General features: G+C 41.5%; 5 protein-coding genes across 10 annotated transcripts in view; 1 reads left to right on the forward strand and 4 right to left on the reverse strand.

Annotated features, from left to right (window-relative positions):
* LOC106589924 (CB1 cannabinoid receptor-interacting protein 1) overlaps positions 1–355 on the reverse strand; it is a 5,712-nt gene extending 5,357 nt beyond the window's left edge. The window contains exon 1 of the mRNA XM_014180371.3: positions 1–355. This exon is cut by the window's left edge and continues 80 nt beyond it. Coding sequence (XP_014035846.1) covers positions 1–93 — 93 coding nt within the window. The 5' untranslated portion in view covers positions 94–355.
* Positions 356–3,597: 3,242 nt separating this feature from the next.
* On the reverse strand, positions 3,598–7,962 carry cisd1 (CDGSH iron sulfur domain 1). Of its 2 annotated transcripts, none has more exons than XM_014180387.3 (3): positions 7,760–7,962; positions 5,662–5,864; positions 3,598–5,442 (listed from the first exon to the last, which is right to left on the reverse strand). In XM_014180387.3, the coding sequence occupies exons 1-3, from the start codon at positions 7,785–7,787 to the stop codon at positions 5,353–5,355; spliced, it is 321 nt and encodes a 106-aa protein (XP_014035862.1). In that variant the 5' UTR covers positions 7,788–7,962; the 3' UTR covers positions 3,598–5,352. The 2 variants fall into 2 exon arrangements, with proteins under 2 accessions (XP_014035862.1, XP_014035861.1); XM_014180386.3 differs by having other exon boundaries at positions 4,919–5,442; positions 5,662–5,882; positions 7,760–7,931.
* A 2,981-nt stretch (positions 7,963–10,943) lies between these two features.
* lnc.lemp (lncRNA encoded micropeptide) lies at positions 10,944–11,960 on the reverse strand. 4 transcript variants are annotated; one of them, XR_006762540.2, is made up of 3 exons: positions 11,627–11,960; positions 11,272–11,321; positions 10,944–11,169 (listed from the first exon to the last, which is right to left on the reverse strand). XR_006762540.2 is itself a non-coding variant. In XM_045710082.2 (2 exons), the coding sequence occupies exon 1, from the start codon at positions 11,802–11,804 to the stop codon at positions 11,634–11,636; it is 171 nt and encodes a 56-aa protein (XP_045566038.1). In that variant the 5' UTR covers positions 11,805–11,959; the 3' UTR covers positions 10,944–11,169; positions 11,616–11,633. The 4 variants fall into 4 exon arrangements, 1 of the variants encoding a protein (XP_045566038.1); XR_006762539.2 differs by having other exon boundaries at positions 11,616–11,959; XM_045710082.2 differs by lacking the exon at positions 11,272–11,321 and having other exon boundaries at positions 11,616–11,959.
* A 2,101-nt stretch (positions 11,961–14,061) lies between these two features.
* Positions 14,062–41,116, reverse strand: LOC106589938 (pantothenate kinase 1). Of its 2 annotated transcripts, none has more exons than XM_014180388.3 (7): positions 40,525–41,116; positions 29,580–29,932; positions 27,364–27,617; positions 22,006–22,182; positions 19,534–19,657; positions 17,924–18,049; positions 14,062–17,775 (listed from the first exon to the last, which is right to left on the reverse strand). In XM_014180388.3, the coding sequence occupies exons 1-7, from the start codon at positions 40,781–40,783 to the stop codon at positions 17,716–17,718; spliced, it is 1,353 nt and encodes a 450-aa protein (XP_014035863.1). In that variant the 5' UTR covers positions 40,784–41,116; the 3' UTR covers positions 14,062–17,715. The 2 variants fall into 2 exon arrangements, with proteins under 2 accessions (XP_014035863.1, XP_014035864.1); XM_014180389.3 differs by lacking the exon at positions 40,525–41,116 and adding an exon at positions 38,140–38,350.
* A 9,497-nt stretch (positions 41,117–50,613) lies between these two features.
* Positions 50,614–52,900, forward strand: LOC106589923 (5-hydroxytryptamine receptor 7). The gene is made up of 2 exons (XM_082970385.1): positions 50,614–51,146; positions 51,790–52,900. The coding sequence occupies exons 1-2, from the start codon at positions 50,614–50,616 to the stop codon at positions 52,595–52,597; spliced, it is 1,341 nt and encodes a 446-aa protein (XP_082826511.1). The 3' UTR covers positions 52,598–52,900.
* Positions 52,901–72,089: the final 19,189 nt, after the last annotated feature.

A 72,089-nucleotide genomic window follows, 5' to 3' on the forward strand; every position in this document is an offset into this window, starting at 1 on the left:
ACCAAATCTCGCTCCGTCCGATTTGAAGTACACAGCACTGTTATTTGGTAGCATTTTCAATGAAATTCCTATTTTGACGAGTTCGACGGCCATTCTTGTTGAGGTTGAAGGATGAGGTTGTTCTCAAATCCAATCCTACCTGAGTGGACAAGAGATGGGCGCAAGTATGAACCGGTTGTCCACTCTGGTTTCCAACAGAACTATCGATGTAGAATATTGTTGTAACGTGAAAGCACAGGTTTAAAATGTAAAAACTCATCGTTGGAGGCAGAGCCTAAAGTCATTTCCACCCTCCTCGTGAATAATCCCACACAAACATAATCCTCCTATACACGTAATCTAAAGAGATCATGACTAAACAATAAGACCCGGTAAACAACTTGGCCCAGTAGAGAAATAATAAACCTGCATTTTGTTATTTGATTAATAAATGGTTAAAATAGGACTATTGATTTTAAAAAACAGTTGAAATTTGCACGCCATGTACATAGAGAGTGGGAGATTATAGAGGGAAACAAAGTAGTCAATCTCAAATCATAGGTGGGTTACCTGACAACATCACGAAAACGATGCGGACGCTTCAGTGGGGCAGAAATCCTGAGTTGTGATTGTGGATGGCCAGATAGATAGTAATAATGACAATAAACTGTCATGTGGGAAAAACATGACTCCTTTCAGTTAGTTTCATCTTGTTCTTGATACCATGTGTTGTTTTCAGTCGTTTTGACTGATTTCATATCAATGCTAATATGACAACAACCAATATATTCGCTAGCTAGCTACCCAACAATTGTAATGATGTATTAGAGACAACAAGTGCAAATGTATATGTTTTCAATAAACATTGGAAATGAGATACATGTTGTCAACAATCTAAACCAGCCCCGTCGGTTTTGTCCCATAGTTGCACACACATTTACATTTTAGTCATTTAGCAGACGCTCTTTTCCAGAGCGACTTACAGTAGTGAAAGCATACATTTTTTTTCTCCGTACTGGTCCCCCGTGGGAATCGAACCCACAACCCTGGCGTTGCAAACACAATGCTCTACCAACTGAGACACAGGGGACCAACGTCGGTTTTGTTGTTAAACCACCAACCCATCTAGTCCCTGTCAATATTCACTTATATAGACAGGTGTGTACCTTTCCAAATCATGTCCAATCAATTGAATTTACCACAGTTGTAGAAGTCAAGTTGTAGAAACATCTCAAGGATGATCAATGGAAACAGGATGCACCTGAGATCAATTTAGAGTCTCATAGTAAAGCGTCTGAATACTTATGTAAATAAGGTATTTCTGTTTTTGGTGTTTAATACATTTGCTAAAATTTCTAAAAACCTGTTTTCGCTTTGTCATTATGTGGTATTGTGTGTAGATTGCTGAGGAAAATTGTTTTATTTAATTAATTTTAGAATAAGGCTGTAACATAACAAAATGTGGAAAAAGTCAAAGGGTCTGAATACTTTCCGAAGGACCTGTATCCTCCAAACACCGCTTCTCGGGCATTATCACATAAATAATAAGGAATTCTCTTCGATCACGCTCACAAATTGGGGAAAAACAACGGTCTTTCCTATTGAACCCCATTGTAAAAGAGGCAACTTCGTTGTCGATTTTTAGTTTTTGTTATACAGAGATATCAAAACATGCTGTGTTATTTAATGTACATGTAGCCAGGTTTAAAAAAAAAAAATACCCACCTACACTTCGCAATACTCCCACATAGGGAAATAGAGCCTACGAGAAGAGCCCTGTGGCTTCATGGGTATTTCAAGGGTACTCTGGGCAGAGTAAAATGAAATCGGTGGTACAGTAAAGAGAGTGGTTTCATCATGGTAGCGTAGCACATTCCAGAGATCTATTTATAGCCATTAATCTAAAATAATTCATAGATTTTAAACAAGATCACTTTGTTTGTCATAGACATGACAAGATGCTTAATATGAGATGAAAGACGAGTTCCTAAAGTGTTTGGGAAGCCAAGCTAGAGCTCTGGGATACCTTCACAGCAATGGGGTCAGACGTTTTGATCAAGAGGCCTTTATAAAATATGCACATTTTCTAACACTAAACATACAAATATGTATTTTAGTTAAGGATAAATCGTAGTTATTATTTGATTATGCTATATTTAAAAAAGGCATACAAGTAATTTCAAGCCTTATTCATACAGTTTTGTGTAATAGGAAGTACATCAAATATTTCAAATGTTCATATTTTTATATTTGTACCTTGTACTTGAGCTTGTGTCCTCAAAAGTGACACCTCAGCAATTTAACTATTTTTTTACCAGAATGGGGAGATTTGAACCTTTTGTTTGAGTATGCAGCATTACTAGTTATTGTTTATTGCCCTCTCATGATAAATAATTGAATAATAAAAATAATCTTTTTCCTGAAATGTAGTTTTGTAATTTACTAAAACAAGCAGACAAGAAAACTGTGTTTGAAAAAGGTAACGTTTTTTTCTGAGCCAAATGGGGGTAACCTAGGTAACCACCGGTTGGTTTCCCCGCAGGGTCGCGACATTCTTTTGTCGGAGCCCAGGAAGACTAGCTGTCGCCGTCCAAGATAGGCCCCAGGAAGACTAGCCGTCGCCGTCCAAGATAGGCCCCAGGAAGACTAGCTGTCGCCGTCCAAGATAGGCCCCAGGAAGACTAGCTGTCGCCGTCCAAGATAGGCCCCAGGAAGACTAGCCGTCGCCGTCCAAGATAGGCCCCAGGAAGACTAGCCGTCGCCGTCCAAGATAGGCCCCAGGAAGACTAGCCGTCGCCGTCCAAGATAGGCCCCAGGAAGACTAGCCGTCGCCGTCCAAGATAGGCCCCAGGAAGACTAGCCGTCGCCGTCCAAGATAGGCCCCAGGAAGACTAGCTGTCGCCATCGGCAAATGAGGATCCTAATTGTAGTAACTTGACAAGGAATGCCCACACGCATTTCAATATTACTTTCCTTTACTTTCAACCCAATAACTAAAAGGTGAACAGCCAGGTACAAACGGTACAAAAATAGCAGAACTATATAGCCCACTCAACCAGTGGTAGAATCACATTGCACAGATCTGACTCTTAGTGATGACATCATCAAAGGGGAAAGGTCACGGTCAATGCCAATAATAACCATGTCATTATTTATATAGTGTCCACACTATAACACTAATAAATCAAAGCAAATCTAACACAGACTGGGTCTCTAGGTCAAAAGCAATTGTTACCGTCTATGGTGCAGAAACTGGTCATCAAGGCAAGGTTCCACTATCACGTCTATTTCCATTTGTTCCATTGTAGGCTACCAGGCATACCAAATCAAGAGCAGCACCTATGAAAGAATTTGACCCAGGTCAGCATCACTCTAGGCCTACACTTTAGTCAAGAGACGCAGTTCTGAATGAGCACATCTGGGAGAGAAGAATATGCTTCCTGTCCACACTTCATATTCATTCCCTTCAGTCCCTTTGATTGGTTTAATTGTTCATTATAAGTAAATCTAATACATTATTTTGGTTTGAAGATGGCTGAATTTATTTGTAAATAAGTGTCTAGCAATAGAGGGCGCTATATGATATCTACTTGTCAAACTGGATTAGAAAAGACTTGGTTCCCACAAACACGTATTATTTAATAGGCAGAAAGAAGAACAACGATATTGTTTTTATTGACGATTTAAAGTGATGGATTCAAATGAAGTCACATATTGTGGAAATCAAAAAGGTCACACAGACTGTAGACATGAACATTCTCACACTAGTGGTGTCAGCGTCCTCCCCCCCCCCCAACTCATTCCTGGGGGAATCCAGCACTACACAGCTGATTCAAATGGTCCAAGCTTGTTGATAAGTTGATTTAGCACTGTAGTGCTAGGGGCAAAAACCCAAAATGTGCACCCATTTGGGTTCCCCAGGACTGAGTTTGGGGGGGGGGGCGGGATGCTGAACTACATAGAACTGTGAATTATTAAAGCTGGTTACCAGAAATGCTGCGTGACAAGTTCAGATTCAGCCACTAAACATTCAGTCGGGCAAAACGTAACAAAACATTATTTTTTTAAACTAAAAACTAAACTGAGTATTTCTCTAGTAAGCTACCTACCTAGTTTTACAACATTACATGTTTTCTTTTGCCCACTGAACACAACCCAGGAATGCAATTGGTATGTAGTATGGATGGAACAAGTTTAACTTGTTTAGACTTGTTGATTCACCATTAACACAGACGTAAAAATCAACAAGGTAATCATTAGGACTGCTTCATTCGCAGATAAGAATGCTGTAGAACCTTTATCTGAAATCCATTGAAAAGTGACACCATTTTACAATTGATTTCACAAGTGGAATCAAAATAAGTCACACCTCATCCGTTTCCTTGATGCTTTCAGTAGGACCAGGTGTTTTTCCTGACCATGGAAAAACTCTGGGCCCCTAGTTACAGCTACAATAAAAAGGGTACAGAGATATATCCCTGATCAAGTCCCGTGGTCAGGAAAAACTCCTGAGTATCAACCATAGAGAATGATAGAGGACTCTACTGCCGAAAAGCCCGTTTTAGCATGGACAGCGCCATTGAAGACTTTCACCATTTTTAAGTAGTCAACTGGGTGGGACAACCTATGGGTTAAGGAAGTCTCACATAATTCCATCCAGGTCATGAGGATGGATCAGCCAATGAACTATACTCATGAGCAAATATTCCATAATTGCAGGTGGCAGTAAATCACCAACCTTGTCTTTATACCTGTTCAGACAACACCCTCCAGGTGGCAGTATGCACCCTTTCAGTTTGTTTACCAACTCAGCAGAAGAAGAAAATGGACTACTTCAAATGGACTACTTCAAAATGGAGATTGCCTCAATGGCGCTGCCCGTACACTCACAGGTGCCATAATGGACAGATATGTTGCGATCTCTATGATTATCATAACGGGACAGATAAGTTACGATGTCTACAGTATAAAAGAAAGGCAAACATTGATCAAAACAAACATTCTGATAATAACAACACAGATACCACAGCTCAATTAAATATATACAACCAGCGTGGCACTTTGCTTTACAGTACTTCCACACCCCTGTTTCCTTGGTAATCCCAGCGAAATATCTACCATTATTCTAGGTATGATTACAAAGTCATTTGCCACCAAAAATTGATAACTGCTTGGTCCTGTGATTAAGGGCGGCTTCAATCAATCAATAAATAAATATAGCCAAAAAAGTGATTTGGTCATCATATTTCAGAGAAACTACCAAGTGTACTGTCAACCACTGTCATCCTTTCTGTTAGTGAAGAGCACTTGTGTGCATCAGTATGTTTAGCAGCAGTCATGGAATAACATGGATGGATGATTGATTGATTGGATTCAGGCCTCCTTTCTTTTCATGATGAGAGGACCGACGTTATCCCCCGTCTCCTGGTTATGTTTAGCGTGAGCGCCATCACAGTAGGGAAACTAAGGGTGAGAAACATTGTTAGAAGACACCAAACAAAATCATTAAATTCCTTGACTTGTTCTGCTCAAAAACGCGAGTAATAACCAACCCCTTAATAGTCTACCGTTTGTTTGCACCTCTTTCCATGTCGCGTGTCTATGAATTTTCTTGTGGTCAAGACATATGCTCCAATGTATAGAAACTAAAACAAAGAGATTAAAAATCGACAGCTAGCCTACCTTCTTGGACCTCCAACACCTGCAGTACACCGCCTTGTCCCCGAGGTCCTCGATGTCGAAAGCGTGCACCACTTTGGGGTTGTCTTTCTGCAGGTCCAAGTTGACCTTGGGCTTAACCCCTGACCCCTTGGAGAAGTACTGGAGGAGGAGGATGCCCGCAGCTGTAGCTCCTGCAGTCACACCGATGGCTGCCGCCAACTCCGCTGTAAAACAGAAACAGACTGATCCCGTATCTAGTACAGGTATGCCTCCAACTGCAATACAACAAACACTACTAGTATATCTTACCATTCAGTGTTCAAGCAGTATGTTAAAACTCTACAAAACTTAAAGGTGAGGAAGTTTAGTTAAAACTACAGTTCAGGCAGAAATGTATTTTACTGTTCCCACACACACCACACACACACACACACCCACACACACACACACACACACACACACACACACACACACACACACACACACACACACACACACACACACACACACACTATTTAGAATGCATAAACCATTTGTTGCTTTATGGTAGGAGGAGCAGTACATGTTTAAGTTATGGTTTTTAGTTTACAGGTGCAGAGCCTAGCATTATCTAGGCTAAGGGTTAAGTTTGGGAATTAGGTTAGGGGAAGGGTTAGCTTAAAGGGTTATGGTTAGGGGAAGGGTTAGCTTAAAGGGTTATGTTTAGGGGAAGGGTTATGTTTAGGGGAAGGGTTAGCTTAAAGGGTTATGTTTAGGGGAAGGGTTAGCGTAAAGGGTTATGGGGAAGGGTTAGCTTAAAGGGTTATGGGGAAGGGTTAGCTTAAAGGGCTATGGGGAAGGGTTAGCTTAAAGGGTTATGGGGAAGGGTTAGCTTAAAGGGTTATGGGGAAGGGTTAGCTTAAAGGGTTATGGGGAAGGGTTAGCTTAAAGGGTTATGGGGAAGGGTTAGCTTAAAGGGCTATGGGGAAGGGTTAGCTTAAAGGGCTATGGGGAAGGGTTAGCTTAAAGGGCTATGGGGAAGGGTTAGCTTAAAGGGCTATGGGGAAGGGTTAGCTTAAAGGGTTATGGGGAAGGGTTAGCTTAAAGGGCTATGGGGAAGGGTTAGCTTAAAGGGTTATGGGGAAGGGTTAGCTTAAAGGGCTATGGGGAAGGGTTAGCTTAAAGGGCTATGGGGAAGGGTTAGCTTAAAGGGTTATGGGGAAGGGTTAGCTTAAAGGGTTATGGGGAAAGGTTAGCTAACATGCTAAGTAGTTTAAAAGTAGCAATTAGTTGAAAAGTTACTAATTAGCTCAAATGCTAAAGTTTGGCCATGTTGACATTTGAACTCAGAACCTTTGGGTTGCCAGATATTCGCGTTTTATGCCCACCCACCCTACTTTCGTTTTTGCCTTAAGTAATCATCTGTTATGCCGAGAAGAGTATTTTATGTAACCATACTAAACACAACATATCATATACTCATTTGAGTCTCCCGGATTTACGTTTAATATCTTACGTTTAGTCTATAAACCCAGGCTGAGTATCGGGGCTCTTAAAACAAAACTCCCGCATACAGAAGACGCCTTCATCCAAAGACTTGTGTAATATAATATAATATAATATAATATAATATAATAGTACTGAGGCTCTTGATCAAAGGCTACTAGTACTACTGCGATATACAGTGGGAGTGGAAGGACAGAATATGTTTTAATATAAAAGGTATTTCATTGCCTATATAAAGAATCCATCTCTTGCATTCGTCACATTTTGTTGCTTTAATGTTGACACAGGAATGGACTTGTATGAAATGTGGCCTGTAAGGCTACAGTTAAAACATACCAGTGTTATATGGTATATTATAACCCTTATACAAAAATACTCTTCTCGGCCTAACAAACTCTTATAGCCAGCTGACACGGCTAACCAACAGCAGGTAACAACCCAAGGTCGCAGTCTTACGAAATGACAGGCATGCAAACGTTATGGACATCGGCAAAAATCTTTACAGATTACATTAACCAATATCATAAAAAATTAGTTGACATTATTTGGAAATATTTAGCTAAATAACAACCGTTTTGGTAGCATAGTATGTATGTAATTAGCTAGCTAATAGAAGTTAGCGTGGCATATTTACCTTTTGACAAGGAAACGTTTGAACTCATGGCGTGTAACTTTGAACGGATGCAGTCCTGTTGAACAAGCGTCGCTAATTATCTGTATGTCTTATTAAACTTGAGTAGTAAATGGCACACTTTAATAAGATGTTTGAAAAGGGAAACGCACTTATTTTTCCCTTGTGTGTTCCGGTAGACTAGACACTGGTTTGCTGCCTTTCTCAGGTCGGAGTGTGAATTACACATTGAAATATCTAATAGCCTAAAAGGCAAGTACATGGTCAATCAGGTTCTGCATTGGCCTCTGTAGAGTTTAGGTGATTATGGCCTCTGTAGAGTTTAGGTGATTATGGCCTCTGTAGAGTTTAGGTGATTATGGCCTCTGTAGAGTTTAGGTGATGTGGCCTCTGTAGAGTTTAGGTGATGTGGCCTCTGTAGAGTTTAGGTGATGTGGCCTCTGCAGAGTTCAGGTGATTATGGCCTCTGTAGAGTTTAGGTGATGTGGCCTCTGTAGAGTTTAGGTGATGTGGCCTCTGTAGAGTTCAGGTGATTATGGCCTCTGTAGAGTTCAGGTGATTATGGCCTCTGCAGAGTTTAGGTGATTATGGCCTCTGTAGAGTTTAGGTGATGTGGCCTCTGTAGAGTTTAGGTGATTATGGCCTCTGTAGAGTTTAGGTGATGTGGCCTCTGCAGAGTTCAGGTGATTATGGCCTCTGTAGAGTTCAGGTGATTATGGCCTCTGTAGAGTTTAGGTGATGTGGCCTCTGTAGAGTTCAGGTGATTATGGCCTCTGTAGAGTTCAGGTGATTATGGCCTCTGCAGAGTTTAGGTGATTATGGCCTCTGTAGAGTTCAGGTGATGTGGCCTCTGTAGAGTTTAGGTGATGTGGCCTCTGCAGAGTTCAGGTGATTATGGCCTCTGTAGAGTTCAGGTGATTATGGCCTCTGTAGAGTTTAGGTGATGTGGCCTCTGTAGAGTTTAGGTGATTATGGCCTCTGTAGAGTTTAGGTGATGTGGCCTCTGTAGAGTTTAGGTGATTATGGCCTCTGTAGAGTTTAGGTGATGTGGCCTCTGTAGAGTTCAGGTGATTATGGCCTCTGTAGAGTTCAGGTGATTATGGCCTCTGTAGAGTTTAGGTGATGTGGCCTCTGTAGAGTTCAGGTGATTATGGCCTCTGTAGAGTTCAGGTGATTATGGCCTCTGCAGAGTTCAGGTGATTATGGCCTCTGTAGAAACCAGGCTATTCATACGTCTTGGGCATTGCTGAGCAGAGCTGTGGTGAACGACGTGGTCAAGGAAGTGAGTTTGTGTTTATGCAGGACCTCCCGCACCCCACCTGCCGTCAACCAATAATGTCAATGCGGAACTATACGGCGCCCTCCACATTATCACAACATCATTACAACATTACTACAACATTTGGGAGGCGCATGCCCCAAGAGGCTCCACAAATGGGTCACATGCTCCATACTGATCCTCTGATCACATATGCAGATCAAGCATAAATTGGCTTTGAATTGGCTTTTACACTTAAGTGCAGGAAGCGGGAGGTCATGTATGAACACAAACTCACTTCCTTGTGACAAATTCCTTCATAACAGCTCTGCGCTGCTCCGCGAAGTATCAAAATGCCCTGACTTCCGCAGACGCCTTATCACCGTAAATTCTGCACGGCCAATGTAGATGTCAGATTGACCATGTGGCGCCTTTTACACTAACCCACTTCCTAATTCACAATGACCCAACCTCAGCCTTGTCAACAGAACCCCACCCCCCTCCTTTCTCTCCCCAGAAACCTACTGACCTTCCTCACAAAATTCTGGATAGAGGGAAAAAAAATGCCTTCCCAGCTCCTCTCTCCCCCCCCGGCCACTCACGTTGCCACTCCTGGGTCAACACCTAGTTATTACGGGACTACCACATCTACTTCCTCAGAGATACCCCAAAATGAGCTGGGACCCACAGAATGTGAACACACAGCTAGCATCTAATTATACTGAACAAAAAAAAATATAAACGCAACATATAAAAAGTGTTGGTTTCATGAACTGAAATAAAATATCCTCAATTTTCCATATACACAAAAGCTTATCTCAAATGATGTGCATAAATTTGCTTACATCCCTGTTTGTGAGCATTTCTCCTTTGCCAAGATAATCCATCCACCTGACAGGTGTGGCATATCAAGAAGTTGATTAAACAGCATGATCATTACACAGGTGCACCTTGTCCTGGAGACAAAAGGCCACTCTAAAATGTACAGTTTTGTCACACAACACGTTTTTTGGGAGCGTGAAACTGGCATGCTGACTGCAGGAATGTCCACCAGAGCTGTTTGTTGCCAGAGAATTTAATGTTAATTTCTCAACCATAAGCCACCTCCAAAGTAGTTTGAGATTTTGACAGTACGTCCAACCGGCCTCATAACCGCAGACCATGTGTAACCACACCAGCCCAGGACCTCTGTAATCGGCTTCTTCAACTGCGGGATCGTCTGAAACCAGCCACGCGGACAAAAAATCCTTTTGTGGGGAAAAACTAATTCTGATTGGCTGGGCCTGGTTCATGTGAAATCCACAGATTAGGGCCTAATGAATTTATTTTAATTAACCGATTTCCTTATATGAACTGTAACTCAGTAAAATCGTTGCATTTATATTTTTGTTCAGTATACTTATGACACCACTGGGAATCACTTCCGGGTCAAATACTTCCTCCTTCAAAATAAAAGTCCTCTTGTTATATTGGAGACCATTGCTAACATAATCCATATTTCTACATGCATTCTTATATCTCAGCATAAATTGCTGATTGTAGCAGACTGAACTCCACTCCGTGATGTTCAACTCAGAAACCTCCGAACAATGGAGTGGAGTTTAGTCCGCTATGCTGATTTTTTTTGTACAATAAAATCTCTCTTCTGTATAGATATCTTTTTTTTAAATTCACAAAGGTGCTCATAAGAGTGATGAGTGATACTGCCCCATCCCAAACTGAGCCCTATCACACACCCAATGCACTTGTGGATATTTAAAAAGGTATGACATAGGAGTATCAAATCCTCTCATATCTCCACCTGTGTATAAGGTCGATTTGGGATTGGGAAAATTCTGTGCAATGGATTTGGTTACACTAATATATGTAAGACAGATAGATAGATAAATACAGTAAAACTACCATAGGCATCTTCAAAAACACAGGATGTAAGAAAACACATACTTTTATTAAAACGTAAAAACAGCAGTAGTCTGGAAGATGACTGGAGCACATTTGAGAAGAAGGACCCAGCGAAACACTGTCACCAAATCACAAAACATGTTCAGAAACTTGTCTTTGTATCTTGCTTCAGTTCTGCTGGTTGTGACAACGATCCCAATCACTTTATTGCAAGTCCATGATCTGACAACTGAACATTTATTTTGGTGACGACCTGAAAACAGAAGAACAAATCATTATTATATACACCATGCTGTAATTATGCCTAACTGTAGACTAAGACTAGGCTACCAAAGACATCAACTGAACCAGTTACCTATGTTAAGTCAGACCACAAGCAGTCCTACATCTCCTGCTGTCATTATCCTGAGGTAAAAAAATAAACATGAGGAGAATGCTTCACTTATTATAGGATTATTTTGTATTTCCCCTTGTGAAAAATAATAAAAAGTTAAAACGACTTCATGTCTTACGAGGCTAAAACGTCAGGCTGCAACCATTTCAACAAACCCAGGTCAATCAGAATTGGTGCCATTTGTACACTGACTATAGGCTGGGCCTAATACAACGTTTCCAGTCACTAACTTGGCTAATGTTATCTAACAACGTCTGTTACAACATGTTCGATACAAATGTAGCTACACGCAATCAACTACTTACACAGCCTTTACCTCACTTTCATGCCAAATCCAGTTTCTTCTGTGTTTCTGAGAGTTTATCCTGCAGTCGCTTCTTCCTCCAGTCCAGGAACTTCCTCCGCGCTCGGTTGGCCTGCCATCCAGAAATGAAACCGACTGCGAATGAAATAACGATTGCAACTTGCAACGTCCTCTCAGAAACGTCCGCCATATTCACCTCTGTATGTATGTCAGTTTGTATGGCTGTTTAGTTGTTCGGTAAAGCCACCCCAACATGTGTCGTGTCGTGACGTGTCTAAATATATTAACGCACCATACCGACGGTCCTACAGAGCGTCTCTAGGGCCAAACGTCGAGGTGAAAATGCACAATTGAGAATTATAATTTATCTGCGGGAAAACGGTGCCCTCTTGTGCCTAGAAGGAAATCTAGACAATGGAGTGTTGTCTTCGGGAGAGAAAGGTTCACTGTTGCTCTGGAGCAGAGTTACACAAACTCGGTGGTGGGGCTCCCCCTGGGTGCACGTTTTTGTCGTTTTCCCCTAGCACTACACAGCTGATTCAAAGAATGAAAGCTTGACGAGCCAGGACTGAGTTTGGAGAAACCCTGTTCTGCAGAACCCAATGAGACATTCTGCCTTATATCCCTAGGATTGTAAAGCCATACATTTCGCCCACAGCTTGGGACCATGTCAACTACAATCCGATGCTCAGTTTAATTAGAAACTTTAATAATCCTCGCTTGCAATATGAGTTTGTAAATATAAAGTCCTCTACTTTCACATCACATCAAAAAATAATTTCACAAATGCAAAATGAACACTTACTGTATAACGTTTTAACCGATTTAAAACAGTTACAACCAACAGTATTTTAAAGAAATTACCTTTCTCTGTTATATCCACAGGTAGTCGCCTCGGTGTTCTGTCTATCATCCATAAACAAGCACTGTTATGGCCATGTACGAACCCTAATCTAGTGTGTTGTAATTTAAAAGTCCAATTCAGCCTTTTAAAAACAAAAGTCAATATCAAGTAAGTAACATTTAAATACCTTACTGTGATTGATTTCAATCAAAATGGTAAAAAAAACTAAAATAGCTTCTTAGCAAAGAGCCATTTCTCAAGCAAGAATTTGGGGAGTGGTCTGAGAGGGGAGGGGAAAACTGAAAACGAGCTGTTATTGGCAGAGAGGTTTAGAACGCTTTCTCATTGGTCTATTCAGGCCAAAACTCAATCTCACCAAAAACAGGCAGACATTTCATGCAGCCTTTTCAAACAGTTTACATTGGGCATTCTCATCATTTTCACAGTATTATTCCAACCTCAGTGTGGAAATATTCAGTATATAAAACATGGGAAAGGGAGGAGACAGGTTAAAGGATTTTCAAAACCTTGAAAATGTAATCATGGCTTGTGTGTATGTGTGCCATTCAGAGGGTGAAAGGGCAAGACAAAATATTTGTGCCTTTGAACGGGGTTTGGTAGTAGGTGCCAGGCGCACCAGTTTGAGAGTGTCAAGAATTGCAACGCTGCTGGGCTTTTCACACTCAACAGTTTCCCGTGTTTATCAAGAATGGTCCACAAACCCAAAGGACATCCAGCCAACTTGACAACTGTGGGAAGGCCTGGGCAGCATCCCTGTGGAACGCTTGACACAATATAGTCCATGCCTCTGATGAACTGAGGCTGTCCTGAGGGCAAAAGGAGGTGCAACTCAATATTAGGGAGGTGTTCCTAATGTTTCGTACACTGTGTATAATAATTTTCTGTTACGGCATTGATTTACCTGTCTAACCGGCCAACTCAGAGCATAACTAGAATGTCAACTACTGTATGTGTACATACATGTGACACTAGATATCCCAAAGACCAAAAAACAGAAATGTAGAAATACAGAAGGAAGAAACTATTTTTTATACTCAGATGCAGATATATTCAGATTACTATGGCAATGGCCAACACTCACTTCTCCTATTATCACTACAAACCTTATCAAGAATAACCAATCCCCTCTCTCCATGACAGCATCAAGAATAACCAATCCCCTCTCTCCCTGACAGCATCAAGAATCACCAATCCCCTCTCTCCCTGACAGCATCAAGAATAACCAATCCCCTCTCTCCCTGACAGCATCAAGAATAACCAATCCCCTCTCTCCATGACAGCATCAAGAATAACCAATCCCCTCTCTCCATGACAGCATCAAGAATGACCAATCCCCTCTCCCTGACAGCATCAATAATAACCAATCCCCTCTCTCCCTGACAGCATCAAGAATGACCAATCCCCTCTCTCCCTGACAGCATCAAGAATGACCAATCCCCTCTCTCCCTGACAGCATCAATAATAACCAATCCCCTCTCTCCCTGACAGCATCAAGAATAACCAATCCCCTCTCAACGACAGCATCAAGAATTACCAATCCCCTCTCTCCCTGACAGCATCAAGAATCACCAATTAACACATCTTAATAGTTTCACAAATTTATTCCTTTCAGAAAATAACTGTTAAATTCCAGAACATACACATTTGTGCACAGCATATTTCCAGTGTTCCTTTTCTTAAGTTGCATTTACACAAGCAGCCCAATTCTGATCTTTTGCCCCAATATTGGCAACAGATCTGATTGGGCAAAAGATCAGAATTGGGCAACCTGTGTAAACGTAGCCTTACACACAGTAAAGAGGTTAGACATTGCATTAGCAGAAGGATTTCTGGCAGATATATTTACAGGTACAGTACATTCAGATCAACATAATAAAAAGGTCCATCCAATCAGATCAGTGTGATAAAGGTCCATCCAATCAGATCAGCGTGATAAAACGGTCCATCCAATCAGATCAGCGTGATAAAAAGGTCCATCCTATCAGATCAGCGTGATAAAAAGGTCCATCCTATCAGATCAGCGTGATAAAAAGGTCCATCCTATCAGATCAGCGTGATAAAAAGGTCCATCCTATCAGATCAGCGTGATGAAAAGATCCATCCTATCAGATCAGCGTGATGAAAAGATCCATCCTATCAGATCAGCGTGATAAAAAGGTCCATCCTATCAGATCAGCGTGATAAAAAGGTCCATCCTATCAGATCAGCGTGATGAAAAGATCCATCCTATCAGATCAGCGTGATGAAAAGATCCATCCTATCAGATCAGCGTGATAAAAAGGTCCATCCTATCAGATCAGTGTGATAAAGGTCCATCCTATCAAGCTTGCCAGACGATAGATGGTGTTTAAATATCAGCAGAAGAAACTCACTCAAGAACAAAACAAAAAAGGATTCTCAGATCAAAAGACAAACCAGTTTGCATAATTCTTCAGATTACAAAACAAAAGCTTTGAACAACCAAATCACTTGCTTGTTTTGGGATTATTGGCAGAATTTGCAGCTTTGCTAGAACATAACAAAAGAGATGAATACAGAGCACGCATAGTATGTTCTCTGATCTTTACCAGGGATCAAACTACCTGTTCATTAACACTAACGAGGGTCAAGGGATACCACTAAGGCTTCTCCTGTTCATTAACACTAACGAGGGTCAAGGGATACCACTAAGGCTTCTCCTGTTCATTAACACTAACGAGGGTCAAGGGATACCACTAAGGCTTCTGCTTTAACTCCAATCACTCAATAGAGCTTTATCATGGGCTTAAAGCAGATGCATGAAGCAAATGTCCTTGTGCTGTGGCAAGTAATATTCCTTGTACACACACACACACTTCTGTACAAACAGAGCTCTTACATAATACAGATTTGATGGCTCCAATTAATGAGATGCATACACTATGTAAATACTACAGGAGGGAAGCTTCCCATTGAGCCAGGCTAACATACTAAAACTGACTTGAAGGGCAGTCATGTATTCACAATGCTTCAATACCAGACTTTTAGGTAGTCATCGGGAGTGTCTAATACATTGTGGCAAAAAAATTTAAAAAAAAGAAATAGAGTTAACTTGACTCAACAATTTAACTTGGCAGGAAATTTGAGGCTTGTAAGTACAGAGAAAACATCTTTACGTAATATTACCTTCTCACAGCACAGTACAGAGAAACATCTTTACGTAATATTACCTTCTCACAGCACAGTACAGAGAAACATCTTTACGTAATATTACCTTCTCACAGCACAAGGATGTCAGTTACTGACGTATCTTTACAGGACGTTGTTTTCGGAGGCTTGATGTGTTTCAACACTTCATTTTATCATCAGTAGTTATAACGCTTCCATAAATATAATATAAATTGGTACCTGCTATTGGGGGTAAATATAATATAATAATACAAATCTACTATTTGGGGGAGGGGGGGGTCATAAATATTGAAATGGTAATCCCAAATTTAAACATGGATCCAGATTAGTACCAAGGCCTATTGTCAATTTCATAAGAGCATGCATGCAAATGTGAACATGGGATGCTTGCAATAACTCTGAGCCAAAAACAACAAATTATACAGAAAACCACAAAATGAACATTTTCAAAATCACACCCCCCCCCAAAAAAAATATTTTAAAATAAAGATCTTTATGAAATCCAAGTCAGAATCCCATACAGTTGAATGATGCCATCTACTAACCTGACTAAACTCCATGTTGCACTGGGACTCTGACTTCACATAGGTCTAACTAGAGCCTTCACAAAAGAACCACACTGAACCCATAAACACTTTACATGGGGGGGGGGGGGGGGGGGGGGGAAAGAGTACAGTATGGCACAGAAACATAGTTCTACTAAAAACAAAAAGCCAACAAGACAGGTTTGAGGTGAGGAAGTGGGTGGCACAGAGTAGCCAGTAAGTAAACTGCTACATTCTGTGATGTCATAATAGCAAAGGTTGAGACATTGGATTCTAACAGAGGAGGTGCCAACATTTTACGAGGTCATTGTGATGGATGCAATAAATGTATGTTTCTTTTACTACTTGATGCTCAGTTATTGCTGCCAACAGGTAAATAACGTCTAGTGTGGTGGTCCTTCAATCTTCTAGCTACAAGCACATTCACATTGAATAGCTTTAACTGATGTATAAAACAAGACAATTGATAGCAGCTATGGGATTTGCTTTTTGGGGGGGCCAAAATAGAGATGTCCTGTCCAAACTGCAGGTAATGAAGCCTTTACACTGGTTGAGGAACTCCCACACCGATATAAGATAAAAATACATTAAAAATCACTATGTAGACTAACTGCTGCCAGTATAGTTCTGTACCTTTCTTACAACTACGCTAGATAAAAACACAACAAAACAGTCCTTACAAGGCAATTCAAACACTAGGAGATTCTACATCACCACTGGCTGTAGAGTGGGTGTCGTCATGGTCCGGGGTTTGGAGAAGATAAGGCACACTTTCTTAGTGAGATAGGCAGATGTGAAACAAACACAAGTGGACACTTGTACTGGACTGGTTGTGCAGCATCTCAAAATAACAAGATCATAACAGACATCTTAACCTGACAAACGTACCAACAGAACTTCATCACTAAAAGAGACTAGAGTTTGAGGAGGCTGGTGAACCAAGTATAAACAGCCCATATCTGTTAACCATGATGTGTTAATAAAAGCTATGATGAATATGCCACAGGCGACAGAGGAGAGTGGAGCCTCGTTTTTGACACGCTGAATAAAATTTAAAAAAAAAGGGACAGTCAATTATGATGAATCAGCCTCTTTGGTCCCTTCATTTGATACAAATGGAACTAAACCCTTTCCCCCTGTCTGCCTTTTTTTGTCTTTCACAAAGATAGACAGAACAACAGCAGCAGACAAGGCAATATTCATATGTTGAGAAAAACTCCCTTTCCTCTATACCGAAGACTGCAGACTCCTGTCACACAGGTAAAATCTCAGCAGGTTTTGGCTTTAGTGCACTCTAGAACTACAAAAATAGATATTTACACACAGTACCAAGAACTAACACCATCTCTATGACCCTTAGCGCTCACCTGCCACCCAGGGTTCATGACATGAGACATTACATTAGCTTTATTAAAACCTCTCTATTGGAGAGGATTTTAGGGAAGAGACTTAAAAGATAGAGTTAATAATTTAAATGGCTTTTTTCCCCCAGTTTCCTGTGGCCGCTTCTCGACAGCTTCATGAGGGATGACATTGGCATATCATCATGGCTCCTCAGACGACTTTAGCAGCTCCAGGAGTGCTCCAACAGCGCCAAAATATCCCTACAGAAAACATACAACATGGTAAATATAGTATTACTAATACTCAAATTATGATTATGAAATCTGTGAGCTTTGGGGTAGAGTTGACAACTTTGTTTACATTCAGTCTGATAAAATCTAAATCTTCAACACAAATCAAGTGTTGTACCTCGTGTTCTAAGAACAAGGCCTTCAGTTGTCCCTTGGACCAGAAGTCCATAGCGTAGGCCAGCAGCTTAGTAGACACAGTGTTGATCCGTAAGAAATTCCCAACAAACACAACTCTCTCGATTTTCTGAAAGTGAAAATGTTATAGTAGTGGCATCATTTTAATGCAAAACATGTTATGTATCCATAACATGCAGAGACAGTCAATATACAGTTTATAACAGAACTCCAGAAACATTTTAATTTATGTAGTTCTGTCCTTGAGCTGTTGCTGTCTATTAATGTTATATATTATGTCATGTTTCATGTTGACTTGAAGACTAGCTGCTGCTTTTGTAACAGCCAATGGGGATCCTAATGAAATACCAACAGCCAATGGGGATCTTCATAAAATACCAACAGCCAATGGGGATCTTCATTTTTCATTTTTTTTATTTCACCTTTATTTAACCAGGTAGGCAAGTTGAGAACAAGTTCACATTTACAATTGCGACCTGGCCAAGATAAAGCAAAGCAGTTTATGAAATACCAACAGCCAATGGGGATCCTAATAAAATACCAACAGCCAATGGGGATCCTAATAAAATACCAACAGCCAATGGGGATCCTAATAAAATACCAACAGCCAATGGGGGAGATCCTAATAAATAAATAAGTACTCATGATTACCACAAAGTGGAGCTAAAAGACAGGAGTCTGCTGTACAACCCGTTATCAACGTACAAGGCCCAGAGCTGAGAAGGAAGTCAGCTGGTTCAGTATCTGTACTGTTGTCACCGTTGAACTGAACTGCCCTTGCACTTATTGACCTGTCTGTACTATCACTGACACTAAATTCGAAAAAGCAGCCGCACATCTGAGTGATCTTGTAGCAGGTGTGTGGGAACGTCAAAGAGAGAAACCTGCACACCAGTATCACTTATTTTATTCAAGTTTATGTGTCGGCCTCTTGGCCTTTTGTCAGAACTATCACCATTATAGAGATCACGGACACTAAAACATTGTTGCTTGGCAATAAAGTATTCTATACTGTAGTTCATGCTTTTGGAAAAGGTCTACGGGCCAAATGGTGGTGACTGAGCTGAAGTTCTGTGCGCTTTGATAGCCCTGTACAATGCTGCTTGATCACCATGCCACAAGGAAACACTGTAAAGAAGCTGAAAGCATACAGAAAGAAAAAAAAACGCCCAAAAAGACTGAAAATGTGGTTGTCTCACTCACAGCTACTGTAACAGTATTGCTTCCATTCCTCTCCTTGCCCCAACCTGGACTCGAACCAGGGACCACGTCATCAACCGCCTTCCCACGAAGCATCGTTATCTATCGCTCAACAAAACCCGCAGCTCTTACAAGAGCAAGGGAAACAACTACTTCAAGGTCTCAGAGTGAGTGACGTCATCGATTGAAACGCTACTAGCATGCGTGCGCGCGCCGCTAACTAGCAAGCCATTTCACGCCGGTTACACTACCATACATCAAGATGAATGCACGATGTAAAAAAAGTGTAAATGCAAATAAACCCTTAAAAACAACTACTTCGCCTGAAAACATAATGGAGTGAATGACTATTAATATTAATACAAGCTGCAGGGAGAATGTTTGTGCGATTACCTCGTTGACGGCACACATGCGTGCAATGGAACCTATGTTGTTAGTGATGGTGACCAGCATAGCCCGGGCCAGGTCCTCTTTGCTGATGGAGTCTCGTTTCTGCTTGCTCATCATGTGGCCAAAGCTGTGTTTAAAGAACAAAAGCAACATAAGAAAATCACAGGAACTGCTATTAGGAATCAACAAAAGCTTCTTTAAAATAAAAATAAAAAATACAAATAAGAGTTTTGTTTTGTTAAGAATTAAAAGAGAATTGAACATCTTAAAACAAGGCCAGTGATAAAGATCTGGGACAAAGACACTGTTACTTAACCTACATTGCACCATGTACTATGTAGTTGTAGCTTATATCTGTGTGCTTTTACAGTTCATTAACTACCATAACAATTACATTTATGGTTAAATACACACACACACACACACACACATAGTTAAAGTCGGAGGTTTACATACACCTTAGCCAAATACATTTAAACTCAGTTTTTCACAATTCCTGACTTTTAATCCTAGTAAATATTCCGTCTTAGGTCAGTTAGGATCACCACTTTATTTTAAGAATGTGAAATGTCAGAATAATAGTAGAGAGAATGATTTATTTCTTTCATCACATTCCCAGTGGGTCAGAAGTTTACATGCACTCAATTAGTATTTGGTAGCATTGCCTTTAAATTGTTTAACTTGGGTCTAACGTTTTGGGTAGCCTTCCACAAGCTTCCTACAATAAGTTGGGTGAATTTTGGTCTATTCCTCCTGACAGAGCTGGTGTAACAGACAGGTTTGTAGGCCTCCTTGCTCGCATACGCTTTTTAGGTTCTGCCCACAAATATTCTATGGGATTGAGGTCAGGGCTTTGTGATGACCACTCCAATACCTTGACTTTGTTGTCCTTAAGCCATTTTGCCACAACTTTGGAAGTATGCTTGGGGTCATTGTCCATTTGGAAGACCCCTTTGCGACCAAGCTTTAACTTCCTGACTGATGTCTTGAGATGTTGCTTCAATATATCCACATAATTTTCTTTCCTCATGATGCCATCTATTTTGTGAAGTGCACCAGTCCCTCCTGCAGCAAAGCACCCCCACAACATGATGCTGCCACCCCCGTGCTTCACGGTTGGGTTGGTGTTCTTTGGCTTACAAGCCTCCCCCTTTTTCCTCCAAACATAACGATGGTCATTATGGCCAAACTGTTCTATTTTTGTTTCATCAGACCAGTGGCCATTTCTCCAAAAGGTACGATCTTTGTCCCCATGTGCAGTTGCAAACCGTAGTCTAGCTTTTTTATGGCGGTTTTGGAGCAGTGGCTTCTTCCTTGCTGAGCGGCCTTTCAGGTTATGTCGATGTAGGACTAGTTTTACTGTGGATATAGATACTTTTGTACCCGTTTCCTCCAGCATCTTCACAAGGTCCTTTGCTGTTGTTCTGGGATTGATTTGCACCAAAGTACGTTCATCTCTAGGAGACAGAACGCGTCTCCTTCCTGAGCGAGATGACAGCTGCGTGGTCCCATGGTGTTTATACTTGCCTACTATTGTTTGTACAGATGAACGTGGTACCTTCAGGCATCTGGAAGGACGCTCCCAAGGATGCTCCCAAGGATGAAGCAGACTTCTGGAGGTCTAGAATTGTTTAACGAGGTCTTGGCTGATTTCTTTTGATTTTCCCATGATGTCAAGCAAATAGACACTGAGTTTGAAGGTAGGCCTTGAAATACATCCACAAGTACTCCTCCAATTGACTCAAATTATGTCAATTAGCCTATCAGAAGCTTCTAAAGCCATGACATCATTTTCTGGAATTTTCCAAGCTGTTTAAAGGCACAGTCAACTTAGTGTATGTAAACTTCTGACCCACTGGAATTGTGATACAGTGAATTATAAGTGAAATAATCTGTCTGTAAACAATTGTTGGAAAAATTACTTGTGTCATGCACAAAGTAGATGTCCTAACCGACCTGCCAAAACTATAGTTTGTTAACAAGAAATTTGTGGAGTGGTTGAAAAACGAGTTTTAATGACTCCAACCTAAGTTTATGTAAACTTTCGACTTCAACTGTATCTGCATACAGTACCAGTCAAAAATTTGGACAAACCTACTCATTCCAGGGTTTGTCTTTATTTTGACTATTTTCTACATTGTCGAATAATAGTAAAGACATTGAAACTATGAAATAACACATATGGAATCATGCAGTAACCAAAAAAATTAAAAAAAGTGTTAAACAAATCAAAATAAGTATATATTTGAGATTCTTCAAAGTAGCCAGCCTTTGCCTTGATGACAGCTTTGCAAACTCTTGGCATTTAACTGATTTTTCCTTTAATATTTGAAATTGTTGCATGTATATATTTTTTGTTCTAATATATATATATATATATATATATATAAATAAATAATCATGTTAGATATAATGGCATATATTATCATGGTATATCCAGTATAATGTCTCAGTACTGAGTGATCCCTCCTTCACCTGGAGGCTACAGTAGATCCTTGGAGGCTGAAACGCTCATAGTCTCCTCCGTAGATATCTCTCACCAGCTTGTCCACATTGCTGCTGTCGCCTCTGCTAGCCATATCCAGAGCTTCTTCAAACGTCTCACAGCCAGTCAGCAAGCAGCACAGGCCCAGGAACGTTCCTCCACCAAGACTGAGAGGAGGACACAGAGAAGGGATCAGGCCCAGGAACACATCGATGGGCATTGACATTAAATCGTAAAATGTGTGAAATTTTGTCAAATACACACATGCATGCTTCAAGTTACGATTTCGTCCCTCGTGCTGGGGAAGGGTCATGGAAAGTGGTTCTGAATGAACATACAGCAGTGGCCTAAAAAGGAATCCCCTCTCAGCCTGAGACAGGGAGTACTAGTGGGGGTAGGCAGAACTGTAAGCTGACCCAAAGCCCTCAGGAAGTGTCACAAGGCCAAGGAGCTGTCACTTAAACCTGACTTAACCACAGCCAAGTTATCCTTTTCAGTGGTGTAAATACTTAAGTAAAAATACTTTAAAAAAGTACTACTTAAGTCAGGGGGGTTTTTTTGGGGGGGGGGGGGGGGAGATCTGTACTTTACTATTTATATTTTTGACAACATGTACTTTTACTCCACTACATTCCTAAAGAAAATAATGTACTTTTTACTCCTTACATTTTCCCTGACACCCAAAGTACTTACATTGTGAATGTCCTGCTAAGCAATGGTCCAATTCACACACTTATCAAGAGAACATCCCTGGTCCTCCCTACTGCCTCTGATCTGGAGGACTCACTAAACAGAGAACATCCCTGGTCATCCCTACTGTCTCTGATCTGGAGGACTCACTAAACAGATAACATCCCTGGTCATCCCTACTGCCTCTGATCTGGAGGACTCACTAAACAGAGAACATCCCTGGTCATCCCTACTGCCTCTGATCTGGTGGACTCACTAAACACAAATGCTTCATTTGTAAATGATGTCTGAGTGTTGGAGTGTGCCCCTGGCTATCCGTAAATTTAAAAAATACAAGAAAATTGTGCCGTTTGGTTTGCCTAATATAAGGAATTTTAAATGATTTATACTTTTTACACTTAAGTATATTTAAAACCAAATACTTTTAGACTTTTACTCAAGTAGTATTTTACTGGGTGACTTTCACTTAAGTCATGACAATTGGGTTCTTTTTCCACCACAGATCCTTTTGCCAACCTAACCCTGACTTAACCATGGCCAAGTAATCCTTTAATTAACCAACCTAACCCTGACTTAACCATGGCCAAGTAATCCTTTAATTAACCAACCGAACCCTGACTTAACCATGGCCAAGTAATCCTTTAATTAACCAACCTAACCCTGACTTAACCATGGCCAAGTAATCCTTTAATTAACGAACCTAACCCTGACTTAACCATGGCCAAGTAATCCTTTAATCAACCAACCTAACCCTGACTTAACCATGGCCAAGTAATCCTTAAACCAACCTAACCCTGACTTAACCATGGCCAAGTTATCCTTAAACCAACCTAACCCTGACTTAACCATGGCCAAGTAATCCTTAAACCAACCTAACCCTGACTTAACCATGGCCAAGTAATCCTTTAATTAACCAACCGAACCCTGACTTAACCATGGCCAAGTAATCCTTTAATTAACCAACCTAACCCTGACTTAACCATGGCCAAGTAATCCTTTAATTAACCAACCTAACCCTGACTTAACCATGGCCAAGTAATCCTTTAATCAACCAACCTAACCCTGACTTAACCATGGCCAAGTTATCCTTAAACCAACCTAACCCTGACTTAACCATGGCCAAGTAATCCTTTAATTAACCAACCTAACCCTGACTTAACCATGGCCAAGTAATCCTTAAACCAACCTAACCCTGACTTAACCATGGCCAAGTAATCCTTTAATTAACCAACCTAACCCTGACTTAACCATGGCCAAGTAATCCTTAAACCAACCTAACCCTGACTTAACCATGGCCAAGTAATCCTTAAACCAACCTAACCCTGACTTAACCATGGCCAAGTAATCCTTAAACCAACCTAACCCTGACTTAACCATGGCCAAGTAATCCTTTAATTAACCAACCGAACCCTGACTTAACCATGGCCAAGTAATCCTTAAACCAACCTAACCCTGACTTAACCATGGCCAAGTTATCCTTTAATTAACCAACCTAACCCTGACTTAACCATGGCCAAGTAATCCTTAAACCAACCTAACCCTGACTTAACCATGGCCAAGTAATCCTTAAACCAACCTAACCCTGACTTAACTCTTTCAAAGAAGGATAACTTGGCCGCCAGCATGATTTCAGTTTCATCCCAGTGACATGTTCTATGTAGAGATGTTCCAAGGTTGAACTGACGTAAATATAGACTGTCCCTCTGCAACGAGCAGACAGACAGCATCTACTGTCTATGGAACAGGGTAAATACAGACTGTCCCTGTGCAACGAGCAGACAGACAGCATCTACTGTCTATGGAACAGGGTAAATACAGACTGTCCCTGTGCAACGAGCAGACAGACAGTATCTACTGTCTATGGAACAGGGTAAATATAGACTAGACTGTCCCTGTGCAACGAGCAGACAGACAGCATCTACTGTCTAGGGAAAATGGTGCGCATGCAGCGTTCTGCATTCTGACTCAGACGTTGTTCAACCTGGCTTGCTAATAACAATAAAAGCCGTCTATTATCCATCGTGAGTCACAATTCCACTACAAAAAGCTAATATGAATGACTCACAGCAGATGTCAATTATAAATATTTATAATAATATTTTAGAGGTCGACCGATTAATCGGAATGGCTGATTAATTAGGGCCGATTTCAAGTTTTCATAACAATCGGTAATCTGCATTTTTGGACACCGATCATGGCCGATTACATTGCACTCCACGAGGAGACTGCGTGGCAGGCTGACTACTTGTTATGCGAGTGCAGCAAGGAGCCAAGGTAAGTTGCCAGCTAGCATTAAAGTTATCTTATAAAAAAAAAATGTCATCGATCTTAAAATAATCACTAGTTAACTACACATGGTTGATGATATTACTAGTTTATCTAGCTTGTTCTGCGTTGCATATAATCGATGCGGTGCCTGTTCATTTATCCTTGAATCACAGCCTACTTTGCCAAACGGGTGATTTAACAAGCGCATTCACAAAAAAAGCACTGTCGTTGCACCAATGTACCATAAACATCAACGCCCTTCTTAAAATCAATACACAAGTATATATTTTTAAACCTGCATATTTAGTTAATATTGCCTGCTAACATGAATTTCTTTTAACTAGGGAAATTGTGTCACTTCTCTTGCGTTCTGTGCAACAGTCAGGGTATATGCAGCAGTTTGGGCCGCCTGGCTCGTTGCGAACTAATGTGCCAGAATTTTACGTAATTATGACATAACATTGAAGGTTGTGCAATGTAACAGGAATATTTAGACTTGTGGATGCCACCCGTTAGATAAAATACGTAACGGTTCGGTATTTCACTGAAAGAATAAACGTTTTATTTTTGAAAAAATGGTTTCCGGATTTGCCCATATTAATGACCTAAGGCTCATATTTCTATGTGTTATTATGTTATAATTAAGTCTATGATTTGATATTTGATAGAGCAGTGGTAAGCAGCAGCAGGCTCGTAAGCATTCATTCAAACAGCACTTTCCTGCGTTTGCCAGCAGCTCTTCGCAATGCTTCAAGCATTGCACTGTTTATGACTTCAAGCCTATCAACTCCCGAGATTAGGCTGGTGTAACCGATGTGAAATGGCTAGTTAGTTAGCGGGGTGCGCGCTAATAGCGTTTCAAACATCACTCGCTCTGAGACTTGGAGTAGTTGTTCCCCTTGCTCTGCAAGGGCCACGGCTTTCGTGGAACGATGGGTAACGATGCTTCGAGGGTAGCTGTTGTCGATGTGTTCCTGGTTCGAGCCCAGGTTGGGGCGAGGAGAGGAGCTATACTGTTACACTGGCAATAGTAAAGTGCCTATAAGAACATCCAATAGTCAAAGGTATATGAAATACAAATGGTATAGAGAGAAATAGTCCTATAGTAACAACAACCTACAACTTCTTACCTGGGAATATTGAAGACTCATGTTAAAAGGAACCACCAGCTTTCATATGTTCTCATGTTCTGAGCAAGGACCTTAAACGTTAGCTTTTTTACATGGCACATATTGCAATTTTACTTTCTTCTCCAACATTTTGTTTTTGCATTATTTAAACCAAATTGAACATGTTTCATTATTTATTTGAGGCTAAATTGATTTGATTGATGTATTATATTAAGTTACAATAAAAGTGTTAATTCAGTATTGTTGTAATTGTCATTATTATTTTTTTTTTTTTAAGAAATAGGCCGATTAAACGGTATCGGCTTTTTTTGGTCCTCCAATAATCGGTCGACCTCTAGTATATTTATTTTAGGTGCAGATCAGGTTTAATATTGCAGATAAATTGTGTGACTTCCATCAATGTAATTGTCAGCATAATTTCCAATATCCTTTAGCTCCCATCAACCCCTCCCATCTATCCCTGAACACCATCCAGTCCCATCCTTCAGCTCCACTCAACCCCTCCCATCTATCTCTGAACACCATCCAGTCCCATCCTTCAGCTCCACTCAACCCCTCCCATCTATCTCTGAAGACCATCCAGTCCCATCCTTCAGCTACCCTCAACCCCTCCCATCTATCTCTGAAGACCATCCAGTGTGATTTCTATTTGCCATATATTTTTCTACTGTGCTGTTTCACAAAAGTTCTGAACCTTTTCTTTTCTCATAGTTTCTACAGATTGTAAATTAAAAAGGTAAACATTTTTGCTAAGAGTAGATTTATATTATTGATTGACTATGACTTTTTAAAATCACCCAGCAGTGCTATCTGCAGAATTAGCTCCAAGTAAATGTTTCAATTCTTCAGCCATTCCTGAACCTGCAAACAAAAACAAGCTACATATGGACAGTACCAAGACTATTGTTTTTCTCTGTAATCTCTGTTGACATTACAAGATATGATGATTCTCTCTTTTTTATGAGGAAAACTAAAAAATCTGGGAATTTTTGAAGATTACAGTTCCTTTCTGTACAATGACTCCCCACATGCTAGAAAACAACTGTCACTTGGGTCATTCACCTGGGAAAACCCAGTCCATTGATGATCAGTAAAAATGGCTTTGGACTTGTCAAAGCATGTAGACTCTGTATATAAAACCAATACAACAAATGGATTTGAATTGGCACTGGTGAACAGCACTGTCCTGAAAAAAATGTCTGATTTTAAACACTACCAGAAATTATAAACGCAGACCTCCCTGTCCACTGTATCCTGTACCTGGTGCCGGTGACCCGTTTGTAGTTGTCTTTGGAGTACACAGCCAGGATGCTAACCCCAGATCCAATGTTGACCAGCAGCATAGGGAACGGATCAGCCAGACTGCACGGTGTCTTCACACTGTTCTGGGTGTCTGACGGGTTCTTAAAGTAGAAGCACTCAGGGTGGCCGTTGAAACTCACAGAGTCCACATAGAGCAGGCCTTGAATCAGACAGTCAAGCTCATCCAGCTTTAACAGCTCTAAATCAGCCATCTGTAGAGGGGAGAGAGAGGTGGTGTGAGGCAAATCAAAGCATGAAGCAAAACCTCAGTCACCTGCTCCCTCAACCCTGACTATGCAAATAAAAATCAGGTCTGCGGCCATAGAACAGAGAAGCCCATCCGGCCAGCACCACAAACCAAGTGCCTGACAGCACAGCTGGTCTTCGCAGCACTGGTACAGTAAAGCGTCGGCCACAACAAGTCCAGAGAACATTAAAAAAAATATAACAAATGTCTTATCAAACACAGCACACCCTTCCTTGACTGGAATCAAATCAAACTCTATTGGTCACATGCGCCGAATACAACCTTATCGTGAAATGCTTACTTACAAGCCCTTAACCTTATTTTCTTAAAATTGCATTGTTTGTTAAGAAAATATTTACTAATTAAACAAAAAAAATAATGAATTACAACAATGAGGTTATATACAGGGGTACCGGTACAGAGTCAACGTGCTGGGGTACAGGTTAGTCAAGGCAATTTGTACATGTAGGTGGGGGTAAAGTGACTATGCATAGATAATAAACAGTGAGTAACAGCAGTGTAAAAACAAGGTGGGGGGGGGGGGAGAGAGAGATTCAATGCAAATATTCTGGGTGGCCATTTTATTAATTGTTGAGCAGTCTTATGGCTTGGGGGGGGGGGGGGGGTACCGCTTGCTGTGCAGTAGCAGAGAGAACAAACAGTCTATGGCTTGGGTGACTGGAGTCTGACAATTTCTGGGGCCTTCCTCTGACACCAGCTAGTATATAGGTCCTGGATGTCAGGAAGTGTGGTCCCAGTGATACACTACTCTCTGTAGGCCTTACGGTCAGATGCAGAGCAGTTGCTATGTCAGGCGGTGATGCAACTGGTCAGGATGCCCTCGATGGTGCAGCTGTAGAACATTTTGAGGATCTGAGGACCCATGCCAAATCTTTTCAGTCTCCTGAGGGGGAAAAGGTTTTGTCGTGCCCTCTTCACAACTGTCTTGGTGTTTGGACCATGATAGTTTGTTGGTGATGTGGACACCAAGGAACTTGAAACTCTCGACCTGCTCCACTTCAGCCCCGTCGATGAGAATGGGGGCGTGTTCAGCCCTCCTTTTCCTGTAGTCCACGATCATCTCCTTTGTCTTGATCACGCGTTGAGGGAGAGGTTGTTGTCCTGGCACCACACGGCCAGGTCTCTGACCACCTCCCTATAAGCCATCTCATCGTTGCCGGTGATCAGGACTACCACCGTTGTGTCGTCAGCAAACTTAATGGTGTTGGAGTCGTGTTTGGCCAGGCAGTCGTGGGTGAACAGGGAGTACAGGAGGGGACTAAGCACGCACCCCTGAGGGGCCCCTGTGTTGAAGATAGATGTGTTGTTCCCTACACTTACCACCTGGGGGTGGCTCGTCAGGAAGTCCAGGATCCAGTTGCAGAGGGAGGTCTTTAGTCCCAGGGTCCTTAGCTTAGTGATGAGCTTTGAGGGCACTATGGTGTTGAACACTGAGCTGTAGTCAATGAACAGCATTCTCACATAGGTGTTCATTTTGTCCAGGTGGGAAAGGGCAGTGTGTAGTGCAATTGAGATTGCGTCATCTGTGGATCTGTTGGGGCATTATGCGAATTGGAGTGGGTCTAGGGTTTCCAGGATGATGGTGTTGATGTGAGCCATGACCAGCCTTTCAAAGAACTTCATGGCTACAGACGTGAGTGCTACAGGACGGTAGTCATTTAGGCAGGTTACCTTAGTGTTCTTGGGAACAGGGACTATGGTGGTCTGCTTGAAACAAGTAGGTATTACAGACTCTTATGGTCAGATTTGCCAAATGGAGGGCGAGGGAGAGCTTCGTACTCGTGTCTGTGTGTGGAGTAAAGGTGGTCTAGAATTTTTTTTTCCCCTCTGGTTGAACATGTGACATACTGGTAGAAATGAGATTGCAAGGTCGTCAGGTCACCCATTGTCTCATTCTCTCACTCACCGTTCTGAAGTCGTTCTCGAACTTGTATGCCCCTCCGCCAGTGGCACAGAGCGTGGTGTGGAGGCTGGAGAAGTTCTTGTCTCTGCCCATCTGGATGAAGCGGTGCATGGCCTGTGTGGGGAAGCGGATGAAGTGCAGGTTGCCCGTCCGTCCACACATGGTCAGGTTCTTCAGTTCCAGGTGGACGTCTCGGACGCCCGTCTTCCCGTACGCCGTGTTGGAGGTCAAATAGCGGCGAATGCTCTTCAGGTTTTCCACTTCTTCCTGTTCCTCCTCCGCCGTGATGTCCTTAGGCTCGAAGTAGACCAGCTTCACCAGAGTACCGCCGATGTCCATCCCAAACCAGGGGAAGGCTGTCAAGGCAAAGCAAGAAATACATTGTTATCGCATTGTTACTGTGTCGTATCCCTGTCATCAGAGAAGAACCAATCCGTCTGCCTCACATGCATGCATTTAATTGTTCAATTACTTTTTTTAAATGTTATTAAATGTAACCTTTATTTAACTAGGCAAGTCAGTTAAGAACATTCTTATTTACAATGACCGCTAGCCGCCCTCCACCTCCTGCCTCTAACCACTAGGCTACCCTGCCTCTAACCACTAGGCTACCCTGCCTCTAACCACTAGGCTACCCTGCCTCTAACCACTAGGCTACCCTGCCTCTAACCACTAGGCTACCCTGCCTCTAACCACTAGGCTACCCTGCCTCTAACCACTAGGCTACCTGCCGCCCCGTTCATGCAGTTGGAAAGCAAGGTTGTATTCAGATAGTATTCTCAATGCCCTCTAAAAAACAATTCCATGCCTTTTGCAACCAAAGTGTCTGTTGTGCCCTTGGGCTAATTATAATCATTAGAATTCCCTTCTCCCAGCTCACATGGCTTGCTCAGATATCTCAATTCTTATTAGCCAATGCCTGTCACGTGATCAGCTCCTTCTCACAGGTATCGCAGCTCCAAAGTAGTCTACAAGTGAAGACAGACGTTAACTTCTATAACGGTATTTTAATGTTTGGTTTGTTCAATTGTGTAGCGCTGTGTGTAACGTCCATTTTTATAGTTTACTCCGCTACTTGAGTCATATCTCTCTCGACCTCTCTCCCTTCTCTCGACCTCTCTCCCTTCTCTCGACCTCTCTCCCTTCTCTCGACCTCTCTCCCTGGTCCCACCCCGTCAGTCAAGGATCGCATTTGTTGTTGCTTGACCACGAGACCCTTTCGTTCAGTCTGCGTGGTCAATGCAGCACATGCATCAATGTTGATGACAACGATGTTGTTTCCACTTTGATCTTAATATAAACCCACAAGCGTACTATAATTACAATATTAGTTTGTGTTTCTTACATGTGCAAACAGCTAGTTTGTATTTTCTTAGCAGGTTAAGCTAAATCGTGTTAGCCACTAATGCGATATCGCTAGTTGCTAACTAGCTAACTAGCTAATAAAAATACTGAGCTAGCTAATACAGCCTGATACCAGTACTGGTGGAGGCTTAAAATCAGCATGTTGTTTGTGCAACAGTATCTTTTAAATCAAAGATGGAATAGACGAAGCATGAATACGTTGGCTATATGAATAAAGATTTAATGTAGCCAAATATTATAGGGTCCCCTAGGAAACACTGAACGTCACTTTGGTTCCTACCCTGTCACAATAACTCATCCATGGCATTTTCATTCGTTGTCATGTCAAACAACACTGTATTCAAATTGCCCACTATTATTTAAATTCTAACTCTAGAATTATAATAAACATTCTATTTCCATGAATCCAAAAGTTCACCCAAGTGTTTTGATCTAAATCGCAATTGCACCATTTGGTTAAAATAAGACATAGTATTTTTACCCATATCGTGGCAGTGTGGAAATGATCTCAAATGAGTGCAGGAAATGCAGAAATGTAGGAAATTATTTTAGGATGACGTTGAATTGAACAGTATAAACCAATCAGAATGGAGAAAGACCCATTAAAATAATTTAGAATGTATGTGTAGCCACCCTAGGGTCACGCACTACACAAAGCAAATGTACAACTTTTATTAATCAAAAACATAAAACACCGTCATAAATTTGAAAAATACCATATATATGATATGATATTTTGGCCATATTTCCCAGCCCTAGTACTGCGCCACGCGCGCTCTGCGATATCCAAATGTATGAAACATGAGGAGAATAACAATCATAGCCATATTTATCAATTTCTGTGTAGTACAAATCAGAGACTCATGATGTAATTCAATTTACTGGGTGTAAATCCATTTCACTTACTGTACTTCAATAACCAAAAGAGATTTTTTCCAAAACTCAAGGTGTCATATCATAGCTGACAACTCATTCTTTCTGCAGACATTTTTTAATCTTAATTCGGAGGAGATTTTTAAACAGAGTCGCATTAAAAACCTAAGGGAGATTTGACTGTTATTTTCGTCAATTTTTCAGCGAATATTGTTGAAAGTTAGTCCTTGTGCATAGACTTGTATGGTTTGTTAAACTTTGAAATCAAATGTTTTTTTTGTCAAAGCGTAATTCCGTTATTATGGAATTGTCCTTAAACCATATCTGATAGGAATCCACGAAAACATGCAGGGAAGTAATAATTATAATTAAAATTAAATTGAATTGTATTTAAAGAGCCTTTAAAAAAATAAAGCACACTATACAGCAAAGATTATAAAACAAAACGATAACCCTCACTTCTAACTGATTAAATGAGACCAAGGTCTACTGTTCCAACCTTTTCTTAGGTTGAAGGATTACTAGGTGATAGGAAAACCTGTCTCCTTGGTAGTGGAATCATTCTTTAATCAGGGAGCAAGGCTAGTGGCACATGACAGTCACCCCACCAGAGGCACCTGCCCTGTCCTGCTTTAGGGGCTGTGTGTGTGTGTGTGTGTGTGTGTGTGTGTGTGTGTGTGTGTGTGTGTGTGTGTGTGTGTGTGTGTGTGACAGACAGACCAGGACATGTGGGTGAAAGGTGTCTGTTTTCCTCCCCCTCCCCCTACCATGGCTCTCTGCAGTCACAAGGGGGTTGAGAAGGTGTCTGTGTGTGGAGAGGGGGAGGTATGGTGGAGATGTAAAATAATAAAAAAAAGGTCACAGTAGAGGTAACATATTTATCTATCTGTAGGTGATCTTTATTCAGAATGTCTTCCAATTCCGGTATGTAATTCTCCTTCACATCCTGTATTTACATTTTAGTCATTTAGCAGACACTCTTATCCAGAGTGACTTACAGTAGTGAATGCATACATTTCATTTCATGCATTTTTTTTGTACTGGCCCCCCGTGGGAATCGAACCCACAACCCTGGTATTGCACACACAATGCTCTACCAACTGAGCCACTGAATATCAGTTGGCGGTCAGGAGGTTTTGAAAAATGTTCTATTCCCCTAAGTTTCTTTCTCTTTGCCCTATCAATGCTACAGGATTAGTGACGGGTATACACTGTAGCCCAGGGTTAGGGTCAATTCCATTTCAATTCAAGAAGTACATTCCCCATTCCACATTTCTCATTGAAAAGCATTGAAGACAATTTGGAATTGGAATGTACTTCTTGAATTGAAATGGAATTGAGCCCAACCCTGGTGAAGTTTACCCATAATGCACATCTCCTCTTGATTTATATTACAATGCAAGAGACAAGAACACACCCTTCTTTGGATCGTAATGTTATGCATGTTTTAAAATGTGGTATTGATAGCTGCTGCGTTCTTGCCCAGGTCTCTCTTCCTTAAAACAAAATGTTTTTAAAAAAAAGAGACTTTCTCAATGGGCTTTTCCTGGTTAAATATACACTACTGTTTACAAAGTTTGGGGTCACTTAGAAATGTCCTTGTTTTTTTTAAAGAAAAGCATATTTTTTTGTCCATTAAAATAAAATTGATCAGAAATACAGTGTCATTTACAATAATAACAATTGTAGCTGGAAATGGCTGATTTTTTATGAAATATCTACAGTTGAAGTCAGAAGTTTACATACCCCTTAGCCAAATACATTTAAACTCAGTTTTTCACAATTCCTGATATTTAATCCTAGTAAAAATTCCCTGTCTTAGGTCAGTTAGGATCACCACTTTATTTTAAGAATGTGAAATGTCAGAATAATAGTAGAGAGAATGATTTATTTCAGCTTTTATTTCTTTCATCACATTCCCAGTGGGTCAGAAGTTTACATACGCTCAATTAGTACTTGCACAAAGTAGATGTCCTAACCGACTTGCCAAAACTATAGTTTGTTAACAAGACATTTGTGGAGTGGTGGAAAAATGAGTTTTAATGACTCCGACCTAAGTGTATGTAAACTTTCGACTTCAACTCTACATTAGGTGTACAGAGGCCCATTATCAGCAACCATCACTCCTGTGTTCCAATGGCATGTTGTGTTAGCTAATCCAAGTTTATCATTTTAAAAAGGTTAATTGATCATTAGAAAACCCTTTTGCAATTATGTTAGCACAGCTGAAAACTGTTGTTCTGATTATAGAAGCAATAAAACTGGCCTTCTTTAGACTAGTTGAGTATCTGGAGCATCAGCATTTGTGGGTTTGATTACAGGCCCAAAATGGCCAGAAACAAAGAACTTTCTTCTGAAACTCATCAGTCTATTCTTGTTCTGAGAAATTAAGACTATTTCATGCGAGAAATTGCCAAGAAACTGAAGATCTCATACAACACTGTGTACTACTCCCTTCACAGAACAGCTCAAACTGTCTCTAACCAGAATAGAAAGAGGAGTGGGAGGCCCCGGTGCACAACTGAGCAAGAGGAGAAGTACATTAGAGTGTCTAGTTTGAGAAACAGACGCCTCTCACAAGTCCTCAACTGGCAGCTTCATTAAATAGTACCCGCAAAACACCAGTCTCAACGTCAACAGTGAAAAGGCTACTCTGGGAGGCTGGCTTTCAAGGACATTTCTAAGTGACCCCAAACTTTTGAACGGTAGTGTATATATTTTTATATTGAATTGACCTTACACCAAATTGGAGGCTGTTGAGGAGAGGACAGCTCATAATAATAAATGGCTGGAACGGAGTGAATGGCATCAAACACGTGTTGATACCATTCCACTAATTCCGCTCCAGATATTACCTTCCTCCCCAATTAAAAGGCACCACCAAACTCCTGTGACTGACACCTACCAGTGAAAACAGTGTCAGTGTCCACTAAACTTGCTAATCATCTCATCGGTGAAATGTAACTAGTGGAAGAACATTTACTTGACTGATGGAATCAGGTGTCCAATCTGGAATCTTTCTTAACGAGAGTCGTTCCGTGAAAACCTCCATACCTCCTGATCACCACCTCCCGGAGACACCTGAAACCCCAGCTCTTTAAGGAATACCTGGGATAGGATTAAGTAATCCTTCTAACCCCCCCCCCCCCCCCCAAAAAAAAGATATAGATGTACTATTGTAAAGTGGTTGTTCCACTGGATATCATAAGGTGAATGCACCAATTTGTAAGTCGCTCTGGATGAGAGCGTCTGCTAAATGACGTAAATGTAAAAACAAAGATACCCACACTTTGAAATCCACCCTTTCCTCATCACTTCCTTCACTGACTATGTCAGACGCACGCTCCTGGGTGAAGTTTCAGCTTCCCCAATCCTAACCTTAACCATTAGTGGGGAAAAATGCAAAAACAGACCCAAGATCAGCGTCAACTTCACACTACTTCCCAGATGCTCTGTAGAAAGGCTTTAGTCCAGGCATCTCCAACCCTGGTCCTGGAGAGCTTATCTTCCTGTAGGTTTTCACTTCAACCCCAGTTGTAACTAACCTGATTAAGCTTATCAACCAGCTAATTGCTAGAATCAGATTAGGGTTGGAGCGAAAAACTACAGGAAGGTAACTCTCCAGGAACAGGGTTGGAGTTAAAACCTACAGGAGGGTATCTCTCCAGGAACAGGGTTGGAGTTAAAACCTACAGGAAGGTATCTCTCCAGGAACAGGGTTGGAGTTAAAACCTACAGGAGGGTATCTCTCCAGGAACAGGGTTGGAGTTAAAACCTACAGGAGGGTATCTCTCCAGGAACAGGGTTGGAGTTAAAACCTACAGGAGGGTATCTCTCCAGGAACAGGGTTGGAGTTAAAACCTACAGGACGGTATCTCTCCAGGAACAGGGTTGGAGTTCAAACCTACAGGAGGGTATCTCTCCAGGAACAGGGTTAGAGAGCCCTGATAGGCTATTGGTTTGCCTACTCAACCTCTCTAAACGTGCCTAAATTGACATTTCCTGCAGTGGCTTGGAGGCGGCCAAATAAACTGATGTGATGCTATAATTAATTGATACTAAAATGTACAGCATATTTAAGGGAAAATTCCAACAAACAAAAAAATACATTGTGGTATTTGTTTTATTAGTCCATTGTTGATATAGTCCAAATGTTTTGAATGCCAGCTGAGGTGTAGGCAAATAGGAAGTGTGTTTGCTTTAACCAATTCTGATGCAGTACTTCATGCAATCCCCCCCCCCCCCCCGGGTAGATAACCTATAGCTATAATAATCAACGGTAAATGTTAAGAGATGAGGTCATCCAAATGACAGCTCAGAAAGAATGCTGAGGGTGTTGCCAAGTTGAATGTGCACTATATTCTTGTGTAATACAGTACACCACTTCAGATAAAAATTAGGCCTAGTTTGAAATCTCTCTATATTGATGCTGATATTGATCACACCATTTAGGTAGTGTATGTGTTACTGATAAGCTCATCTATAGGCTCGGTTGGTATGCATGCCATTTATGGTGACTACATTCTGCAGGGCATTAGACATAGTTACTGGTTTAAATCATATGGTTTAATGGCTTCAGTAAACTTGAAGTATGCATTGTAACATTAGCATGTGAAAAAAAAATCTCAGGGTCAGACCTATCAAATTATCACCAAGGATTAACATTTACAGTTGGACAACAGATTAATTATTATCCAACAATATTGGCTTCTGATGTGAACATTATCCTCTGAATATAGTCTATAGGACCAACATTTTCCTCTGAATATAGTCTATAGGACCAACATTATCCTCTGAATATAGTCTATAGGACCAACATTATCCTCTGAATACAGTCGATAGGACCAACATATAGTCGATGGGACCAACATTATCCTCTGAATATAGTCTATAGGACCAACATTATCCTCTGAATATAGTCTATAGGACCAACATTATCCTCTGAATACAGTCTATAGGACCAACATTATCCTCTGAATACAGTCGATAGGACGAACATATAGTCGATGGGACCAACATATAGTCGATGGGACCAACATTATCCTCTGAATATAGTCTATAGGACCAACATTATCCTCTGAATACAGTCGATAGGACCAACATATAGTCGATGGGACCAACATTATCCTCTGAATATAGTCTATAGGACCAACATTATCCTCTGAATATAGTCTATAGGACCAACATTATCCTCTGAATACAGTCTATAGGACCAACATTATCCTCTGAATACAGTCGATAGGACGAACATATAGTCGATGGGACCAACATATAGTCGATGGGACCAACATTATCCTCTGAATATAGTCTATAGGACCAACATTATCCTCTGAATATAGTCTATAGGACCAACATTATCCTCTGAATATAGTCTATAGGACCAACATTATCCTCTGAATATAGTCTATAGGACCAAGGACCAAGATTATGCTCTGAATATAGTCTATAGGACCAACATTATCCTCTGAATATAGTCGATAGGACCAACATTATCCTCTGAATATAGTCGATAGGACCAACATTATCCTCTGAATATAGTCTATAAACCAACATTATCCTCTGAATATAGTCTATAGGACCAACATTATCCACTGAATATAGTCGATAGGACCAACATTATCCTCTGAATATAGTCGATAGGACCAACATTATCCTCTGAATATAGTCGATAGGACCAACATTATCCTCTGAATATAGTCTATAGGACCAACATTATCCTCTGAATATAGTCTATAGGACCAACATTATCCTCTGAATATAGTCGAAAGGACCAACATTATCCTCTGAATATAGTCTATAGGACCAAGAGATACGATGTTGGTGTCGGTGAAAGCGTCCACTGGACTGAAATCTCATCGAGGTACCTCTAAAACCAGAGTAGGACATGCGCGACAACTAGGGCATAACAGCTAGGGCATAACAGCTAGGGCATAACAGCTAGGGCATAACAGCTAGGGCATAACAGCTAGGGCATAACAGCTAGGGCATAACAGCTAGGGCATAACAACTAGGGCATAACAGAGAACACTATTTGCTCTCTCCAGTCTAACACAATTAGAGCTGAGGAATGCCGACTAGCAGGCTTAACCAATGGGACCGTTGAACTTGCCCGGGAGGTCTGTCCTGGAAAGAAACCCAATAGTGGAGAGAATGTTTCTCAATGTCCCAGAGGGTGTTAAATAATGGCAGTGCAGAATAGCCCTACTTGTGAAAACATTTGTAATCTACTCTGACGAATTAAAAACACTGTACCTTGTTCCTATCATACTGTATGTTTCGAGAGGGTCAAATTCCACTGTCATGGAAACAATAGCAACCAACTTACCTGGCTTCTTTACATTACTCGGTTTCATAGTGGTGAATGCAAACACACTTATGAATACCCGAAAGAATGCAGGCATGCAAAGTTAAGATCAGTGTTTACAATCCTTTGTTTCCCCAGTTTCTATTGTCACAGCAAATACATTTAAAAAAAAAAAAAAAAAAAAAAAAAAATCTCTTGCATCGTGACTTCGTCTCCCAAGTTTTAACTTCTAACAGAAACCAGGGAAAAGGGAATTTTGTACATTCGGGGGCGGTGCCCTGGCTCTTTCACCCAGCCTTGCGGAGATAAGGGCGGCCTCTGATTGGTCGAAGTACACCAAGCCTTCTTATCAGTAGCGATTTCAGCACACCTTCTGACTGAGAAGACACCAATCACGGTGCAACTATTGCAAAAACAAAAGGAGTCACTTGTTTTCTATCTAACCCCCCACAACGTGGCTGGATCTAACCCCCCACAACGTGGCTGGATCTTACCCCCCTGGATATGATCTAATAACAGATCATATCCAGCACATCATTGTTAATATTAGGAGCTATCTAGTTGAATAGGGTGTTTTACTGACAGCCTAAAGTAGTCACAGCCCCTTTGATCGCGATCAGAATCACTTTTATTTCGCCTAGTACATTTACACATACCTTCAATTTCACTCTGTGAAATGGTGCTGCCAGCAAAAGACAAAAAGTATACTGACAGAATATAGACAAGAGGAATTGACACAATCTATATAGAGCAGAATGTATACAACCAAAACACCATGGCTACTCTCACTGGAACGCCAACCTGGCCCCCTAATGATTATGCAAGATGTTCAGTACCATGCATAGCTGAGCATGCAGCTTCTTTAATTACATGTAGCACAGTGGCTTTTACAAACCTCTACCCGGCGACTCCCTAGACGCAGGCCTATCACAATTTTGTCGTAACCCTAAACTAGCTCACCTGATTAACCTACCGGTAATCAAGTGCTTGATTATTAGTTTATAATAATCTAAAAATCGGGTGTGATCTGTAGTGGGAAAAGTACCCATTTGTCATACTTGAGTCAAAGTCAAGAGACCTTGATAGTAAATGACTCAAGTAAAAGTCACCCAGTAAAATACTACTTGAGTAAAAGTTAAGTATTTTGGTTTTAAATATACTTAAGTATCAAATGTAAAAAAATCATTTCAAATTCCTTATATTAAGCAAACAAGAGGGCACCATTTTCTAGTTTATTTAAGGATAGCCAGGGTCACACTACAACACTCAGACATCATTTACAAACCAAGCATGTGTTTGGTGAGTCCACCAGATCAGAGGCAGTAGGGATGACCAGGGATGTTCTCTGTTTGGTGAGTCCTCCAGATCAGAGACAGTAGGGATGACCAGGGATGTTCTCTGTTTGGTGAGTGCTCCAGATCAGAGGCAGTAGGGATGACCAGGGATGTTCTCTGTTTAGTGAGTCCTCCAGATCAGAGACAGTAGGGATGACCAGGGATGTTCTCTGTTTATTGAGTCCTCCAGATCAGATGCAGTAGGGACGACCAGGGATGTTCTCTGTTTAGTGAGTCCTCCAGATCAGAGACAGTAGGGAGGACCAGGGATGTTCTCTGTTTAGTGAGTCCTCCAGATCAGAGGCAGTAGAGATGACCAGGGATGTTCTCTGTTTAGTGAGTCCTCCAGATCAGAGACAGTAGGGATGACCAGGGATGTTCTCTGTTTATTGAGTCCTCCAGATCAGATGCAGTAGGGACGACCAGGGATGTTCTCTGTTTAGTGAGTCCTCCAGATCAGAGACAGTAGGGAGGACCAGGGATGTTCTCTGTTTAGTGAGTCCTCCAGATCAGAGGCAGTAGGGATGACCAGGGATGTTCTCTGTTTAGTGAGTCCTCCAGATCATAGGCAGTAGGGATGACCAGGGATGTTCTCTGTTTGGTGAGTCCACCAGATCAGAGACAGTAGGGATGACCAGGGATGTTCTCTTGATAAGTGAGTGAATTAGACCATTTTACTGTCCTGCTAAGCATTCAAAATATAACGACTACTTTTAGGTGTCAGGGAAATTAAAAAGTAAATCATTTTCTTCAGGAATGTAGTGGAGTAAAAGTACACGTTATCAAAAATATAAATAGTAAAGTACAGATACCCCCCTAAAAAACTACTTAAGTAGTATTTTGAAGTATTTTTTACTTAAGTACTTTCCACAACTGGGTGTGATCTCTGTGGAATAGTTACCTACATGTAACAGTTCAGGGTCCACGAGGAAGGCTTTGAAAACCCTCCATGTAGCTGCCTAACATAAATTGTGCCATTTGATGAGTAAACACAGAAATGACTACACGCAAAAGTTGCACCTACTACAACCCCCCCCCCCCCCAATTGTCAGTGTGTGTGTGAGACACTTACGTGGTCTGTTTCTCTTCACCGAATCAACTCTTCTCCGTAACCGGCATCTTTTCGCAGGAGATGAGCCATTGGCTTCGACATGATCAGTCTGCAGATGATGGAAGTGTTTCATACTGCTTCTAGCACCGTTACAGTTTCCACTTGATGTGTATACGTTACAGCCACCGGTGTCAGCCCGAGAATGAAACTCCTTTTCAAGTCCGTTGGCACGACAAGATCCGGACCCTTTTCTATCGATAATTGATTTTGCTTTATCCATTGTGGCAGTTGTCTAGCTACGTCAGATATCAGACTAAACTAACTAAACGAGGCAAAGAGTTGTTGTCTCTAACTAGCTAACTCGTACGATAAAATACAACCCTGCGCACCCTACATTATTTTATTTTATTTATTTTAATTAACGAAATTGCTCGAGTAGAAAATATTTATTCGCTCTTAGTACCAATAATGTGCGCTTTTTATTCAGTTAATAAAAGGCGTAAAGACCTATCCGCTTCAAGACGTTTTGACCGGGAGGTCACCGTGGGTAATTTACTTCTGACTTTTACAAGCCGCCGCTACCGCAGTTCCTGAGTTAAAACAGCCGGTTAGCGCGTTACGTCACAAATAATGGCTCCCGAACTCGTCTGCCCTCTCCAGGGGATACGGGCTACGGTCAGTGCTATTTGGGATCCTCGGGTCGTCCCTACCATAACCTTTAACACATTACCTTTAACACATTACCTTAACCATGTCAACTGCAATGGGGGGGGGGGGGGGTAGGGACATCCCAACGATCCCAGATAGCACCCGTTCTCTTTCTATACATAAAAATACAAAACAAGCGTTCAGGTTTATAAATCCAATAAGCAGAACGGTCGTGTTATAGCGTATGGATAAAATAATGATTTCATGTTACTTCTCTCTAGATGTAGGCTAACGTTCAGCCACGGCTGTGCCATATTTATAGGTATGTGCAGCAGTAGCCGTCAGTAGCAGTCACGTTGAGGTGATTTATAACACACACACACGCCGCCAAGCAGAGGGCATGACCAGCCAGGCTGGGATGAACATTTTCCTATGTGTTGAAACTGTGATGCAGATGGAAAAGCTGTTTACGTCTTGCTATGTCATGTTGTTATCCCCCACCATAGATTTTTTCAGAGGTGATTATGAAGCTTTTTGTTTTCACCTGTGTATCTCTCAGTGGGTCAGAGTTGAAGGGTGGCTTGTCGATTCTTTTCTAAACTACATCACGAGGAAACTGTACACGTGCATCTTTGGGTGTTGTCGACATTACCTTGTTTTTATTCTGGCACTGAAACTATACCACCAGGTCAAACAGGGGTTGTATTGTTCATCACATGTATTTGTTTATTTGTCAGTAATGGTCTGGTGTTAGATTGATATGATTTTCAGATGGTTATAGTTGATTCTTCTGCTGTAGGACGACTGTGAACACAGTGGCATATTCCAAGTTGTCTAATATCTTTGCAGTCCTACCTGGTGTTCATCCACTTGTGTACATAACAGATTAAGGCTCCTTGGGTTCATGACTGAAATTGTTCCAGCTCTCTACGCCCTAGTTTGTGAGACTGCTTAATTACTGTGTAGTTTAAATTGTTTTTTTTTTTTTAAATGAGCGTTCATTTTTGTATTTCAGTCAGTTGTTTATTTAATTTAAATGTTTGTATTGTAGAGATCCTCGCTAAATGAGCCACGTCACACGTCCAACCAAGTGGGTTAACCTTATTGTTCATGTCTGTGATCTTTGTACAACTGTTCACCAGTATGTACAGTTTTTGTGCTATTTGCATCCCAACATAAGACTCAATTAAGCATGTATAAGGAACAGTGCACTGTAAAAAAATATATATATGTTATTTCACAGTACTTTAATAGGTCATTTTTAAACATGCATTTTTTTTTCTGTCACTTGAGTTTTCACGACAGTTCCTGTAATTAATATTCACATTTTCTTTGCACTGTGATTTTACTAGAATTTTTTTGGGGGGGTTTTACAGTAAATTATTCTATACAGTGAATATTACACGTGGTCTAGAGTTGGCTTTCACTTGGTAAATGTAATTTTGACTACTGTCCATAGAAACTAAACTGAGGGTTATCTGACTGGAATATTAATACCATCTAGTGGACAGAAACAGGAAGTAGAACATGGGTCGGCAATTCCAGTCCTCCAGGGCCTGTGATTGGTGTCACAGTTTTGCCCCCCCCCCCAGCCCCAGCTATCACACCTGACTCCAATAATCACCTAAGCATGATCTTCACTGTAGAATGCAATTTGACAAAAATCAGCTGTGTTTGCTAGGGATGTAGGAAAAAGTGTCACCCCAATCAGGCCCTAGAGGACTGGAATTGCCCACCCCTGCCTTAGAACATAATGGATTATTAGAGGCATGTTCTTTATTTTTGGAACGAGTAGGCTATGTTGCGTTTGGTGTTTAATTTAACCTCGTAACCAGCAGCGTCTGGTCACATCATCAATAGAATGCAACACATTACCGTTTCAATAAGATTGTTTGACAGTGTACTCTTCACATTTCTATCTTAATGCTTTTGTTGTTTTTTTAAAATGAAAAGAAAAAGCTTTTCATGATCTATTTGAGGGGTTGAAGGAATAGTATGTATTGCTGTTCCTCTTTTACAAAGAATGTTACATTTTTTTTACATTTAGCAGACACTCTTATCCAGAGCAACTTACAGTAGTGAATGCATACGTCTCATACATTTCATTATTATTTCTTTTGTACTGGTCCCCCGTGGGAATTGAACCCAAAACCTTGGCATTGCACACACCATGCTGGCATTGCAAACACCACGCTCTACCAACTGAGCCACCGGAAAGTCACAAATAAATAATACAATATATATTTCTCTTTATTTTCCCATGCCAGTGTAGGTTCCGTCCCTCTCTTCGCCCCAACCTGGGCTCGAACCAGGGACCCTTGCACACATCAACAACTGACACCCCACGAAGCATCGTTACCCATCGCGCCACAAAAGCCGCGGCCCTTGCAACGCAAGGGGAAACCCTACTTCAAGTCTCAGAGCGAGTGACGTCACTGATTGAAACGCTATTAGCGCGCACCACCGCTAACTAACTAGCCATTTCACATCGGTTACACCACCGCTAACTAACTAGCCATTTCACATCGGTTACACCACCGCTAACTAACTAGCCATTTCACATCGGTTACACCACCGCTAACTAGCTAGCCATTTCACATCGGTTACACCACCGCTAACTAACTAGCCATTTCACATCGGTTACACCACCGCTAACTAACTAGCCATTTCACATCGGTTACACCACCGCTAACTAACTAGCCATTTCACATCGGTTACACCACCGCTAACTAACTAGCCATTTCACATCGGTTACACCACCGCTAACTAACTAGCCATTTCACATCGGTTACACCACCGCTAACTAACTAGCCATTTCACATCGGTTACACCACCGCTAACTAACTAGCCATTTCACATCGGTTACACCACCGCTAACTAGCTAGCCATTTCACATCGGTTACACCACCGCTAACTAACTAGCCATTTCACATCGGTTACACCACCGCTAACTAACTAGCCATTTCACATCGGTTACACCACCGCTAACTAACTAGCCATTTCACATCGGTTACACCACCGCTAACTAACTAGCCATTTCACATCGGTTACACCACCGCTAACTAGCTAGCCATTTCACATCGGTTACACCACCGCTAACTAACTAGCCATTTCACATCGGTTACACCACCGCTAACTAACTAGCCATTTCACATCGGTTACACCACCGCTAACTAACTAGCCATTTCACATCGGTTACACCACCGCTAACTAACTAGCCATTTCACATCGGTTACACCACCGCTAACTAGCTAGCCATTTCACATCGGTTACACCAGCTTCTAGGACACAACAATACCACCGTCATTCATGGAATTTCACCGTACAACTATACCAGGATAACTATACCAGGATAACTATACCAGGACAACTATACCAGGATAACTATACCAGGACAACTATACCAGGACAACTATACCAGGACAACTATACCAGGACAACTATACCAGGACAACTATACCAGGACAACTATACAGGACAGCTATACCAGGATAACTATACCAGGACAACTATACCAGGACAACTATACCAGGATAACTATACCAGGACAACTATACCAGGATAACTATACCAGGACAACTATACCAGGATAACTATACCAGGACAACTATACCAGGACAACTATACCAGGACAACTATACCAGGACAACTATACCAGGATAACTATACCAGGACAACTATACCAGGATAACTATACCAGGACAACTATACCAGGACAACTATACAGGACAGCTATACCAGGATAACTATACCAGGATAACTATACCAGGATAACTATACCAGGACAACTATACCAGGACAACTATACCAGGATAACTATACCAGGATAACTATACCAGGATAACTATACCAGGATAACTATACCAGGACAACTATACCAGGACAACTATACCAGGACAACTATACCAGGATAACTATACCAGGACAACTATACCAGGACAACTATACCAGGATAACTATACCAGGATAACTATACCAGGATAACTATACCAGGATAACTATACCAGGACAACTATACAGGACAACTATACCAGGATAACTATAACAGGACAACTATACCAGGACAACATACCACCGTCATTCATGGAAAGTCCTCACAAGGACTGTGTACTCTCGTAATTTAAGCGTTTTAATCCTTAAGAGTCTATTGACGCACCCGTGCGTAACATAATAAAGAAATCCCCATCAAAATCTTTGTTTAAGCTAGTGATATACGTTTTTTTTTACTTGGGCTGCTTCTCAATCCATCACATCCGCCCATGTCGACCTTCTGCATCAGCGGTGGGAAGTGGCTGAGCTACAGCAGTGTTTGTCAGAACATGAGAGACATCCCCAAAAAATCGGTCTTCTCATGAAAACATCTGAACGGTTTGTCCTGCAAACAACACTGACCAAAAATATAAACGCAACATGCAACAATTTCTAAGATTTTACTGTTACAGTTCATATAAGGAAATCAGTCAATTTAAATAAATTCATTAGGCCCTAATCTATGGATTTCACATGACTGGGAATACAGATATGCATCTGTTGGTCACTGATACCTTAAATAAAAAGGTAGGGACGTGGATCAGAAAACCAGTCAGTATCTGGTGTGACCACCATTTGCCTCATGCAGCGCGACATCCCCTCCACATAGAGTTGATCAGGCTGTTGGCTGTGGCCTGTGGAATGTTGTTCCACTCATCTTCAATGGCTGTGCGAAATTGATGGATATTGGCATTCATGTCAAGACCCTGGTGAGGACGACGAGCACGCAGATGAGCTTCCCTGAGACTGTTTCTGACAGTTTGTGCAGAAATGATTCGTTTGTGCAAACCCACAGTTTCATCAGCTGTCTGGGTGGCTGGTCTCAGACAAACCCACAGTTTCATCAGCTGTCTGGGTGGCTGGTCTCAGACAAACCCACAGTTTCATCAGCTGTCCGGGTGGCTGTTCTCAGACAAACCCACAGTTTCATCAGCTGTCTGGGTGGCTGGTCTCAGACAAACCCACAGTTTCATCAGCTGTCTGGGTGGCTGGTCTCAGACAATACCACAGGAGAAGAAGCAGGATGTAGAGGTCCTGGGCTGCCGTGGTTACACTGTGGTCTGCGGTTGTGAGGCCGGTTGGACGTTCTGCCAAATTCTCTAAAACAACATTGGAGGCGGCTTATGGTAGAGAAATGAACTTTAAATTCTCTGGCAACAGCTCTGGTGAACATTCCAACAGTCAGCAAGCCAATTGCATGCTCCCTCAAACCATAAGACATCTATGGCATTGTATTGTGTGACAAAACTGCACATTTTAGAGTGGCCTTTTATTGTCCCCAGCATAAGGTGCACCTGTGTATGCTTCTTGATATGCCACACCTGTCAGGTGGATGGATTATATTGACAAAGGATAAAATGCTCACTAACAGGGATGTAAACAAATATGTGGCAAAATTTGCGATAAATAATATTTTTGTGCATATGGAAAATTTCGGTGATCTTTTTTTTCAGCTCATAGAACATGGGACCAACATTTTACATGTTGCGTTTTATATTTTTGTTCAGTGTATAATTAAAAGAAAATGTTACATTTTTAAATGTAAAACACGCTGTAATATTCTACAGGACATATACTATTCCAATTGCTCACATGAGAATAACATTACAATTATATTGGACAACTATACCAGTATACCACAATTATATGGGGCAGCAGCGTAGCCTAGTGGTTAGAGCGTTGGACTAGTAACCGGAAGGTTGCAAGGTAAAAATCTGTCGTTCTACCCACTGTTCCTAGGCCGTCATTGAAAATAAGAATTTGTTCTTAACTGACTTGCCTAGTTAAATAAAAATATACAGTTCCATTGTTATGTGGGGTTATTTTCGTCCTTCAAAACTTCCCATGTGTCAACAGCTCTTTAGTTTAGCCTACTGTTCAAGCTGGTGGAACTTCCCATATCAAGGTCCTATGTAACACCAGCAGCATTGTGAAAAGGTCCACTGTTAACGGCAGATATAGCAGATTTAGCATCACTTGTCATGTTTTTTTTTTTTTGGGGGGGGGGGGGGGGGGAGATGCTCTGCAGCCCCAGCCAACACGGCAGGACTGATTACAGTGTATTAAAATTTAAGATGATTTTGGTTCGCTTGAGTAGGCCTAATCATCAGTGTCTTCAGAAGACTAAGACTAAAGTTGGTCCGTTAATCCTATAAGGCCACATGGTGGCGCTATTATAACATACTGTACAAAAAAGTATTTTGCTCAATGGTCCATTGCCTATATCTGATGATTCATAGTTATGTTTTTCTCAAAGAACATATTTGTAAAATGACAACAACAAACAAGCCTCTACATATTTCCCTGATCTTCCGTATTGTGAGAAATTGGCAGATTTTTGAAATTATCTGATCAGATTTGGGCAAGTCTGATAGGCTTAAATGTTATAATTTGGGTTTACAAAACTGAAAAATAAGATTCTGAGGATTTGGTAATCTGACCTTTAATCGGGATTGAATGTCGTTTTTTTTTTTCTAAACTCAAAAGGTAGTGATTAGGATAGTTTTGATGCTGAAAATCAGGATTATATTGATGATCAATACTTGATCTCACTGGAACGGTTGCTTCAGGGTGGATTTAGATGGGTGAACAACCAAGAAATGTCAATGTAACTACAAACTACAAAGGTTCATTATGTTAAACTGACTGCTGTTTTAGTATGTGGTCAGTAGTTGGTCTGACCAATCAGAATCTATGCTTCAAGATTGTTTTGATCGGTCAGACTGGGAAATGCCCAAGGTAACCTCTGACAACAGTGTAATATATATATATATATATATATATATATGTATTTATATTCCGGACTCTGATATTGCTCGCTCTGATATTTCTTAGGATTTTTGATGAACCTTTTATTTAACTAGGCAAGACAGTTAAGACCAAATTCTTATTTACGATGACGGCCTACACCGGCCAAACCCAGACGAAGCTGGGCCAATTGTGTGCTGCCCTATTGGACTCCCAATCACGGTTGGTTATTATTCAGCCTGGAATTGAACCAGGGTCTGTAGTGACACCTCTAGCAACTGAGATACAGTGCCTTAGACCGCTTCACCACCACAGAGGAAGTTTCTGCAGAGGAAGTTTCTGTAAGTCTGCTTTGTAAATACATAAGAAAGTGTAGCTCTCTTCTTACAGACAGAGGTTCAATCCCACATTTTATACAGACTACAATAATGAGTCCTTAAACCACCCCCAGTGATAAAACGTATTGCTGAATGGAAAACGGAGTCCAATGGTTTCAACACAGAGGCTGCCGGGTGCATATACATAATGTCACCATAGTAACCATAGATTTCTGTGTATTGTTCGGTATTACTGTACTGTCGGAGCTAGAAACATAAGCATTATGCTTCACCTGTGATAACATCTACAAAATATTATGTACAAGACCAATAAAATGTGATTTGGATTTGTTATATTGAGAAGTTTCAAATAAATGAATCGATTGACTTCTAAGGGACATACAGACTATTATTTGTAATCGAGGTATCTTTCTTCATGTAGTTCTCTCATCTGTTTCCCTACGACAGAGTAGAGGTAGTACCACAGTCTATTCAGTAGATGGAGAGGCCTGTTCAAAGCACTGAATCCAGATTCTGTGATCTTCATATTATGGTATCCGGATCAGAATGATTATTTTCAGAAAAAAAAATGGCTCAAAAACCGTAAGATCGATCAGATGCTGGATAGATTTTCTTATATATATATTTTTTTCTCCCAGATTCCAGATAATTCTGAACCAGATTTAAAAGGTTTTGAAAAGACCGGGTCCTGGTACCTTTAGTCTTATGAATAATACAGGACAGTTCAGATCAACCCACTTTAATACATGACAACCCCATGACATACTTAGCTGTGATCCCGGGAGTAAGTGTCGATCAGATTACTATACTTCATTTATTGGTACATTTGCACAGATCATTTATTTTTTGCTGTTCCGGTACCCAAGCTGACACACACACACACACGTAGGGATCAAGTGCCTTACTCAAGGGCACAACAGCAGTAGGTAGTATACAGGATATTGAAGCTGGTAACCTCAAGGCTACTGCCAGCGCCATTACATATGCCTAACTATTTATCTATTGTAATGAATTCAAGGGGGGGGGGGGGGGGGGGGGGCAGCCCTGACTGGGACTCAAACCTGGGCTGAGCAACTGTCAAGCCAACATCTTAACCGTTACACCAAGAGGTCCGAACCTCTAGACAAAGGTCGCTAGGTGTTGAGTTAAAGTCGCTACATTACCGCTTACTTCAGGTGAGCTGTCCCCACTCTTTCTATAACAAGTTCCTCACATGTCCACACCATGCCCATCAAAGGCTTCATCCCACTTCTGACACTAGTGTAGTAATTACATGCAGGTCTCAAACCTTGTTCTGCTAACCCCTATGCACACCTGCTAGCTACTGCTCCAATAACGTTACAACAATGTACTGTACCAGTCAAAAGTTTGGACACACATTTTTTACATTTACATTTTAGTCATTTAGCAGATGCTCTTATCCAGAGCGACTTACAGTAGTGAATGCATACATTTCATGCCCTTTCTTTTTGTACTGGCCCCCCGTGGGAATCGAACCCACAACTCTGGCGTTGCAAACACCATGCTCTACCAACTGAGCCACAGGGTAGCCACAAATACTCACCCTTTATTTTTTACTATTTTCTACATTGTAAAATAATAGTGAAAGACATCAAAACTATGAAATAACACATATGGAATCGTGTAGTAACCAAAAAAATTGTTAAACAAATCAAAATATATTTTATAGTAGGCACCCTTTGCCTTGATGACAGCTCTCCAAACTCTATGCTAGCTACTGTTCCAATAAGGCTTACGACGATATATAGGCATATATTAAATGTCTTCTTTTTTTTTTTAAATGATGCTATTGTGGCCATATTGTAACCTGCAATTAACTAGGCCTACTCAACTACACCTGATTTAGTTGCCAATAAAGGTATTATGATACGGTCCCCCATCCGTTATTGTCCATGGCCGCATTGGATTGGTTGGCTATTCAGATAATGACATGCTAATTTAATAATGTCTTGAATAAATCAGCGAGACATTTGCTATTTAAAAAAAAAAAGTCCAACGCTCTAGGTGTTCCTGACGTCACTTGTCAATCAGTTAGCGTATATAATTGCATTGACCTGGCCGCAGGAGCTGGTACGTCTCAGTGGCGACCAGAGATGTTCACAGAGAAACATTTTAAAAAGTCGTTTTTTTTAATACACGCTTGCGTCATGAGTAATGTCCTCAAAAATAGAGCAATTTGCGTGTTTCCGACTACTATGAATGTGCGCTCTGCGCGGGGGATGCAGATTAGTCATTTAACATCACACATGCACATCTGTGCGTAGGCCGCCTAGAAACTATGTCCTTTTACCTGGTTGCAAATTCATGGGATTAAAAACCAACAGGCATGTTCGTGGATGCAGATGGAACTTTCAACAACAGCAACATGAAATCTTATGTGATGGAGAAAGCGAAAGAGACCGGTGCAACAAACATGATTTCGGAGACGCTCGTTGCACACTTGCTGAAGATTGCGCAAGAAGCGGCGGAGGCAGTATCCGCCACATCGCAGTCTTCAACTCTACTGATGGAGAATGGCACTCGGTGTGGGGAGCAAATTCTGAACTACGACAAGGTGGAGAAGGTATTTATTGGAGGGATTCTCACCATGCTCACGTTGTTTACTATCTGCGGGAATTTGCTGGTGGTGATTTCGGTGTGCTTCGTGAAAAAGTTGCGGCAGCCGTCTAACTATCTGATCGTATCTCTGGCGGTCGCCGACCTTTCCATCGCGCTGGCAGTTATGCCGTTTGTCAGTATAACGGACCTTATTGGGGGGCAATGGGTTTTTGGCCAAGTCTTCTGCAATGTTTTTATTGCCATGGACGTGATGTGTTGCACTGCATCCATAATGACGTTGTGCGTGATTAGCATAGACAGGTAAGTGTCATTGCCGCCTATTACCTACATAGAAAGGACACGTATTGTTTGTGTAGTGTGACAAGGTGAAAGCCGTTTTATTATGATTGTTATTAATTATGCATTTCATTGTTAAATTGAGTCTTACATTTTTTTTTGTTTCGTGTTTTTGATTAAATCGTGTCTTATAAGTGGCACCAATTGGTGTAGGCTAGTAAATAAAATAAATAATTAAAAAACAAATGATATTTTCATAGTGAATTAAGTGGGTAGCACTCTCGCCTCCAAAACCATATGTTTACCCCTTGCAGTTCGATCCCCTCATGAGCCCTATACACATTTTTGCTGGTCCCTCTACTGTATGTTCTCCTACCCTGTCATAAACATAATAAAAACACGTAAGGAGTTCGGGAATTCCAATCTCCTTTAAAACAAATGATATTCTAGCCCTAGTAGCAGGCTGCATTATAATAAGATTGCTATACAGTATCTTATTATAATTGCTATAGTTATTTTGGTGTGAATAACTCCCCAGTGCATGTTTTCTTTTGGAAGTTGCTTGCTGTTTATCCAATGTATTTACAGTAATATGTTCTGTGTGTATAAACAGTTCATTTATGTTTACAGCTAATTAATGACGTGCTTATTTGTTGTCCATTCTGAGGTACCTGGGTATAACCAAGCCTCTGACCTACCCTGTGAGACAGAATGGCTGTTGCATGGCCAAGATGGTGGTGTCCGTGTGGCTCCTGTCCGCCTCCATCACCTTGCCCCCCCTCTTCGGCTGGGCTCAGAACGTAAACGACAACAAGGTGTGTCTGATCAGCCAGGACTTTGGTTACACCATCTACTCCACCTCAGTGGCGTTCTACATCCCCGTATCCGTCATGCTCATTATGTACTACCGCATCTACCACGCCGCCAAGCTCAGCGCCGCCAAGCACACCATCACGGGCTTCCCGCGGGTCGGGGAGGAGGCGGCGCGGGGGGAAGAGGAGGAAGCCATGCAGGAACAGGAAGAGGAAGAGGAGAGCGTGGACTGTGTGTCTGCCGCCCTGAGGCTCCACAGGGAGGTGGAGGAGTGCACGCGATTCTCGCGCCTCATGAGGAGCAACCGGAGAAACATGTCCATCTTCAAGCGGGAGCAGAAGGCAGCAGCCACCCTGGGGATCGTGGTAGGGGCCTTCAGTGTGTGCTGGATGCCTTTCTTCTTACTGTCCACGGCCAGACCCTTCATCTGCAGGGCGGACTGCCCTAGCTGTGTGCCCTTGTGGGTGGAGAGGACCCTGTTGTGGCTGGGCTATGCCAACTCCCTCCTCAACCCTTTTATCTACGCCTTCTTCAACAGGGACCTGAGGACCACCTACAGCAACCTGCTGCGCTGCCGTTACCGCAATATCAACCGCAAGCTGTCTGCCGTCGGGATGCAACAAGCCCTCAAACGGGTGGATAAGACCGACTCTGTTATCTAAATGGTGTTATTGTTGTGGTGTTGTGGGAGCTGCCACGCTGAGCACTAGAGCAGACCATGTTCTCTCAATGACAAAGTCTTAGGTCAATGTTATCTGCCTGCCTGGTCCTCTACTTAACATCGTGCATGTCCACACACAGTCTAGACCTTATTGGTCAGATCTGATTTATCAAATAACTAAGAATCTATCCTTCCATCTGAATGTGAGTCCATGGTCATTGGCTTTGTGTCCGTGACGTTACGGTGCTTTTACCCTGGGCATTTCTCAGTTGTGCTGTGGTTGCACAAACACAATGCCTCAGAACAAGCCATAATGGTTAGCTGTTGCTTGAAGGGGCAATCTGCAGCTGATTCATACATTTTTTTGGGGGGGGGGGGGACTATATTAACAAAAGTATGTGGACACCCCTTAAAATTTGTGGATTTGGCTATTTCAGCCACACCCGTTTCTGACAGGTGTATAAAATCTAGGCCAAGCCATGCAATCTCCATAGACAAACATTGTCATTAAAATGGCCTTACTGAAGAGCTCAGTGACTTTCAACATGGCACCGTCATAAGATGCCACCTTTCCAACAAGCCAACAAGCCAGTTTGTCAAATGTTTGCCCTGCGAGAGCTGCCTGTCAACTGTAAGTGCTATTACCGTGAAGTGGAAAAGTCTAGCAGCAACAACGGCTCAGTCGTGAAGTGGTAGGACACACAAGCTCACAAAACGGGACCGCTGAGTGCTGAATCGCGTAGCATGTAAAAATGGTCTGTCCTCAGTTACAACACTCACTACTGAGTTCCAAACTGCCTCTGGAAGCAACGTCAGACACAAGAACTGTTCATCAGGAGCTTCATAAAATGTGTTTCCATGGCCGAGCAGCTGCACACAAGCCTAAGATCACCATGCGCAATGTCAAGCGTCGGCTGGAGTGGTGTAAAGCTCACCGCCATTGGACTCTGGAGCAATGGAAACGAGTTCTCTGGAGTGATGAATCACGCTTCACCATCTGGCAGTCCGACAGATGAATCTGGGTTTGACGGATGCTATGAAAATGCTACCTTCCCCAATACATAGTGCCAACTGTAAAGTTTGGTGGAGGAGGAATAATGGTCTGGGGCTGTTTTTCATGGTTCGGGCCCCTTAGTTCCAATGAAGGGAAATCTTAACACTACAGCATACAATGACAGTCTAGACATTTCTGTGCTTCCAACTTTGTATATACCCATTTGATTCTTGAGGAATATAACTTATAAATGCCCAATGAGCTTAGTTCAACTGTCATACCCCATCAGAACCCCAAATATAAGCTTGTTTTACTCCAATGTTTGTAAACAAAGTAAATGTAAACAAACACTTTTGAACATTTTCTGTATGTCACGGCAACAGTGTTGTGACTTTGTCAAAAATCAACCAAGGTGTGTTGACGCTGTTCCATGGTTATGTGTTTGACCTTCCGACAACATCTTTTCAATTACAGTTAATGCAGACTCTAAATGCAAATGTTTCATTATGACATGCTGGCCAATGGACAATACAACCTACACATGGCATTTTACTTACTGTGAGTACGCCCTTTCAATTGTATAAAGATCTTTTTTTTCCCCCCAATGTCTGTTCATTTATGTTGAATGTATGTTTGTTGAATGGTATCATATATATAAATGTGATTGACAAATCATTATTTCATTTTATTAATGAGAGTGACATCATTAAGGATTTAACAGAATTGCATGATTTTGATGGGAATGTCATAAAGACTCAAAGTGATTTTGATGGGAATGTCATAAAGACTCAAAGTGATTTTGATGGGAATGTCATAAAGACTCAAAGTGATTTTGATAATAATGTGGTAAAGACTCAAAGTGATTTTGATGGGAATGTCATAAAGACTCAAAGTGATTTTGATGGGAATATCATAAAGACTCAAAGTGATTTTGATGGGAATGTCATAAAGACTCAAAGTGATTTTGATGGGAATGTCATAAAGACTCAAAGTGATTTTGATGGGAATGTCATAAAGACTCAAAGTGATTTTTATAGTAATGTCATAAAGACTCAAAGTGATTTGGATAGTAATGTGGTAAAGACACAAAGTGTCAATAGAATCTGAGGGTATTCTGTGACCCTTTCTTGGTATTTATAAAATGGCGATAACATTGTTTAATTTAGATGGCATTATGAATAGTTTTTCCATATGTTTACAGTTAAGTCTCAATTTGTGTTTTTAATTTTCCTGACCATAATGTCAGTATTCTCTCAGTTAAAATTGCTCAGTGCGGCAAAACCTTTGTTGTGTGATGGCTTGTAATTGTTTAGTGAAACAAAGTGAAAAATGTGGAGTATTAGCTCAGTCACATGTCCTATCACACGTAAAGCAATGCCCAGTGAAGGACAGGAACACACAGAGGTGTTAGGCAAATCCTACGCACTTAACAACACTGAATCATACGTCACAAAGTCATCCTAATGTCTTATAGTGAGTCAAAACCAAGACAGCTGAAGGAGGGGGGGGGGGGAGAAAAAAATGGGATTAGGGTGACGTTCTATTTCCTGTCTAAATCCAACATGTACCCAAAGTCAACCCCTTAGCAACGTTTATGATGGCCATGTCTCTAAGGGAAACAACGTAGAATTATCCAACCGTGTAAAAAAAAAAAGTATTGGATTTGTTTTAGTGTAAAAAAAAAAAGCTATGGATCATCACTTCCTGTATCTTTAAGCTACAATGAAAATAGGATGAGGAAGGAGGCATGTGCCTCTATGTTTCAATGGGCATGATTCATCTCTACGTTCATATTTCTGGACTTGACCCAAACTCACAGAATTCAGTATTCAGTCAACGTGGTAGTGCACTTAGCGGATAAAATGGAGGCTTTTGTTAAAGCAATTCCCTTTAAAAAGGCCTTATGTGAAAGAAATAGGCCTACTCTAAGAACCCTTCTCTCAGCACAGATCATAGACATGGAGCCTGAAAGAAAATGGTGGCTCAGTGATGATTAGGCCTATTCATTTTTTGTCCTTTTAAATTTAGGCCTATTCATTTTTTTGTCCTATTAAATTTAGGCCTATTCATTTATTGCCCTATTAAATCTAGGCCTATTCATTTTTTGTCCTATTAAATTTAGGCCTATTCATTTTTTTGTCCTATTAAATTTAGGCCTATTCATTTATTGTCCTTTTAAATGTAGGCCTATTCATTTTTTGGCCAATTAAATTTAGGCCTATGAAATTTAGGCCAATTAATTTATTCTTGCCAGGCCATCATTGTAAATAATTATCTTCCGACTGTCCATCAACTCCTGGCTCAACCCTGTACCCTCATATGCCTGGAATCCTGACATCGCAGCGCAGCAGGAGAGATCGGTTTACTCTTCCTGGAGTTTATTATGGATCCCCGTTAGTTCCTGCCAAGGCAGCAGCTACTCTTCCTGGGGTTTATTATGGATCCCCATTAGTTCCTGCCAAGGCAGCAGCTACTCTTCCTGGAGTTTATTATGGATCCCCGTTAGTTCCTGCCAAGGCAGCAGCTACTCTTCCTGGGATTTATTATGGATCCCCGTTAGTTCCTGCCAAGGCAGCAGCTATTCTTCCTGGGGTTTATTATGGATCCCCGTTAGTTCCTGTCAAGGCAGCAGCTACTCTTCCTGGGGTTTATTATGGATCCCCATTAGTTCCTGCCAAGGCAGCAGCTACTCTTCCTGGGGTTTATTATGGATCCCCATTAGTTCCTGTCAAGGCAGCAGCTACTCTTCCTGGAGTTTATTATGGATCCCCGTTAGTTCCTGCCAAGGCAGCAGCTACTCTTCCTGGGGTTTATTATGGATCCCAATTAGTTCCTGCCAAGGCTGCAGCTACTCTTCCTGGGGTTTATTATGGATCCCTGTTAGTTCCTGCCAAGGCTGCAGCTACTCTTCCTGGGGTTTATTATGGATCCCCGTTAGTTCCTGTCAAGGCAGCAGCTACTCTTCCTGGGGTTTATTATGGATCCCCGTTAGTTCCTGCCAAGGCAGCAGCTACTTTTCCTGGGGTTTATTATGGATCCTCGTTAGTTCCTGTCAAGGCAGCAGCTACTCTTCCTGGGGTTTATTATGGATCCCCGTTAGTTCCTGCCAAGGCAGCAGCTACTCTTCCTGGGGTTTATTATGGATCCCCGTTAGTTCCTGCCAAGGCAGCAGCTACTCTTCCTGGGATTTATTATGGATCCCCGTTAGTTCCTGCCAAGGCAGCAGCTACTCTTCCTGGGATTTATTATGGATCCCCGTTTGTTCCTGCCAAGGCAACAGCTACTCTTCCTGGGGTTTATTATGGATCCCTGTTAGTTCCTGCCAAGGCAGCAGCTACTCTTCCTGGGGTTTATTATGGATCCCCGTTAGTTCCTGCCAAGGCAGCAGCTACTCTTCCTGGGGTTTATTATGGATCCCAGTTAGTTCCTGCCAAGGCAGCAGCTACTCTTCCTGGGGTTTATTATGGATCGCAATTAGTTCCTGCCAAGGCTGCAGCTACTCTTCCTGGGGTTTATTATGGATCCCCGTTAGTTCCTGTCAAGGCAGCAGCTACTCTTCCTGGGGTTTATTATGGATCCCCGTTAGTTCCTGCCAAGGCAGCAGCTACTCTTCCTGGGGTTTATTATGGATCCCCATTAGTTCCTGCCAAGGCAGCAGCTACTCTTCCTGGGGTTTATTATGGATCCCCGTTAGTTCCTGCCAAGGCAGCAGCTACTCTTCCTGGGGTTTATTATGGATCCTCATTAGTTCCTGTCAAGGCAGCAGCTACTCTTCCTGGGGTTTATTATGGATCCCCATTAGTTCCTGCCAAGGCAGCAGCTACTCTTCCTGGGGTTTATTATGGATCCCCGTTAGTTCCTACCAAGGCAGCCCGAGACCGATTATAAATTATAAATCAATTATAAATTGTCTGTCCAAAAACACTTATACCCCTGGGGGAACCCTCACCACAGTTAGGGTAAATCTATATAAAGAGGGTATTTCCTGTTTGTAACATTCCTAATTTCTCAATGAGGAAAAGTTTCCAGTTGTTTTGTGTTCTCTCAACTCATTAGCATGTTTATTCTGAAAGACTTGTGTGATCTGTCACCTTAAGGACACTTAAGGACACAAAATGTTTTTTTTTATACTTTACATTCCCTCAGCTCCAGGTCTCTATGAATCTTCTGGTGCGTAATGCTCTACACTTGCATAACAGAATTAAACACATTTCTTACGCATCATGTAACACCCTGGCCAATCCAGGCTAGCCCCGTCAGCCCCCAACACACGCAGGCACACACACAGGCATGCATGCGCACACACACACACTCCTGTTGAGTGGCCAGATGTCCACTGTCTGCCCCGATAGGTCACCTGACCAGCGTTAAAACACGTCTTTTTTTTACAAATTAATTACTGCGTCGGAATGCGACAAATCCAGGGCTGGGTTAACGACCACACAGATTTAAATGAGATATTATCACTAGAGGTCCACAAGGCTCTGGGTTATTTGCTATTCATAACACATCCTCTCTACCAGTTAGATTTACCCAATGGCGTGTCCAGAACATTTAGAATGGGTTGGCCAAAGTGGGGCCCCAGATCCAGGATTGTTTTAATATAATTATGGAAAGGCACACACCTGTCTATATAAGGTCCCACAGTTGACCCTTTGGTGGCGGAAGTCGTGACATTGACAGTGAATGTACAGGGCATTCGGAAAGTATTCAGACCCATTGACTTTTCCCACATTTTACGTTACAGCCTTATTCTAAAATAGATGAAATAAATAACAATTCTCATCAATCTAAACACAAATACCCCATAATGGCAAAGCAAAAACATTTTATTTTATTTTTTTGCAAATGTATTAATAATAAATAGGAATACCTTTTTTACAGAAGTATTCAGACCCTTTGCTTTGAGACTCGAAATTGAGCTCAGGTACATCCTGTTTCCATTGATCATCCTTGATGTTTCTACAACTTGGAGTCTACCTGTGGTAAATTCAACTGATTGGACATGATTTGGAAAGGCACACACCTGTCTATATAAGGTCCCACAGTTGACAGTGCATATCAGAGCAAAAACCAAGCCATGAGGTCAAAGGAATTCTCTGTAGAGCTCCGAGACAGGATTGTGTCAAGGCACAGATCTGGAGAAGGGTACCAAAAAATGTCTGCAGCATTGAAGGTCCCCAAGAACACAGTGGCCTCCATCATTCTTAAATGGAAGAAGTTTGTAACCACCAACACTCTTCCTAGAGCTGGCCTCCCGGCCAAACTGAGCAATCAGGGGAGAAGGGCCTTGGTCAGGGAGGTGACCAAGAACCTAATGGTCACTTTGACAGAGCTCCAGAGTTTCTCTGTGGAGATGGGAGAACCTTCCAGAAGGACAACCATCTCTGCAACACTCCATCAATCAGGCCTTTATGGTAGAGTGGCCAGACGGAAGCCACTCCTCAGTAAAAGGCACATGACAGCCCGCTTGGAGATTGCCAAAAGTCTCCTAAAGGACTCAGATCTCATGAGATCTGAGTCCAGATTCTCTGGTCTGATAAAACCAAGATTGAACTCTTTAGCCAAGCGTCATGTCTGAATTCTAAGCGTCACGTCTCGAGGAAAACTGGCACGATCTCTACAGTGAAGCATGATGGTGGCAGCATCAATGCTGTGGGGATGTTTTTCAGCGGCAGGGACTGGGAGACTAGTCAGGGTTGAGGGAAAGATGAACGGAGCAAAGTACAGAGAGATCCTTGATGAAAACCTGATCCAGAGCACTCAGGACCTCAGACTGGGGCAAATGTTTACCTTCCAATAGGAAAATAGCCCTAAGCACACTGCCAAGACAATGTAGGAGTGGATTATCCTTGAGTGTCCCAGCCAGAGCCTGGACTTGAACCTGATCGAGAATCTCTTGAGAGACCTGAAAATAGCTGTGCAGCGACGCTCCCCATCCAACCTGACAGAGCTTGAGAGGATCTGCTGAGAAGAATGGGAGAAACTCCCCAAATACAGGTGTGCCAAGCTTGTAGTGTCATACCCAAGACGACTCAAGGCTGTAATCGCTGCCAAAGGTGCTTCAACAAAGTACTGAGTAAAAGGTCTGAATACTTATGTCACACCCTGATCTGTCTCACCTGTCTTTGTGATTGTCTCCACATTAATCCTCCCGTGTATGATATTTTTTTCCTGCCTCACTAACGACGCCTTTTGCATATTCCCTTCCTGTACTTTAGCCTATGCTGATCTCAGCACTCCCGAACCACATCTAAATAAGTTAAAATCTACTCCCAAAATCCAATCTCCATATATCAAAAGCTGATGGCAATTGAGGATATCAAATTCTGTTTAAATTTGTGCCACCTTTTGAGGATGGTCAAACACAAGGTACTCTACATGACCAAAAATATGTGGACACCTGCTCGTCCGAACATCTCATTCCAAAATCATGGGCATTAATATGGAGTTGGTCCCTACCTTTGCTGCTATAACAGTCTCCACTCTTCTGGGGAGGCTTTCCACTAGATGTTGGAACATTGCTGTGGGGACTTGTGTCCATTCAGCCACATTGTCATGCTGAAACAGGAAAGTTGCAATAAAGTTGGAAGCCCAGAATCATATACAATGTCATTGTATGCTGTAGTGTTAAGATTTCTCTTCACTGGAACTAAGGGGCCCGAACCATGAAAAACAGCCCCAGACCATTATTCCTCCTCCACCAAACTTTACAGTTGGCACTATGCATTCGGGCAGGTAGCGTTCTCCTGGTAACCGCCAAACCCAGATTCGTCTGTCAGACTGCCAGATGATGAAGTGTGATTCATCACTCCAGATAACGCGATTCCACTGCTCCACAGTCCAATGGCGACAAGCTTTACACCACTCCAGCCGACATTTGGCATAGCGCATGGTGATCTTAGGCTTTGTGCAGCTGTGTGAGGCCTACCACTTCACGGCTGAGCCGTTGTTGCTCCTAGAAGTTTACACTTCACAGTAACAGCACTTGAGAGAGTGGTCAACTATAAAGTATTTTTAACAGTTATATCAAGAGTTTCAGATACCAGCCTGGCCTCAGAGCCATATGAAACATACTTTACGAATTTCTGTGACAGAAATGACAGAAAGTAGGGACATTGTTTGGGGAGGATGGGTGAGCGTAATCCACGACAGTTTAGTAATCCAAAGTTGCATGTTCGAGTTGCGTCAGGAACAACTGTGGCATTTTACCCCTAACCCTTATTCTAAACTTAACCTAATCCACCCAACCTGCTACATAAATTCTCCTAACCTTTGTCATTAGTTCATAGATTCTCCCAGTAATTATCCTTTGTTGTTACAGCGCAACAAGCATCCTGGTCTCAGATAAAGACGTGCAATACTATACATCCTCCAAGACATATGATAAATTACATCTTCCAGTTCGTATGCTATTGTACGATTGGGTAAGACGTATGATACTATACGTCTTCTAATTCATTTTATATTGTTCGACCGCTATGCCATTCATAATGTAACCTAAAGTAACATAACATCTCAAACTAAATGGAGTGTCACAGATTTTTGTACAGAATAATACAAATTGCACTGAGACTACGTTGATTTGTGTATGCTTAGGTAAAAACTGATAGCTATGAACATAAGCTGATCTGAATAAATAAAATAAAAATAGATCATTATTTCATTTATATTTTATATCTACCCTATACAACCCTTTGTTGATTCTTATTTTTGTCACTTTTGCATGTTGGTGGGTTTGCTAAGTGGGTATGCTAAGTGTTAAGTGGGTTTGCTAAGCTGGTTTGCTAAGTGTTAGGTGGGTATGCAAAGTGTTGGTGGGTTTGCTAAGTGGGTATGCTAAGTGTTAAGTGGGTTTGCTAAGCTGGTTTGCTAAGTGTTAGGTGGGTATGCAAAGTGTTGGTGGGTTTGCTAAGTGGGTATGCTAAGTGTTAAGTGGGTTTGCTAAGCTGGTTTGCTAAGTGTTAGGTGGGTATGCAAAGTGTTGGTGGGTTTGCTAAGTGGGTATGCTAAGTGTTAAGTGGGTTTGCTAAGCTGGTTTGCTAAGTGTTAGGTGGGTATGCAAAGTGTTGGTGGGTTTGCTAAGTGGGTATGCTAAGTGTTAAGTGGGTTTGCTAAGCGGGTATGCTAAGTGTTAAGTGGGTTTGCTAAGCGGGTATGCTAAGTGTTAGGTGGGTTTGCTAAGTGTTGGTGGGTTTGCTAAGTGTTGTTGGATTTGCTAAGTGTTGCACAATAACAGGCTATTTTCTCTCCAAGATGTCAGAAGGGGGGGATGTGACCTCAATAGCACAATGTTCCAAAATTATTTATAATAAAGTTATTTCTTTGAAATAATTTAGCATTAAAATTATATTTTATGGATTCTTGTGCAGAATTACATTTCCAGTCTTCACAGCATGATGAATGTTGTCGCTGTCTGGAAGTTAATCATTTAAAAGCCCACACCTGAAAATCACCTTTTAGATTTATGGACCTGTCCTTGTCAGCCCTCAAAGACTAAACCCACTATTCTATTCATTAGATGAGATATACAGTGCACATCTACAGTATTCAAGGTGTCTTCATTTTGTCTTTCAAACATATAGTAGTTTGTCCTTGCCATTGTTGATCAAAGCCTGCTTTGAGGGTTGGTTTGGGTGGATTTGTTGCCTTTGCTAAGGGAGCTGTTGCAATAAATAGCGTAGTAAAAACCATCACACTTCAAAAGTGAACTAAATTTAATTGAAGTTTGTAATATCGCAGGGCCTTTCGAGCAAACTTCTGTTGCCATGGTTGCTTGGTTTCCATGGAGCAGTCCAACCCCGTCTCCCTTCCTGTCTGCTCCAGAAGCCCTTCCTCCTTAGAACTGGAATTCCATATGAGCTTTTTATTGTTTGACCTTAAGAAAATACAATATAAAGGGCCATAAATAGCCTTTTACTGGTCTGTATCGAATATTTATCCCCATTCACGCTCTGTAGAGCATGGTAAATGAAGGGGCGGTTCAGCAATAACCAACAAAAATCCCTTTTCGCAATTTACCTCATTCTGAGTGCCAAAAAAGTCAGCAAAGCTGGATCAACAAAAACAACTCATCAAGCTATTAGTTTAATATTTTCTACAAATTGTTGACAATAATGATTCTTATTCCCAAATGTGCAAACCACAACCTCAGTGGTGGGAGTCGACATAAGGTAAGGGAAGAGTTAAGAGTCTGGTGTCAACAATGTAGATTAAGAGTAACAAGTGAATGATAGCCTGAGAAGTAGCCTCTTTAGCTAACATTCCATTACTTGATACTCTTTGCCATTGATCGACTGTCTATTTGTTAAATGTTTTATAATGCATTAAAAAGATAAATTGTAATTGTGTTTAATGTCTTTTTAGTTCTATGTTGGACCCTAAGGAAGATAAGCTGAAATCATGGCGTCAGCTAATGGGGTTCCTAATAAAAATGTAAATCACAAAGGCTCAAAAAGCAGCCTCCATTATAAAGAATGAAGCCATAAATAGCAACTTATCTGATATACAGTAGGTCTTCATAAAATTGAGCCATTGTTCAAATTCCCCATTGTACCTTAACTCAAAGGTCTATCTTCTCTGTACCTCCCTGTGATGTGTTTCAGGAAAATGTAAGCACATTTATTCAAGTGCCAGTGGAACTGTGGTATTCATTTTTCCAACAGCGATGAATGGGGTTTGTAAGGCGATCAACACAGACGATCTGGGGACACTGATAAGCCACACTGTGATTTTCCCTCCGTTGCAGTGTTATCCCCAATAAATCACATTTACAACCCAGACTGCTGTGAGTATTCCCAGCTAACACATTTGGTTCCTAGGAAGTTGTGAGAACGTATGTTTTTTTTTTGGTTTCCCATTGCTTCTGGGAATGAAGTCATAAGTGTCCTGACCGGTAAAACTTTGCCTGTTCTGGGAACGTACACTTTTAAAGTTGCAGTCAGGACTTGAGAACGTTTTACTATTGGTTCCCTGAAAGTAATCCTTGGTGGTTTTATTAACGTTCTGATAATGGATATTATAGGTTATTTGAAGGTAATTAAATAACAATTTGACATGTTTCAATAAGACTTTTAATAACACTGCTAGCTTAATTTAATTGATTTGATCTCCAAATCAGAAACGCATTAAATCATACAAACACATTTTTTATTTGGCACAGATTCAGTGAGATTAGATTTATAATCTTCTGTTCTCTATCCATGCAATTAGTCCACTACACCACCAGGATGGAGCTAGCGTGACATGTTTTCTTTTAAAACTCATACAAAGCTGTTAATTTTAGTCTATTCAAACAGAACCTATTTCAAAGGAAACAAGCGCTCATTAAAATCAGGTGTGGCCAATTAGTGGGTGTGGCCAACACACCTGAACACACTTAAGAGGATAAAAGTTTTGTTGGCGCTGAGAACGGAATGTATATGTTTTTATAGAACATTCTTAGAACATCCTTCGAACATTACAAATGTTTTCTGTGGTTTTAATGGAAAGTTTTCTTAACGTTCTCTGAAAATGACTTTAAATAGAACCATGAGGAAACCTGTAGCAAACTTTATGTTGAAGTACTGAAATTCCCACAGAAGAACATTGTTAACGTGTTCTCGGAACAATTTGAGAACATTACTTTAAATAGAACAATGACGAAAGCTGAAGGAAATGTAATGCTAAAGTACTGAAATTCCCACCAAAGAAACATAGTTCTCAGAACGTTGTCGGAAAATTGTATACATAATAACCATAGGACAACCACGCTCTCACCAAGCTCTAAGAAACAAATGGTTCTCAGAACGTTATCTGCTAGCTGGGTTCTATCTGGGTATTATCATTAACGTGGTTGTTTTGTAATTTTGTCTTGTCTTTTAATCACTAAATGTTTTGTTTTTACCATTGATCGAGGACCACTTTGGAAACAAGTGTTTTAATTAATTAATACTTTAAGTGCTATCCTCTGGGAATACATTGTACATCTTGTTTTTGACCCAAATAAATTCTATAAAAAAATGGAATCCCACACCCTAAAACGGGTCTCAGTAGGCCTGAGAAACAGTATTGAGTTTAGTCATACAAACACAGAGTCATTAACATGTCTTTTCATTGGGCTGGAGGAAAAGTGTTTTTGTTGATTTGCTGCCATGTTGGTTTAAATCCCCCTTAAAACAGTAAAACAGTAATTGCATCATTGTGTTTATAACAGTAAAATAGTAATTGCCTCATTGTGGTGGTAGAACTTAAGCCCAGTTGTGACCAGCTGGCAGACAAACGCATGGTTCTCCTCAGAGAATTGGCTTTGTCTCTTTCTCTTTTCACGAGACAGTGAAATTAGCCCGCAGCTGTACTCATTTGAGTTGCGTAGCTCCCTGCTAACCTTGGCCTACAGCTACACTGCTGATCTACACCCAGCTAGCACATTTGGTTCCTTCGAAGTTGTGGGAACGTACGTTTTTGGTTTCCCATTGGTTCTCGGAACGAATACATAACTTTCAAGACCAGTAAAACTGAATTTTTTTTTTTTTAAAGGTTCTGAGAAAGGAAGAGAAAATGTTGACTGTTCCGGGAACGTTCATTTTTTTGGTTGCAGGGAGGTTCTGAGAACATTTCTCACATTCCGCTTTTATTGTGGCACAGCATCAGTGAGATTCAAACCTCTGATCTTCTGTTCTCTCCTCATGGAATTAGTCTACTACACCACCAGGATGGAGCTAGCATGACACGTTTTCTTTTAAAACTCATACAAAGCTGTTGATTTTAGTCTATTCAAACAGACCCCATAATTCATTAATTAACCAATTAGTGGCTCTGCCAAGACAACTGAAGACACCAAACAAGATAGAGGATAGAGTTTTGTTGGCGTGCTGAGAATGTTTTCAAATAATATTCTTAGACGTTCTCTGAATGTTAAAGTTTTCTTGTGGTTTTTATGGAAGGTTTTCTTAACGTTCTCGAAACAATGTTTTTAATTTATTTTTTATTTAACCGTAATTTAACTAGGCAAGTCATTTAAGAACAAATTCTTATTTACAATGACGGCCTACCAAAAGGCAAAAGGCTGGGACGGGGCCTGGGATTCAAAATAAAAAATATAGGACAAAACACACGACAACAAGAGAGACAACACTACATAAAGAGATACCTAAGTCAACATAGCATGGCATCAACACATGACTTTAAATAGAACCATGAGAAAACCTATAGGAAACGTTATGCTGAAGTACTGAAAGTTCTCTGAACTATTTGAGAACATTGCCAATGTCAAACCAGTTGGACAATGTTAACTTCTCTGGGCTAGGTGGGACGTGACCGTCCCGCCTGCGGGACACACTATTCAACAGCCAGTGAAATAGCATGGCGCGAAATAAAAAACAGCGAAAATCTCATAATTTCATTTTCTCAAACAATCAACTATTTTACACCATTTTAAAGATAAACTTCTAGTTAATCTAACCACATTGTCCGATTTCAAAAAGACTTTACGGCGAAAGCATAAAATTAAATTATGTTAGGACATAAACTTCACAAGAAAAACCACACAGCCATTTTCCAAGCAAGTACATGCATCACAAAAACCAAAAATACAGCAAAAATATTCACTAACCTTTGATGATCTTCATCAGATGGCACTCATAGGACTTCATGTTACACAATACATGTATGTTTTGCTCAATAAAGTTCATATTTATATCCAAAAACCCCATTTTACATTGGCGCGTGATGTTCAGAAAATGTATTCCCACCAAAACCTACGATGAATGTGCACATCAATTTACAAAAATACTCATCATAAACGTTGATAAAATTTACAACAGTTATTGAAAGATTTATAGATATACTTCTCCTTAATGCAACCGCTGTGTCAGATTTTAAAATAGCTTTACGGAGAAAGCACATTTTTCAATATTCTGAGTACATAGCTCGTCATCAAAGCAAGCTATACAGATACCCGCCAAGTTCTGGGGTCTACTAAACTCAGAATTAGTATTATAAATATTCTCTTACCTTTGCTGATCTTCGTCAGAATGCACTCCCAGGACTGCTACTTCCACAAGAAATGTTATGTTTGTTCGAAATACTCCATATTTATGTCCAAAAACCTCCGTTTTGTTCGTGCGGTCAGATCACTATCCAAAGGCATAACACGCGAGCGTAAATCCAGACACGATTAGTCAAATAGTTTCATAACCGTTCGTAGAAACATATCAAACATTGTTTATAATCATTCCTTAGGGTCTTTTTAACATAAAACGTCGATAATATTCCAACCAGACAATAGCGTATTCATTACAGAGGAAAAAGAAGGAGGGGCGTGCTGGCGGGCTCGCGCATCACCAAGTCCTTTGTCCTCAGGCAGTCCACTCATTGACTGAGCTCCTATTTTTTGCCCAGTAACAGGAGAAGGATGAGACACGTTTCTAAAGGCTGTTGACAGCCAATGGAAGCCTTAGGGGGTGCAACGTGACCCCACAGACACTGTAGTTTCGATAGGGATTCAAAAGAAGAACTACAATTCTCAGATTTCCCACTTCCTGGTTGGATTTTTCTCAGGTTTTTGCCTGCCATATGAGTTCTGTTATACTCACAGACATCATTCAAACCGTTTTAGAAACTTCAGAGTGTTTTCTATCCAAATATACTAATAATATGCAAATATTTGACTCTGGGCCCGAGTATTAGGCAGTTTACTCTGGGCACGCTTTTCACCCAAAAATGAAAATACTGCCCCCTATACCTTAAAAAGTTAATAGAACATTACCAAAATTGAAATTAAATGTAACCATGTTTGAACATTTAGGAAATGTTAAAGTAATGAAATACCAATACCAGTTCCTTAAATGTGCTGAGACTGTTCCCAAGCCAAGCAACTATCCTAAAGCATTCCCAGAAGGTTGTGGGAAGGTTGTATGCAAAATAACCATTAGGACAACCACACGCTCAACAAGCTCTAAGAAACATACAGTATGGTTCTCAGAACGTTATGAGCTAGCTGGGCATATAAAATGCAACATGCAACAATTTCTTTGATTTTACTGAGTTACAGTTCAGATGGAGGAAATCAGTCAATTGAAATGCATTCATTAGGCCTTAATCTATGGATTTCCCTTAACTGGGAATACAAATATACATCTGTTGGTCAGACACGTTTAAAACAATGGGCATCAGGATCTGGTCACAGCATTTTTGTCCATTCAAATTGCCATCAATAAAATGCAATTGTGTTTGTTGTCCGTAGCTTATGCCTGCCCATACCATAATCTCACCACAGGGCACTCTGTTCACAACGTTGACATCAGCCAACCGCTCGCCCACATGACGCCAAACATGTGTTCTGCTGTTGTGAGGTCGGTTGGACGTACTGCCAAATTATCTAAAATGAAAGCGGCGGCTTATGGTAGAAAAATTAACATTAAGTTCTCTGGCAATAGCTCTGGTGGATATTCCTGCAGTCAGCATGCCAATTGCTCGCTTCCTCAAAACTTCAGACATCTGTGACATTGTGTTGTGTGACAAAGCTGCACATTTTAGAGTGGCCATTTGTCCCCAGCACAAGGTGCACCTGTGTAAAGACCATGCTGTTTAATCAGCTTCTTGATATGCCACCCCTGTCAGGTGGATGGATTAGCTTGGCAAACGAAAAATGCTCACTAACAGGGATGTAAACAAATTTCTTCACATAATGAGAGAAATACGTTTTTTGTGTATAAAAGGGCTAAAGGCATGTTTCTGAAAAGATGGGAACAAACAGCTGTGGTTTCCTCTGAAACAAGTGAAGGAGAAAAGCGAATCTGACATCGCTCTTTCCTGCTTATTGCGCCTGAATGTCACCTTCCTGCAGGGGCTTTGGGACTACAAAGATTTGAACCATGAAGGCACTCAATCTGATTCAACCAACCTGGACTCAGGGGTAGACGTAACATAGTAAATGGAAATCTGGGACACTGAAATTAGTGTAGATATGTTACTTTTTTTTTTAATCAATCTCCCAAATTTCGTGGTATCCAATTGGTAGTTACAGTCTTGTCCCATCGCTGCAACTCCCGTACGGACTCGGGAGAGGCGAAGGTCGAGAGCCGTGCGTCCTCCGAAACATGACCCTGTCAAGCTGCTTCTTGACACAGTGCCCAGCTAGGGGTTAAAGTTAAAGTTAGGAATTAGCTTAAAGGGGGATAGCTAGCATGCTAAGTAGTCGCAAAGTGGCTAAAATGCGAAAGTTGTCCGTGATGACATTCTAACACATTGCCAGACATTCACCTTATACGCCTACCCATCCTACTTTCGTTTTTGCCTTAAGTAACCATACCAAACGTAACGTAAAATATATACTCGCAAAAAAAGAAATGTCCTCTCGCTGACAACTGCGTTTATTTTCAGCAAACTCAACATGTGTAAATATTTGTATGAACATAACAAGATTCAACAACAGACATAAACTGAACAAGTTCCACAGACATGTGTCTAACAGAAATTGAATAATGTGTCCCTGACCGGGGGGGGGGGGTCAAAATCAAAAGTAACAGTCAGTATCTGGAGTGGCCACCAGCTGCATTAAGTACTGCAATGCATCTCCTCCTCATGGACTGCACCAAATTTACCAGTTCTTGCTGTGAGATGTTACCCCACTCTTCCACCAAGGCACCTGCAAGTTCCTGGACATTTCTGTGGGGAATGGCCCTAGCCCGCACCCTCCGATCTAACAGGTCCCAGACGTGCTCAATGGGATTGAGATCCGGCCTCTTCGCTGGCCATAGCAGAACACTGACATTCCTGTCTTGCAGGAAATCATGCACAGAACGAGCAGTATGGCTGGTGGCATTGTCATGCTGGAGGGTCATGTCAGGATGAGCCTGCAGGAAGGGTACCACATGAGAGAGGAGGATGTCTTCCCTGTAATGCACAGCGTTGAGATTGCCTGCAATGACAACAAGCTCAGTCCGATAATGCTGTGACACACCACCCCAGACCCTCCACTTCCAAATCGATCCCACTCCAGAGTACAGGCCTCGGTGTAACGCTCATTCCTTCGACGATAAACGCGAATCCGACCGTCACCCCTGGTGAGACGAAACCGCGACTCGTCAGTGAAGAGCACTTTTTGCCAGTCCTGTCAGGTCCAGGGACGGTGGGTTTGTGCCCATAGGTGTCGTTGTTGCCGGTGATGTCTGGTGAGGACCTGCCTTACAACAGGCCTACAAGCCCTCAGTCCAGCCTCTCTCAGCCTATTGCGGACAGTCTGAGCACTGATGGAGGGATTGTGCGTTCCTGGTGTAACTCGGGCAGTTGTTGTTGCCATCCTGTACCTTTTATTTTTTTACATTTTATTTCACCTTTATTTAACCAGGTAGGCAAGTTGAGAACAAGTCCTTTATTTAACCAGGTAGGCAAGTTGAGAACAAGTTCTCATTTACAATTGCGACCTGGCCAAGATAAAGCAAAGCAGTTCAACACATACAACAACACAGAGTTACACATGGAGTAAAACAACATACAGTCAATAATACAGTAGAAAAATAGGTCTATATACAATGTGAGCAAATGAGGTGAGATAAGGAAGGTAAAGGCAAAAAAGGCCATGGTGGCAAAGTAAATACAATATAGCAAGTAAAACACTGGAATGGTAGATTTGTAGTGGAAGAAAGTGCAAAGCAGAAATAGAAATAATGGGGTGCAAAGGAGCAAAATAAATAAATAAATACAGTAGGGGAAGTGGTAGTTGTTTGGGCTAAATTATAGATGGGCTATGTACAGGTGCAGTGATCTGTGAGCTGCTCTGACAGCTGGTGCTTAAAGCTAGTGAGGGAGTTAAGTGTTTCCAGTTTCAGAGATTTTTATAGTTCGTTCCAGTTATTGGCAGCAGAGAATTGGAAGGAGAGACGGCCAAAGGAGGAATTGGCTTTGGGGGTGACCAGAGAGATATACCTGCTGGAGCGCATGCTACAGGTGGGTGCTGCTATGGTGACCAGTGAGCTGAGATAAGGGGGGACTTTACCTAGCAGGGTCTTGTAGATGACCTGGAGCCAGTGGGTTTGGCGACGAGTATGAAGCGAGGGCCAGCCAACGAGAGCGTACAGGTCGCAGTGGTGGGTAGTATATGGGGCTTTGGTGACAAAACGGATGGCACTGTGATAGACTGCATCCAGTTTATTGAGTAGGGTATTGGAGGCTATTTTTGATATCGCTGAAGTCGAGGATCGGTAGGATGGTCAGTTTTACGAGTGTATGTTTGGCAGCATGAGTGAAGGATGCTTTGTTGCGAAATAGGAAGCCAATTCTAGATTTAACTTTGGATTGGAGATGTTTGATGTGAGTCTGGAAGGAGAGTTTACAGTCTAACCAGAAACCTAGATATTTGTAGTTGTCCACATATTCTAAGTCAGAACCATCCAGAGTAGTGATGCTGAATGGGCGTGCAGGCAGCGATCGGTTGAAGAGCATGCATTTAGTTTTACTTGTATGGCATTACTTGTATGGAGTTGTATGGCATTGAAGCTCTTCTGGAGGGTTGTTAACACAGTGTCCAAAGAAGGGCCAGAAGTATACAGAATGGTGTCGTCTGCGTAGAGGTGGATCAGAGAATCACCAGCAGCAAGAGCGACATCATTGATGTATACAGAGAAAAGAGTTGGCCCAAGAATTGAACCCTGTGGCACCCCCATAGAGACTGTTAGAGGCCCGGACAACAGGCCATCCGATTTGACACATTGAACTCTATGAGAGAAGTAGTTGGTGAACCAGGTGAGGCAATAATTTGAGAAACCAAGGCTATTGAGTCTGCCGATGAGGATGTGGTGATTGACAGAGTCGAAAGCTTTGGCCAGGTCAATGAATACGGCACAGTATTGTTTCTTATCGATGACGGTTACGATATCGTTTAGGACCTTGAGCGTGGCTGAGGTGCACCCATGACCAGCTCTGAAACCAGATTGCATAGCGGAGAAGGTGCGATGGGATTCGAAATGGTCGGTAATCTGTTTGTTGACTTGGCTTTCGAAGACCTTAGAAAGGCAGGGTAGGATAGATATAGGTCTGTAGCAGTTTGGGTCAAGAGTGTCCCCCCCTTTGAAGAGGGGGATGACCGCAGCTGCTTTCCAATCTTTGGGAATCTCAGACGACACGAAAGAGAGGTTGAACAGGCTAGTAATAGGGGTTGCAACAATTTCGGCAGATAATTTTAGAAAGAAAGGGTCCAGATTGTCTAGCCCGGCTGATTTGTATGGGGTCCAGATTTTGCAGCTTTTTCAGAACATCAGCTGACTGGATTTGGGAGAAGGAGAAATGGGGAAGGCTTGGGCGAGTAGCTGTGGGGGGTGCAGTGCTGTTGACCGGGGTAGGGGTAGCCAGGTGGAAAGCAAGGCCAGCTGTAGAAAAATGCTTATTGAAATTCTCAATTATAGTGGATTTATCAGTGGTGACAGAGTTTCTTATCCTCAGTGCAGTGGGCAGCAGGGAGGAGGTGTTCTTATTCTCCATGGACTTTACAGTGTCCCAGAACTTTTTTGAGTTTGTGTTG

The sequence above is a fragment of the Salmo salar genome, chromosome 28 (genome assembly GCF_965601325.2).
Source record: "Salmo salar chromosome 28, fSalSal1, whole genome shotgun sequence".
Lineage (NCBI taxonomy): Eukaryota > Metazoa > Chordata > Actinopteri > Salmoniformes > Salmonidae > Salmo > Salmo salar.

Excerpts from the sequence above, each read along its gene's own strand:
- LOC106589938 (XM_014180388.3), bottom strand. The coding sequence starts at position 40,783 with ATGGATAAAGCAAAATCAATTATCGATAGAAAAGGGTCCGGATCTTGT. Across the intron at positions 19,658-22,005 it reads GGATCTACTGTAGCCTCCAG|CTTTGGCCACATGATGAGCA; the intron begins GTGAAGGAGGGA and ends CTTTAAACACAG. Across the intron at positions 18,050-19,533 it reads GCATGTGTGCCGTCAACGAG|AAAATCGAGAGAGTTGTGTT; the intron begins GTAATCGCACAA and ends TTTCACTTTCAG.
- cisd1 (XM_014180386.3), bottom strand. The coding sequence starts at position 7,787 with ATGAGTTCAAACGTTTCCTTGTCAAAAG. Across the intron at positions 5,883-7,759 it reads AAACGTTTCCTTGTCAAAAG|TCTGTTTCTGTTTTACAGCG; the intron begins GTAAATATGCCA and ends ATACGGGATCAG. Across the intron at positions 5,443-5,661 it reads GGTGTTGGAGGTCCAAGAAG|TTTCCCTACTGTGATGGCGC; the intron begins GTAGGCTAGCTG and ends TCTCACCCTTAG.
- lnc.lemp (XM_045710082.2), bottom strand. The coding sequence starts at position 11,804 with ATGGCGGACGTTTCTGAGAGGACGTTGCAAGTTGCAATCGTTATTTCA.
- LOC106589923 (XM_082970385.1), top strand. The coding sequence starts at position 50,614 with ATGTTCGTGGATGCAGATGGAACTTTCAACAACAGCAACATGAAATCT. Across the intron at positions 51,147-51,789 it reads TGCGTGATTAGCATAGACAG|GTACCTGGGTATAACCAAGC; the intron begins GTAAGTGTCATT and ends GTCCATTCTGAG.